At 37.3% G+C, this 72089-nt stretch overlaps 1 protein-coding gene across 1 annotated transcript; it reads right to left on the bottom strand.

Moving 5' to 3' along the window:
* Positions 1–12518: 12518 nt before the first annotated feature.
* LOC139717236 (scavenger receptor cysteine-rich domain-containing protein DMBT1-like) lies at positions 12519–69353 on the bottom strand. Its single transcript, XM_071628735.1, has 16 exons — positions 69191–69353; positions 65574–65882; positions 44988–45293; positions 44912–44914; positions 43480–43799; positions 35818–35827; positions 34747–35058; positions 33262–33579; positions 31929–32237; positions 29974–30282; positions 28034–28342; positions 19389–19442; positions 17656–17715; positions 15377–15442; positions 14139–14186; positions 12519–12685 (listed from the first exon to the last, which is right to left on the bottom strand). The coding sequence occupies exons 1-16, from the start codon at positions 69351–69353 to the stop codon at positions 12519–12521; spliced, it is 3063 nt and encodes a 1020-aa protein (XP_071484836.1).
* Positions 69354–72089: the final 2736 nt, after the last annotated feature.

Genomic DNA, 72089 nt, shown 5'->3' with positions numbered 1-72089 from the left:
TGTGTTTTACGTTGTGTTTCAAACTGCGTTCTTTCCAACAAGGGAAAATATTGTTTTCCAGAAATGTTTTGAAGAGTAAAACGTAGAACATAGTACAATAACAGCGCTCTAGATTGTTCTTCACGTAAAGACAAAATACCGAAAAAAGTGAAATTTCGGATAGTTCTAGAATGGATAGAAGAAAAAAAGAATCTCTTAAAAATGATTTGGAAAAGAAATTGTGACGTGGATTATGGTCATGTAAATAGTTAAGTACAAAGAAATGATATAAAGAAAATGTTTATATTAAAGAAAAACCTTAGCGTTTAGAGAATTTTCATATTTTTTTTTAAAGAAACAAGGGTTTCTGTATTCGTCAAATAAGTTAAAACGGACCAAATATAAAGTGATTTCTCCCGCAAGAAAAAAAAACTAGTTTAAATATAGCTTCTGCTGGCTAAAGTTGAACTTACGATATGGCAATAAATCATGGAATGATCATGCTGCACAGGAAAAAAGTGTCCGGTACGGTTTGTCTGTATGTGTGTTGTATTCCTTTTTTCTTCTTCCATCTGAGAGATGGTTGGATAGCCCATATTCAGCTGCACTAGCTGGTCTCCCATGGGGTCCAGTTTGATGTGTGGCGGGACCACTTCACCGGGTTATGCACCCCTCTCTTCGCGATGAAAGAATGACGCGAGATATTTAATAGGCATGGGCTGTGACTTTCTCAAAGACTGGACCTCCCTTTAACCCGTTGAGGACGAGTCCCGAGTATACTCGGGCAGGTGTCTATGGGAAATGCGTGTTGTAGCAAAATGAAACCGTCCTCAACGGGTTAATGAATATCTAAGTAATTGATTGTTGGGCATGTCTATCCTTGAGGGGACGGTATGTTGCATATAAGATTACTCAGCTAAAATCGAACCAGGAACCAATGGATCTGGAGGCAGACGCACTATTGACCGAGCCAAATCTCCGTCTGATGAAAATCAGGGCATTTTGACATGTGAACTTTTAGAAAACGATGCCATCATTGTGTCTTGTTCGTCATATCAGTTTCCAGTTCTACATCTAATATGCCTACACACTATATAGATAATATTGAAGTAGTCTTTTATTGAGAGGGTGAACCAGATTTTTGCACGATGGCTTGCACTACAGGAGGTTGAGGGATAAACGGCAGTCAGAGAACACTACAAAAAATAACGGTATGTGTGAAACAAATGAAGAGTTTGCAACTAATTGACAAACTGCCTTACATCGACGTAAATAAGCACTGAATTGATCAGTGTTTTAGTAGTAGCCATGATAAAAAAATCAGGGGCGTACATACTCTGGCAGGATTCGAACCTACGACCTCCTGATCACCGGACAGGTGTCATCTCCACTAGACCACCGAGCTTTCGCCCGACAGCAAGTGTTGGTTCTAATCCTTATAGCATGCAGCGGGTACTGCTTTGTTATTCAAATTCATGAAATTCTTCCGTCGAGATGTTTTCATTACAACTGATTGACAAATTGCCCTACATTGACGTAAATAAACACTGAATTGATCAGTGTTTTAGTAGTAGCCATGATAACAAATCATGGGGGTACATACTCTAGCAGGATTCGAACCTACGACCTCCTGATCACCGGACAATGAAGAGTTTGTTAGCAAAAACTGTTAAGTCCATTTTTGAAGATTTCGAAGTACGGTCTCTATCATAAAGTACAAAATAATGTCTGTTAAATGATATATTGGTCACTACATATAAAGGTACTTTTTTTTGAAGTTATGGTCAAAAGAAGCAAACATTTTCTTATTATGATCTTTATTTGTCTTGACCTTTAATCGCAAATACCTCCATTTGGCAAATATGGACTTATCGGTTTTTGCGAACAAACTCTTCAATTTGTTTGCACCATAGAAAACGTTGGCTTATCTCAAACTTTAATAGCACGTAGGAGATCATAATTGGTATCCATCATTGATAAGCTGCACAGGGGCGGATTTGTCTTTTTTAAAGTGTAAATAGCTATACTGAGGTTATTACACAACATCATCATAAAATTTTAAACACACGACCAGTTTACCCACATGAAAGCTGTGATATTCCATTATTCAAAAGAAAGTAATTGTGCCTAAACACTTTCAACCGGATTAAAACTTAAATGCACGTGCATCATAACTGTTCATTGCTAAGTATTCATGTATAGAATATCATTGAACAAAGCGTTAATGTCCTTTATGTTAAACGTACATTTTACTTTTGAGAGCAGTGGTTTTATAAATGTTGGAGTTGTCACATTTGATGCATATGTGTAGGTCAATTGTATCACATAACATCCTATCATAATTATAAAGATTTTTCAACAAAACCTAAAATATAGGGACATATCACTGTTTTTCTCAATAATATTGTAGATGGTTTACTTTAGAAACAATTTATTTTTCTCATAACCATTGTTCTCATTTTACATATTTAACAATACTTTACATTGATTTTCCTGCGCCTAATTAAAATTTCTACAACGGTTGTTTCTATCCCTAACCAACATTTTAGAACTATTTTGAACCACTAAAGCTGGGTATTTGTTTCATATGCAAATGGTAAATAATGCCTTTTGAATGTCGTGTTACTCGTCTCCACAAACGTCCAAGAGGCCGGCAAGTCATCAGTTTTTTGTTCGTTGCTGAAATCTATTTAGTGCGTATTGGAAAGGAATTTTTCCAATATACGGTAACACACACACACTCACACACACACACACACACACACACAATTATATTTGACTGTGGATTGGGTAGAAAGAGACTATGAACCATGAACACATAAATACACAGATACAATCAAAATTCCATTAAAAAGGCGTTTACCAATCTAACATTTAGACGTTTTCTGAACGTTCTTGAAACGTTCCACGTTCATTCTTTGGACGTTCTGTCTAAACTCTTTGAGAACGTCTTTTTGTTGAAGGTTTTCAACGTATTTTAAACGTTTGAAATGGACGTTATAAACACGTTTTTTTTAAACGTATACAAAACATAAAAAACCTTTCGTAATTTTAAGGACCTGCAGAAAACCTTTTGGACGTTATAGACGTCAGTAAAACCTTTTAAGAAAAGTTCAAAACGTTCTGCGGACGTCCAGAAAACCTTTGAAAACGGTCTAGAACGTTCAAAAAAAAAGTTTTAAGAACGTCTAAAAAGACTTATGACCCGTTGCAGAACGTTTAGTGAACCTTTCATATCCGTCTAGAACGACCAGAAAACCTTTTAAGAATGTCTTTTTATCTTTTATTAGGTATTTAAAAAATAAAGTTATGAGCTTATACAGGTACAATAATCCTAATCCTATATAATCCTATCCTAATCTGTACCTTATGTCCTACCACCTTACACCTACGCTGGACATGCGATACGCTTGCAACACCTCCCTGGTTTATTAAGAGATTGTGCCAAAACTAGAGAAAAAAGAAAATAACATTAAGTGAAAACCAATGTAAGAGAATAATGATGTCTATATAGAACCAATGTGTTAAAAAAACAAAACAAGCTAAACTGGATCCATGGATCTGTCATGTCACACATAGGTATAGCGCTTGGGCCATTATACTCGTGCTGCAAGAAAGAAAGATGTACTGTTTGCTTCAGAATTTACTCCAACATAATGATAATGACTCAAGGTAGCTCCCATTAAGTCTATAAATGGAAATTCTAATGGATCTAAGGGCTGCCTCCTAGTTGAAAATCCCGACCACACAGACACCCAACATGAAAAAATGAATAAAAATACGTATAGTGCTAATACAACCTGTTTTTGTTTTTGTTTTTGTTTTTGTTTTTGTTTTTGTTTTTTTGTTATATGGCCAAAGAGTAGTAATATACAAGAGCACGCAGTGCGCTTGTATACTCTTTGCATATGACGGACGTGTGCGCCCGCACAGTCACACACACTGGACGTTCAAGATAACCCTTTTTTGTGTCTCCGCCACGAAGTGTCGCCGGAGGCATAATGTTTTCGGGTTGTCCATCCGTCCGTAATCAATTTTGTGGACAGCGTATCTAAAAAAAAAAAAAAAAAAAAAAAAAAACAACGTATATAATGCATGAATGGGCGAAGTTGTTCCTATAAACTTTTGGGCTCAAAATTTCATTATTTTCTCCATACCTATGCAATGCATGAAGGTTTTTTTTTTCTTGAAACTTAGTGTATACATGAACTACCAAATACTCCAGAGAGAGAGAGTTTCGGATCGTGAGGTCAAAAGTCAAAGGTCAAGTGAAAATGTCAGAATTACCGCCCGATTTCAAATTTACCCTATCTCAGTAAATTGAGAAGGTTTTCTCACAATTGACAACATATCTGCAAGATAATGAATTGTTTGATTCATTTCAATCTACTTACAAGCCTGGTCATAGTGGAGAAACACTGTTAGTCAACTTAAAGCCATACAATCGTGGCTAGTGGTTTGTGCGGCACGGAGACGAATGCAACACGCTGCCTCCCCCATTCTGTATCAAATGTAGTGGCCCCGAATGAGAATAGCGGTGGCTCAATGGGTCAGCGAACAACACTCTAGACTACAATAGAGGTCTGTGTTGTAGGACCGCTGCTTTCTTGTCTGTATATGCAACCAATCAGCAAAGTACATGTATTTCGAAAAAAATTGTATTGGTTATCATTGCTATGCGAATGATATGCAACTTCATTAGTCTTTTAAACCCTCTGTGTCTTCGTTGTCATCCGTCATTGCAAAACTTGAAGCATGTTTGCAAGACCTGAACATCTGGCTTTTATCCAATGGAATTAAACTGAATGACGATACATCTGAATTGTTGTTATTTGGTTCGAAGCATAATATGTTAAGTAAAGTTGATTACCAATCATGTTATGTCAACATCGGTAGCACTTGTATTACTCCGTCAAAAACAGCCCGTAATTTAGGTGTTATATTTTATCAGGAAATGTCATTTCGAAGTCATGTAACTCAAATTCAGCGGAATGTAAGATAATGTAAATAATCGATTATTGGTTCCCATTTTAATGGGACACCAAATGAATTTCTTGTCATTTTTTGTCGGTGATAAATACCGAAATGCATTCGTATTAAGTAAGAAAGGTTAATGCTTGCTGTGAATAGAACTTTCTTATAAAACAAACTTTCAGCAAAAACTTTCACTTGATGCAGTAGTTGCATTCTTCTGTAGTTTACTTGTATACTGTTATTAGGTGTTCAACAAAGTTGTATTGAAGAAGTGTTGTACAAAGTTGTACTGAAAAAAACGTTGTGGAAAATTGTATTGAAAAGAATACAATATCTGATATCCACTTTTTGTGATTTTTTTTTACAAATTTTCATGTGCAGCATCATGTCAGATAGCTTGATGTATTGGCATTTATGGACCAAACTATGTAACTGAAATGAAATGAATTAATAAAATGAATTAATGTAGAAATCTATTGCAGTGTTCTCAATTACACACTCCATTGTAAGTGGGAATGTATTATCTGATGCAATTTTCATTTGATCTATTTTGTTGGTATGGAAGCTACATAGTGTACAGTATTTTAATGAACGTTAGATTTGTGTTTGAAGTGAAATTCTTGATTGAGTTTAGTGCATGAGTGAATGCATTTTTGAGTGAAAGAGTGAACTGTAAATATGCACTGGGGGAGAAAAGAGAACATTTCTTTTTCACCCGAATAATTTAAATGGCAAACTATTTTGTTGCAAAAAGCACAACCGAATAGTTTGCCATTTCAATTATTTGCGTGAAAAAATGTCTCGAGCCTATTTTTTTTTTCATGTTTATCATATTACACATTTTTTTTTCACACAACCCGTTGTGTAATGATAGGGTGTTTGTACACAACAGAGGGTGGCAGCCAAGCTTAGTTTACTGCATTGTTAGTTCCCATCTGAAACACGAATCTATACAAAGACCTTGTACGTACCAACTTTTCCAGGTCATGTACGGTACATGGCATATGATACCATTTGCTGAACTATTTTACACTGTACATACATAATAATTATGCTAATTATCTCATCATGCTGATTATGATATTTAAGAACTTCCGTCGTTTGAAAGTACAAACCGTTGTTTTAAATGGATTCCTGCTCATAGAAAAAACCTTGAACAGTCGTAGTATACCTTTGTTTTCGGGCTTTCTGCAGTGAAATTAACAGCATATTACATATCGCGCTAATTAGCTGAACATGCTAATGAGATTAATAAAAATGATTGCTTAAGTTTGCCAAGGTATATTAACCAAGCTCAATTTACTTCAATACCGCTCTAAAACATGGATCAACCACAGTAACAACACCTTGTGCTTAAGAACATTTTCAGGTCATATACATGGTACATATTGCCATCTACTTCAATATTTTACATATGCAAATTAGCTCATTATGCTAATTATGATATTTGAGACACTTGCATCATTTTAAATTGGAAATTGATGTTTTGAATGGATTCCTCGTTACAGAAGAAATGACGATTGCGCTGTACTGTGGGGGGGGGGGGGGGGGGTCTCTGTATTCCCAGACAAAATGGCAGCCCGCTAAAGACCGAATATACGTGTTTTAACAGACAATGATTGCAATCTAAAAGTGGAATAACTTTGTTATCTGGGACTCAACAGACTTGCCAGATGAATTAAATTGTTGGTGATAATGTTCTTTATTCAGATAAAATGGTATGCAGCCACAAGTCACTAGCACCACATCCGAGAAAAATAAAATTTTATCTGAGGTACCGATAAAAAACAAAACAAAACAAAATGGAAATTTTGTTTTTTTTGGCTGATTTTAAACTACAGGGTTTTGCCTACCATTAGTTCGCATTTTAAGATGTTACGTTTACCAGAAAGTGTGAAATATTCGATTATTTCTAGGCACTTTTTTGGCTTGTTTATTTTTGTCGCACAGCTTGACTGTTCGAAGCTGATTGGCCGATGACGTATTTCACTGAACTCCATTGCCCATTGATCCATTGCCCAAGTACAAGGTACAAAGCATGATCGATCGTAAACTCGGAGTCATAAATACTGCGTCAAGTTTCAAGTTTCAAGTTTATTTTCCAGATGTCATAAAAAAGAATGTGATTTCATGTAAGCATAACAAAATGAAGAGTTTGTTTGCAAAAACCGATAAGTCCATTTTTGAAGATTCTAAAGTACGGTCTCTGTCATAAAGTACAAAATAATACCTTATGAATGTTTAAAGACGTAGCAGCAGAGGACAATTAGGCCTATGTAGGGTCGATAGTATGCGATTAAGTTTTCACGAGCGCCAAAGGGGCCCTGTACGACAGTCACCTGCAGTGGCGGAGACTTCGTGTGATGAGAATGGGGGGGGGGGGGGGGGGTTTAGGGAAACGTAAACACCGAAGACGAATTGCACCTTCGCGCGGGAAAAAAGCTCCCGAAGATCTACATATAGGTACAGCCATGGCATTAAGATATATATATATATATATATATATATATATATATATATATATATATATGAGTATCTGAATATAAGAACGACCCAAGTCCATGGAAGACCATTTCGAGTAAACTTAAGAAAACGTCATATCTTTTTTGTTTGTCCAATAATATTATATTTAACTGTGATGGGAAGGCAACATTGTATGTACAAATTAGAACATAATGTGGATTATGTTATTATGACAATTTGTGGGGAGGCCATTTTGTGTGATGGACTTGGGTCGTTCTTTGATTTATATACATGATATTCTGCTATAGAGATGAGAGAAGGACGAGAGAGGGCGCTATAATATGAATGTAAGAATGACCCACGTCCTTCATTCTTACATTCATATAAGATTTAACTCATTTATTTCAGGCACTTCCGGGGGTAATTAGGATTTATCATTTATACACAAGATGGGTCCATGCATAAGCTACAATTTCCCATGTCAAACTGAATTCGGGCAAAAATTGGACTTGGGTCGTTCTTATATTCAGGTCTTCATATATATCATTATTATTATTATTATATATATATATATATATATATATATATATATATTTTTTTTTTTTTTTAATTTTTAATTTTTAATTTTTTTTTTTTTTTTGGGGGGGGGGGAGGTACACAAGCGAGGGAGCGCAGCGATCGAGCGAAGAGAGAGGGTATACCCTCTCCTCGCTCGGGATATTTCCCTCCCACTCGAGGGAGTTGTGAAATTCTACATATTCAATCAACGATTTTGTGCACACTATTTCTAAAGGATTCAATCAAAAAGTAAAACAGATTAGTATTCAGGGACAATGTGAATAGCTAACTCGTGGTATTTGTCACCTCTTGATTCGGGTGTGTGTCTTCATTATGTACTACAAACATTTTAGTCTAACAGAAGAGGTGCACTGAGAAATTAAAATCAGCAAGTTTCCTAAAGGTCCTCTGACATCCATTACATGTAGACATCAGCCTAACTTCGTCACGAAATGGTGTGGATGTGTGTGTGTGTGTGTGTGTGTGTGTGTGTGTGTGTGTGTGTGTGTGTTCGTGTGCGCGTGTGAAACTTGTCTTGCTGTCAAGAGGTACCTAGTGCACCTGGTCATGGGAAAGTTTATACCATTGGATTTTCTTACGTTTCTATCAGCTGACTTTATTGTTTAAAACATTTTGCAAGGTCAGAAAAGAATATTGATGTTTGAGCTTATGCACAGTCATTCTCCGGTTACGTCTGTATTGTAGAAGCATACACTGGTTTTATATGACTTTAGGGTATCATTATGGTCGAACGCCTCTGGTAGACATGTTATGATCGGTGAATGTTATGCCGAAATCATTCCTGACCAATGGTGTCTGTTTATTTGTTTGATTGTTTCAAACCATTTTGCTCGAAAGATTGCGCTTTATCTGTATCCATTGCTCAACTATCGACAATTTTACTTCTTCCGTTTTTGTTTTTTTTTTACATGATCTCTGAAAAAAAAAACTAGAGCGTACTATTGAATTATGCTCTACGTTTTACACTTTCAAAGCAACTATGGAACGCAATGTATTAGGCCTATCATCTCACAAATTATAGCTTAATTTGAGCAAAATATTCACATTTCTGTATTACAAGGTTCTTGCGTTGACACGAACACCGAGACGGACGCACCTATGTCAGTAGGTTTCAGTACTTTTCGAATTAGGTAGGGAATTGGAATGAGTATCTTCGGAACCTGGTGAACATCGGGACGGGTAGTAGGGGTCTGACTGTGAGTCTGAGCGCAAAATGCCAACCCCCAGTGATGGATGACAATATTTCGTATAATTTTTTTTCAATGAGAAACAAAAACAAAAAACAAAAACAAAACAAAAACAAAAACAAAAACGTGAAACGGATTAACCTACTCAATCTTTATTGTTCCTTTAACATATTCGGAAAGAGGATTTTTTCTTCAACATGTTTCTGAATTTTGGGATCATAGAAAAATCGGAAGTTTATTTTTTATTTTTGATGCAGTTTTCCTGGATCATGGTTTTTTGTTTTGTTTTGTTTTTGTTTTTGTTTTTGTTTTTGTTTTGTTTTTTGTTTTTTGTTTTTTTTTTTGGGGGGGGGGGTAAAGTAGTGTGATTACATATGTCTTAGAAGCCCCCTTTCATTTCATAAAAAAAAAACTCTGCGCGCTCTTCCCTTTCAACCCATATATTTAAAAGCCTTTGATATAAACATTCTCTCTGTAACATTTTTCCACTAAGTAAATGCTGTCATCCAAGACCAATTTTTTTTTTTGAAACCGCTTTGAAAGAGTATCTTTTTAATCTATTGTTGGACTACCGACAATTTACTGCGTGTTATTTTCTTTCTCCTGACCTCTGAAACAATATAGAGCTTACTGCTGCAGTATGTTGTATGTTTTCACTGTCAAAGCTGCTATGAAAAGCAATGTGTAAGTCCTATCAGCTCACATATCATAGCCAATTTAAGGAAACTATTTACATTTGTAACACCAGCTTCTTGTGTTTTAATAGAGTAATAATGACACTGCAAGCGGATACATGTTTATGTGAGGATACTTTTTATTTCAGATCAAAACATGCACCGCACTCATGCAATCTCGTATACATTGATATTTTAAAGGGCATGCACCATTACCTGGCTGAAGACGCCTGGGCATACTTTATAACATACATCAGCAGATTTTAAGATAGTCAGTTGTGACAGTCTCTACATAATAACATTAAAACCTACAGAGGTCTGACAGCAGTTCCTACATCCCCAGAAAAGAAAAAATCAATCTCTTTATAAACAAACATTGCTAATTGTTCGTTGACGTTGACGATTATAATGTACATGTCATAATTGATCACTGAGTATAGGTACCTATAGTAACGAAGTCAGCGTTATTCATATCTGGATTATTAATACAGTAGTATAATACATTCTACTGACGAGAACAGCAATCTGATCAATGTTTGAGACGGACGCACCTATGTCAGTAGGAAGGTTTTGATGGTCCGAATCGGTTTCAGTACTTTTCGAATTAGGAAGAGTATTGGAATGAGTATCTTCGGAACCTGGTGAACATCGGGACGGGTATTAGGGGTCTTACTCCGAGTTTGAGCTCGAAAGGTTAAATCCAGTGATGGATGGAATATTTATAATAATAATAATAATTATAATTATAAATTATGATTTTACATAACCGTACATCACAAATCCAACAAAAAGTCGCAAGTCCTACTTTTCCACGAGAACTCAAAATAAGTGAAACGGGCTAACCTATTCAACCTTTATATTTTCTATAATATTTTCTGAAAGAGCAATTCTTCCTCTACATGTTTCTAAATTTTGGGATAGTAGAAAAATCGGAAATTGTGTTTTTATTTTTGGTGCAGTCTTCCTGGAACACTTTTTTTTGTGTGTGAAATAGTGTGATTAGGTGTGTCTCAGAGGCCCCTTTTCACCTCATAAAAACAATTTGCACACTCTTCACGTTCAACCCTTATGCTTATGATTAAAAGAGTTCGCTATCAACGTTCTCTCTGTAACATCTTTTCTACTAAGTAACTGATATAATTCAAGACTATTGTTTTTCAAAACCGCTTAGTTTGAAAGACTACATTTTATTATTATCCATTGTTGGTCTATCGACAATTTACAACTTGATATTTTCTAGTACCTTACCTCTGGAAAAAATAGAGAGCTTACTACAGAATTATGTTGTACTTTTTACACTGTCAAAGTTGCTAATGAAAAGCAATTTACAAGTCCCGTCAGCTCACATATCATAGCCAATTTACGCAAACTATTTTCATTTGTAACACCAGCTCCTTGTGTCTAGAGTAATAATGACACTGCAAGCGGATACACGTTCGTGTAAGGGTACTTTTTATTTCAGATCAAAACATGCACTGCACTCCTGCAATCTCGTATACATTCATATTTAAAGGGCATACATCCTTCACCTGACTGAGGACGCTAGGACACTACTTATTACAAACATAAGCAGATTTCAAGTTGTTGACAGTCTCCGCATAACGGCATCGAAACTCTACATGGTTTTGGACATCAGAAGTTCCTACATCCCCAGCAAAAAATCAGTATCCTTATAACCAAGTACTGCTAATTGTTCGTTGACGTTGATCGATTATAGTGTACATATCATAATTGATTCTCTGAGTATAGGTAGTTATAGTTATAAAATGAGCGTTATTCATGTCTGTGTATGGACAATAGTATAATACATTCTACTGACGAGAACAGCGACCTGATCAATGTTAGAAAAGGACGCACCTATTAACAATGTCAGTAGGAAAGTTCTGATGGTCCGATTTTGTTTCATTCCTTTCGAATTAGGTAGGACATTGGAACGAGTATCGTCGGAACCAGGTAAACATCGGGACGGGTAGTAAGGGTGTGACTCCGAGTTTGAGCGTAACTGGTCAACCCCAGTGATTGATGGCAATATCATTCGTATAAGTGACCGTGCATCACAAAACCAACAAAAAGTGTTGGTTGGATAGTGTGATTTCCATTTCATAAAAAGCACTCTGCACATTTTTCACTTTCATCCCTAATAATTAAAAGCTGTTGATACAAACATTTTCTCTGTAACATTTTTTCTACAAAGTGAGTGATATCATCCAAGACCAGTTATTGTTTTCTCAAAGCCGTTTTGTTTGAAAGAGTGCATTTTATCCTTATCCATTGTTGAACTATCGATGATTTACTTCTTTCTAATTTTCTTTGCTTGACCATTTTTTTTTGGCAAGAATGATGCCTCTGTTCTGAAAGTTAGAATTTGTAATGAATTGAAAGTTCTTATTGAGTAGCAAAATATAAGTTTAATTTGATAACCCCTTCTTTGTGGTCGGTATGGAGCTTTACATTATGGTTCTTTCCCCATCCATTGCACAAAGCAGCGCAGGTCGGTGAGATTAGGCTCTTTTCTCAGTAAACACTTTTGTAGAGTGTGTACTTTCTCTTTTTTCATCTAAAGGCAGGCCAGGAGCATCAATTTAAATTTCTGTCCTTTCAAAATCTACCCTTAAATAAAAATCCATGTCTGGCGACCTTTTGGTGGTTTTGTGATGCAGAGTCACACACGTTTGTAAAGATCGGTGAGGCGACAGTGACGACTGCCGTTGAGTGTCGCAGGCCCGGAGGCTTGTCTGAATGGCGCAGCGCCCTCTGTACTTGGTGTGGTGCTTCCCTTGTTGGCCAGGTAGGGTGTTGCGCGGATGACCTGATATATGTATGGGTTTTCTATTGGACGTCAAATAGTATTGTGATCCACTGTTGAGTATCGATTCTGTTTAGCCCGGTTTCTCCTCTCTTTCAGCCATTCATACCTTATTACCACAGCAGGAGTACGACGATTGAGATTACCACAGCAAAACTCATTGTGGTGACTAGTGGATTGTTAGCATTTGCAGCGATGCCATTGTCGGGGTTCTCTGTTTTCGCATAAGATGCTTGCACGTCTATGCTGTCGCTGATATTCTCGGTATGACTAAATATGATTTCATTCGATGGATCTGTTAAAGGAAAGATCATGATCTTTGGATAAAGATAGAGTTGGTTGGTCGGTTGATTCTTTATCACTTCCATAAAATGAGATAACAAAAAGCAGATAGAATTACCCCCCCCCCCCCCAAAAAAAAGACACATTTATCAAAGCATATGAATTTCCATACATGAGAAAGGAAATGGAAAGTATATGATCGCATGATATTAGACACGAAGTATTTCATGTCATTCTCTTCCGTAATGTGACATTAATGGCTGTATTGCTACAAACTGTCTGTTACATGAAATTTGCACGGAGTAGGATGATTTACCTATTTTGCTGTTAACTGAAAGGTTTATACTAACAAAATGAACTGAAAATGGTGACTGAAAACCGCTGACTTAAAGAAATGTGACCAATAAAACTACATGCATCAGGCCAAGAGTAAATAAACAAGACTTTATCGTCATTCGTAAATGATATACAGAGCGTATAAAAAAAGTTACACTTTTGAAATGTTTTTCATGATTACATCTCGAAATGTTTCGAAGACTTTTTTCTTCATATTTATAGATGCCCAATAGTCTCATCTATCAAGTGAAATCAAGAAAACAATTTTTTGTTCACGCTTGGCTGAACACTGACGCTCTTTGTCCAGAGTGTGAAAAATGACTTGCGCCAAATTGAAAGAAGATGGAAAAGTCAGCTAGCAGTCCTAGTATGTGTTCTCATTCAAACATATTGCTCTTTTGCTCACAGTTTTGATTATGGTATGATAGTTTAGGAATTTTCTGGCGATTTTTTCTCAGGTTTTAAATGATTCCATTGTGTTATGGAAGGCTGATTAACAACATCAAGATCTTTTAAGCACAATTATCACAAATCATGCACAGACATATCGAACCCACATGCCAATCACTCACGTCAAGAAGAAAAGTACAAAATTGATGCATCCTCAGATCATTCAATCAATACAATGAAAACAATCAATAAGATTAATCAAGCTGACAAGAAAAAAATCTCAGACTATCATTACACTTGATAGATGAGACTATTTGGCATCCATAAATATGAAAAAAAATCTTCCAAATATTTTGAAATGTAATTTAGACAATCTGTTTCAAAAGTGTAACTTTTTTTTGATACACCCTGTATTGATAATTGTACGAAAGTCTTTTCTTAAAAGACTGTAAGTCAGTGCAGTCGTACCTGTTCCGTCGTCCCCAGTAATCTCTATTGTGACGTCATTATCGGTTTCTGCAGAAAGAAGACAGGAGGAAATTCGAATCTAGTGTGAGAGTGTAGGCAAAGGATTCTACTAAGAGTGACAACAATGAAACAAGCGCAGACGGAAGAGATACTAATATACAGCCAACATCTAAAACAAAACAATTCAAAAAGAATATTTTGTCTGTATGAAATAACTTCCTATTTATAATAAGTGTTCTGATTTGGCGTAGGATTTACTTTTCATTACCTGACAACCTGAACGTGACTTGACCACAAAACTTTAATGACATCGGCAATGTCAATGTATTGAATATAATGACTTTATCTTCTATATGTGACCCTGCACCACAAAACAAACAAAAAGTCGCCAGACATTAATTTTTAGTTAAGACCATATTCTGAAAGACCAGACTTGAAGCTTTAAAATGATGTATAACTCAAATGAAATGGACTCTCCTAACCTATCTAATTTTTGGAAAGAAAACACAAACCAAGGACAAGTGAGAACTGAGAAGAGAGGCTCTGAAGTACAGTGTCTATTCGAGAGCTTAATCTTTACCAAACCGTGCTGGCTGTGTGATGAATGGGACAAAGAACAGGAAGTAAACCAAGTAACCCATGTAAAAGAAGATCCGCTCTTTCAAAAAATATGAAAAAGTCAAGTTTGGCTAGGTTGACCCATTTCACTAATTTTCAGTCCTCACGCAAAATCAGTGTGTACGACTTTATGTTCGTTTTGAGGTGCACCGTCACATATAATGATAATAATAATAATGAAATATTAAGGAATTATTTCTCTACAACAATAAAGAAGCCAGAGTTATATCCTGCACCGTCGTAAGGTTATGTGTAACTCTCAACCCCTCCGCGTTATAAGTTCCCAAGGGTGAAGAACGTATATTGATACCACTATACTAAGAAGTTTTCCTTGCATAGAAGAGTATCTTCCTTACAACTATTGAGCATCAGTAATATACTGAAATCATGAATCGGGTTCTCGCTTGTTCATATTTCATTTTCATGTGTGCACATTATTCACGGCACCATGCGCTTTTCAGACCCGAAGCAACGAAAAAAAAAATCATTTCGTGAAAAATTCTGATGGTGTCATTTCCTCTTCCACGTTTGAAGGTAACAGTCAGTGTTCTATCGGCAATGATGATACGATGATTTCACGAGGTTTTTATTCAGAGACTGAGAGTCAGGGCCATGCTTACCTGGTACGAAGTGGGTAGAGTTACTGCCCTGGGTCTCTTCTGTCGTGACATAGTCGCTTACTGCAGCTTAAACACGGGATAAAGTACAACATGGTGTTAGGAGTGTAGAGCCTAGACTTCTACTGAGACTTACGTCATCGGAAGAATAGGGACAATCATGAAAACGTGTCATGACTATCAAGGTTCAGTCAGTTCTCTGCCTGATAGTTTTCTTGTTACAGCAATGATCCGCTGTGAGCGATCTTTTATTTCCTGATATTACAAACAAAGTTTACAGTAGGTGCCACGAATTCGGCACTTATTTCATTGTAACGAAATCTCGCTTCGGGGAATTCACGGAATATCGCTATCAATATGGTAACTTATAGTGTAATCATAGAAGCTAGAGTGAGAGTGAAGGCAAAGGGTTTTAGTTCGAATGAAACAAGAGTAGACGGAAAAATATACTAATATACAGCCAACTACTAAACAAAACAATTCAAAGGAAATGTCTATATGGAATGATTTATTATGTATGATAAGTGTTCTGATTTGGCGCAGGATGTACATTCCATTACCTGATCGGAAAACTTGACTTGACTTCTAAATATTAATGACATCGGGAATATCACTGTATTTGATGTAATGATATAATCATTTTCTACATCTTATTGCGTTATACGTAATGATGTGGACTATGGTGTGGCACAGCTTGTAGCAGCCATATTCCCTGTGACGCTTTGAAAATGAAGATTTCTCACCTCAAGTTAAGTTTATGTTTGTTTGTGAGTTTAATTTGAAATTTCATGAATAAACTTGATGTCATTCTTGGCGACTTCTACGAGTTTTTTAAATTCATTTATTGTTTTGTTGATTTTGTTAAAATGTGAAGAGTTTGTTCGCAAAAACCGATGAGTCCATATTTGCCAAATGGAGATATTTGCGATTAACGGTCAAGAAAAATAAAGAGAATAATATGAAAAATGTTGCTTCTTTTGACCATAATTTCAAAAATGTACCTTTATATGTAGTGACCAATATATCATTTAAAAGGTATTATTTTGTACTTTTTGACAGAGACCGTACTTCAAAATCTTCAAAAATAGACTTATCGGTTTTTGCAAGCAAACACTTCATGTATTACGTCATTATCAATTAGCATTTTATGAGGGTCTTAACGTATACTATAAGAATGTAGATAAGCTGTAATTAATAATAACTGTGTGTGTTTGTGTGTGTGTGTGTGTGTCTGTCTGTGTGTGTATCTGTGTGTGTGTGTGTGTGTGTTTGTGCATGAGTCTGTGTCTACGTCATGACAATGCTCCTTTCGGTTTCCCTTTTCAACTCACGTAATGTGACTGACCGAGACAGGGACAAGGTATTTGGTGTTACATCCTTTTTCACTATTATGTCCCTACATAAATATATAAACCTACAAACACTAACGGACAAACAAGCGAGAAAAAAAAGAACAACAACAATAGAGTTTATTTAAAAATCAAGTTTTACAAATTCAAGGTAACTACTACAAACAGCCAGAATTAACTACTATGATGATACGTTTATGTGTTAGTTGTTCGGTCATGACACTTTGAATCGAGTAAGCAAAGATGGGGAAAAAATGACACATTTAAGTCATGCATTATAATAACAATGAAATAATAGTTATTATAATATAATGATATTATTATTGTCATATAATTATCACTATTAATATCTTAATTATAATTTCATTATTATGATAATTACAACCACTCCGCGATATAAATTTCCAAGGGAAAAGAAGGTATATTGATACCACTTTATAAGTTCACAATGCATAGATTAGTTACATCTTCCTTACAAGACTATTGAGTCCCCCTCGATAATATTTGAAGAGTTTGTTCGCAAAAAACGATAAGTCCACATTTGCCAAATTGAGATATTTGCGATTAAATAACAAGAAAAATAAAGAGAATAATAAAAACATTTACATATAGTGACCAATATATTATCTAAAAGGTTTTTTTTTGTACTTTATGACAGAAACCCTACACCAAAATCTTCAAAAACGAACTTATCGGTTTTTGCGAACAAACTCTTCATTTCATTTTCATGTATGTACATTATTTATGGCACCATGTGCTTTTCAGACCCGAAGCAAGTAAAAAAAAAAAAGATCATTTCTTTAAAAAATCCCGATGGTGTAATTTCTTCCGCCACGTTTGAAGCTAATAGTCATTGTTCTATTGTCAATGATAATACGATGATTTCACGAGGCTTTTCTTTAATAAGAGACTGATTGTCAGGGCAATTCTTACCTGTTGCGAAGTGGGTATAGTTACTGCTCTGGGTCTCTCCTGTCGTGCCATAGCTGATTACTGCAAACACAGGAGAAAAATACAAATATTTAGTGTTAGGAGTGTAGAGCAAAGAATGCTAATGAGACTTGCGTCATCGGAAGAAGAGTCAAGAGACAATTTTGAAAACGTGTTACGAATATCAAGCTTCAAAATATACATTTTGTGGGAAATGTTGTCATTTCTGTGTCTGATAGTTTTCTTGGTTTAACAATGATCAACTGTGAGTGGCATCTTTTATTTCCTGATATTACAAAGAAAGTTTCCTGCAGCCGCCTACGAATTCGGCACTTGATACATTGTAACGAAAAATCAGTTACCTTCTAGTGTAAACATAGAAGATAGTGTGAGAGTGTAGGCATAGGATTCTACTAACACTGACAGCAATGAAACAAGAGCAGATGAAAAAGATACCAATATACAAACAACTTCTAAACAAAACAAATAAAACAAAATATTTTGTCTTCACGGAATAATTTCCTAATTGTAATAAATGTTCTGATTTGGCGTAGTATGTGCGTTTTATTACCCGAACAGAATACGTTACTAGACTTGACAAAACATTAATGACATCGGGAATGTCAGGGTATCTGAAGTAAGGATATAATCATTTTCTATAGTTCAGTGCATGATGCCATGATGTTTACCATGGTGTGGAACGGCTTGGAGCAGCCATATATCGTGTAGCGCTTTAAAGATCAAGATGTCTTACCGTAAACTTAATTTATTTTTCCTTCTGAGTTCAATTTCATGAAATGTCATTCTTGGCTACTTCTCCAATCTATTTATCTATTTTTCTTCTTGTTACAAGCGTCTGAACGTATACTATAAGAATGGAGATGAGCTGCAAAATTACTAGTGTGTGTGTGTGTGTGTGTGTGTGTGTCTGTGTGTCTGTGTGCTTGAGTCTGTGTCTACGTCATGACAAAATGCTCCTCTTGGGTTCTTTTTTTTTTAACTCACGTAATGTGACTGACCGAGACAGGGACAATGTATTTGATGTTACATCCATTATCACTATTATGTCTATACATGAATATATAATATACATATATACTAACGGACATACATATGAAAAAGAAAATCCCATAATTTTCTTAAATATCAAATCTTACAAATTTAAATTGATTACTACAGACAATAACAGAATTAGCAACTATGATGATTTTATGCTTTAATCGTTCGGCCATGACTTTAAATCGAATAAGCAAAGGTGAGAAACAAAAAATGACACATTTACAGTTATGGATTATTCCTCTACAACAATAAAGAAGCCGGGAAGTTATATCCTACACTGTCGTAAGATTATGTAAAGGCCCAACCCAAAGTTGTCAATATATAGAACAGTATCTTCTTTAAAGTTATTGAGCATTACACTAATATGATGAAATCATGAATTTTGTCCCCCTTGTTGATATTTTATTTCTGTGTAAAGGGTACATTATTCCTCCATGTGCTTTTTAGACTCGAAGCAACTACAAAAAACAAACAAACTTGTCATCTCTTGAAAAATGCAGATGTTGTAAATTTTCTCCGACACTGAACAGTCAGTGTTCTATCGTCTATGATTGTGAATTATTACACGAATCATTTTCACGGGTTTGTACGTTTGAGCAAAATATGCGAATTTGGCACGCCGTCGACTGCGAACATGGCACATGAGTTAAGAGCCTGATAGTCAGGGCCATTCTTACCTGGTGCGAACTGGGTAAAGCTCCGGGTCTCTTCTGTCGTGCCATAGCCGGTCACTGCAGATTAAACACGGGATAAAATAGAATAGTGTCAGGAGTGAAGAGAAAAGAATTCTACTGAGACTGACGTCATCGGAAGCAGAGTAAAGGGACAATCATGGAAACGTGTCATAGATATTAAACTTCAACCTATACATTTTGTTGGAAACGCTGTCATAAAATTTATTTGACCAGTGATTACTGAGTGTCCTTGGTACTACAATGATCCACTGTGTGTGGTATCTATTATTTCCTAATATTACAAAGAGAGTTAACCACAGCCGCCTTTGATTTCGGTACTTAATACACATTGTAACGGAATTTCGTTGTGGGGAATTCACGAAATTCCGCTGTCAGTTACTTAAAGTGTAATCGTAGAAGTTATTGTGAGAGTATTATTAGGCAAAGGATTCTACCAAGACTGACAGCAATGAAACAAGCGTAGACGGAAAAGGATACTAATATGCAGTCAACATCCAAACAAAACAGTACAAAGACATTTCTTGTCTTTATGGAATAATTTCTTAGATATAATAAGTCACTGTCTGATTTTCCTGTAGGATGTACTTTTCATAACCTGAAACGGAAAAAAGAAGAAGAAAGAAGTGACTTGACTACTTAACGTCGATGACATCGGGAGTGTTAACCCTATAAAGCCCAAGGGGGGGGGGGGGGGAGAGGGCACATTGTGCCCCCTACCAGATTTTCCTTTACCACTCCTTCGCCCTTAATCCGATTTCAACCACATTTGCAAACATTTTGATATATAATTTAGTTATATTTGATGTTGCTGGTTGCCATGGCAACCACAAACTGACAACCATGTCAGTCAGATTTTGCATATTTGTTCTGTTCCCATTTCATTTAACAGTATTACAGTGTATGAAATGGGTGTTTCTTAGCTGAGATTTGGTGAAGGAGCAAAATTTTAAGTAATTATGCTCCTGGAAAGTTTTTCTTATTATTTCCTTTGTTTTTATATGACAAAGGCATAAAACAATAGATATAATAGAGATAATTGAAAACAATAATATTTTCTAAAGATTGCCCTTCTATTGTGTCTTATTTTGATTCCTTCACCCAAGTTATGCCTCTAATATCATTAGTTTATCATAAATTTGCAATCTCAAAGTTCCACTATTATGCAAATATGAAATGTCATAACTATACATGTACCAATCCCAAACATTTCATCTCGGTTCTCATTATGTATTTATTTATGTTGATATGAATAGTGCCCCCACATGGTGACCTTGAGAAATTTCAATCATAACAAATAATAAGATTCCACTTGCTTATCATTTGTGGCAAATATGAGAATGATTGATCTATAATAAGACATATATAATGGGGATAAAGAAATTATACAGAAAAATCATGTTTTAAACATATTACCTAATTATTTCTTCATATTTTGGTAAATAGCGCCCTCCATGGGTGACCTTGAGAAAATTCAAATGTCTGGTCATGTAGAGTATAAGTTAATCTACCCATGTGCCAAATATGACGATGATACATGAAATAATAATAAAAAAAAAAGTTATATGGGGGCATGCCAGCGGTCAAAATAGCTTGGGCTTAATATAGGGTTAATGTATCGAATATAAGGACATATTCATCTTCCATGTTTTGCATGAATCGTAATGCTCTGCACATGGTGTGGCACATCCCTTAAGCAGCTATATTCTGTGTAACGCCTTGAATTGAGGAAGATTTTCAAATCTTAATTTAGCTTATTTTTGTTTGTGAGTTCAATTTGAAATCTCAAAAAATGTCATTCTTGGAAACATGTATGGTCATTCTTTTTTTTTCTGGGGGGGGGGGGGGAGTAAAATCGCATTCTCTGTCGTCATCAATGAAATTTCATTTGCGTTTTATCTTGCGCTTTAACACCGTAAATAATTTTTAAAAGGTGTGTATGTATATATGCCTGTCTATGCCTTGGTTCATCTCCATCGAAGACAGTGAAGACTCATGCGCGGAAAAGATGTTACAAATAACACAATTTAGTCTTCCACGTTGTCCTTGCGTATTTAATATTCTTACTGTTTGGTTGGAAATTGCTCAAATATACCCCAATTAATAAAGAGTAAAGGCATCGCATCGTGTGGATCAGTTCTTAACATGCGACATCTCCCTCGTGTGGGAGGAAGTAGCTTCAGTCCTCCCACTCCATCCCCGCTCGGTCGCTGCGCTCCCTCGTTTGAGTGGCAACCCCCCCCCCCCCCAAATGTTGAACATATCCTCCCCCTTACCAAAATAGAATAGTCCTGTGTATGGCCATGAACGCTATAATATTGATGAATTACTGCCATCAATCTTGTCTCCGTTGCTTCTTTTTTAATTCGTGTGTGTACGCTTTCGAAATCCCCATTCGTTGTTGTTTGTTTGATGGTTTATTTTTTGAAACGGAGCAACAACAGAAAAGAATACTCATTTCTGGAACAAGGCAAGTGCCTAATTGTATCTCGCCCATTCAAGTAAACGAAATTCATGTTTTTTTAACTCCCAAAAGTTCATTGACCCGCCTTTGACCTTTGACATCTTGTTGACCTTCAACTCCCCAAGGAACATTTACCATCCAAGTTTGGTCGCAAACGGAGAAAGGGATAAAAAGTTTTGAGTAATAATCAAAACGCGCCGTAAAAAAAAAAAAAAAAAAACAAAAAAAACAAAAAAAAAAACTTAACATTGGGCCCTAAAAGTTTGCTTACCCCTGTCTGTGACCTTTGACTTTGATGTGACCCTAAACTCCCCAAGGAACATCTTCCATCCAAGTTTGGTCACAAATGGACATACATCAAAAGTTATGAGCCATAATCGAAACGCGCTGTGCAAACTTAACATTGGGTCCTATAAAGCTCATTGACCTCTGCGTGTGACTTTTGACCTTTAGGTGACCTTCATGATATGTGAAATGTGTGTTAAACTTTGTTTAACCACTCTTCCCTCCAAGTTTGATTGAGATTGGAGTCCTCAGTAGAGAGTTATTCAAGTTTTTGTAGCGTTACGGACAGACGACGGACGGACGGACGACGGACGGACAGACGCCGCAGGCGATTCCTTAGTCTCCCCACAGCTCCATTGTGCTCGACAAAAGACCGGATAGCGTCCTTCTTCTGATAATTATGAAGGCTGACAGTCTGTGTTTATTCCTCAGCCTTACCCGTATACACACTTTTTCTTACATTCAACTCTCAGTAAATTAAAACATGGTCATGCTACTGTATTTAAACATGGTATTATTCATACATACAATGGGGTCATCCCACGAGACCGACACCCACGAGTCATACAGCCCACGAGTTCGACATTGAAAAAAGGTCCATGTGTCATACAGCTCACGAGACATACAGCCCATGAGTTCGACACTACACTGCAAAAAGTCCGGTGTTAAATAGTGAACACCGAGCTGGTGTTAAATTTTCGGTGCTTATTTATGGTGTTGAATTAACACCTCCGGGTGTCATTTCCAAATTTTAAACTGTTTTTTGAAGAGTTTCTTAGTAACTGCACTTCTTGTTGATTTTTAATTTAAACAAGACGGTCAAGAATTTTACATTAAAATACTAGATTTTTGAAAAAATGTGAAAATAAATTTACACCAAAGTAACACCAGCTGGTGTGGTCTCTTATTGAAGGTGGACGGGTGTTAAACCATTGATATTAACACCAACAAATATCCAATCAACACCATGTGGTGTTATTTTTGAATTAACACCAGTACAGCGTCAAAATAACACCAGGTACAGTGTCAAATTAACACAACGAAGTGTCAGGTGAACACTTTTCAACACCATCACAGTGCAGTTTTGACACCTGTGGGTGTGGTCCTTTATTGAAGTTTGATCGTCGTTAGATTTAACACCCGTGGTGTTAAATCTAACACCGATGTTTTTACAGTGTAGGCAAATAAGGCCCATGAGTTCGACAGTATGTAAAAAAAGCCAACGAGTTCGACATTACAACGCGGGGATTAAATAGTTCAATTTGCATCAGATTGCTTGTTCCAAAGAATTGAGAAATCATGCGGGATCGGTCGTTGCACAGGTTGAACCTTTGCACCAGCGGAGTCAGTTGCCGCAAGTTATTCGATATTCGAAATATTTCGATTGTTGACTGTTTTAGATTTGCCCTGAAGACTCCTTTGTTTGCACCTGATTTTCCAGTTTCATATCTTATTTCTGATTATTATTGTTCCATTCTTTTCAACTACACTTACTTCCGTGTACATGTGCTAATATTTTTTTTTCTTCATAATTCATTATATCCCCTTGCACCTTGAGCACATTACTCATGTGGATTTCATGGCGCATTATAAATAGGCCTAACTGTATTACAGGAGCCGAGGAAAGGGGGGGGGGCGCTCCCACCCACCCCACCCCCCTCCCCACACACACACAACTTTCAGCTTGTTAAAAAAAAAAGTGGGAGGGATCTTGGCATTGATCCCCTCGGCCTACAGCCGCCCCCCCCCCCCCCTCCCCCACATTGACAAACGTAGATACATAATGCATTCAATAATGTTGCCATGAATGTACACAATAGTTGAAGTTCTGTCGTGCGTTTTCTTTTGGTATCGCTGTCTAAATAAATGGCCGAGATTCAGTTTGTACAATCATTTTTTTTTTAATCCACTCATACGCTGCTTCCAGGGAGGTGAAAAGAATCTCTTTCCACGTTTGTCGCCCCGTCACAAATTGTCGTGTGGCGACAATTTGTCCTGGCAAAATGAAACGTAGTTGCACAAATTGTCGAAGGCCATGCAATGTGAATTGTGTGGTTGGGGTGGTTGCTCCGGTGTTGTGCTTTGGTGGGGTTGGTAAGACTGGTCGGTTTTTCGTAATATTGTGTGTGTGTGTGGGGGGGGGGGGGGGGCTGCATGGTATAATACATTATGTGCTGTGTATGATTTGTAGGTGACTTGTGTATACGTTTGCGCATAGCTGTGCGCGCGCGCGCGTGTGTGTGTGTGTGTGTGTGTGTGTTTGGAGTTTAATAATACAATTATTATGTGGAAACTGTGCGTGTGTGGTGGTTGTATAGTAGTAGTGGTTTGTTTATGTGTATACTTGTGCCTGCGTGCGTGTGTGTGTCTGTTTGTGTTTGTGTTTTGATGTTTGTGCGAACTAACTTTTTGGGCAGCAGCAGGCTCTACTGTGGCAATGCAGGTAATGCCTTCTACGTGTATGAGCACATGTTTATAGAGTTCACTGCGGCGTTGATTTCAAAATAGCATAGGTGTGTCAATTTCAGCGGTGAGGCGGACTAGGAGAGAGAGACCGAGAGAAAAGGCATACGAGGGAGGTATACCCTCCCTAAATATCATCTGTCTTTGTTCAATTTTTCACTGCAGTCATATTCTTCCATCAGTCTTAACTTCAACTTCCATATCACTTTTCCTTGTACCAGAATAAGTTTGGCATGCTTTATGTATGAGCGAATAACTTCGACCCGCCATAAATAATTTCTCAATCCTTAGTTGATTTTAGCACAAACGAACTGCCATATGCACACCACAAATACATACGTATTTATAAACAAACACCAACAAACACTCAAGCAAATCCTCATAATGCATATAAACCACCTCAACACACATTCTTCCATAATATATTAAAAACACACACACGCACACAAACACACGCGCGCGCGCACGAACGGACACTCAATTATCATGTGCGCGCGCACATACACACTTCCTTGAAACCTCACCGTGACTTTTTTACATGGCTTGTTTGCATGGATATAGCCATGACGGTAAGTTATATGTTGGTATTTCAACGACTGTGTCAAGAGTGATATTGCCCCCCAAAGTATGCTTCGAGGGCGGGCGACAATTTGTGCCGTCAGCCCTCTTTACAAATTGTCGCCAATTGGCGACAATTTGTGCAGCCAAATCCGTCACAAATTGTCGCCTGTTTCAGGGGCGACAATTTGTGACGGGGTGACAATTTGTGTCGCAACACGCGTTCTTGCTGCTACACATTTATCAACCTCAAACATCGCAACTTGCAATCTGTGATATGCACCTGTATTTTGCTTGAACATTTAAATGCCCAGATAACCTCATGAACACAAATGCAAATATTTCAGTCTTTGAATTTACGCCTACGATGTTTCATGGCTAAAAATCTTAAGAAAATATCAGTTAGCCAATGTATTGCTGTGTATATATTCTAGTCAATTGGCTTAACTGATAACTTAAATTGGCACAGCACTGATTCCTTGTGTGTGCATTAAAAAAAAAACACTCTTAATCTTTAATTTCTCTCTTTCTCTCTCTCTCTCTCTCTCTCTCTCTGTCATGGTTATTTTCCTCTATTTCTTTATTTTCTTTCGTTCAGTGTGCATAGACACATTAACCCGTTCCTTCCGAAATTCTCTGAGAGCCTTCGATGCCCCAACCTCCCCTCCCCCCCCCCCCACACTCGACGGAGAACGGACAGGTTGGTAATCCACCTATGTGCAAGCAGTGAAGTGGTGCATGTATCCACTTTCCACGGTCAACTACATCTCCGTCTTCATGCGAGTTTTATGGCAAAGCAATTATACAGTATGTCCGCGTAATTGGGTATCGCGGGTACTCCGTTTAATTGGGAAGTAATGTCAAAATCAGTTCCAATGCACATTAAAATTACCTGATAATCGGGTAGCCCCTCCGCATAAATGAATAAATAATTTGCTCCTAATCTAATTGAGTATATGAATATAAGAACGACCCAAGTCCATGGAAGACCATTTCGAGTAAACTAAAACAAAAACTTCATATCTTTTTTGTTTGTCCAATAATATTCTATTTAACTGTGATGGGAAGGCAACATTGTATATACAAATTAGAACATATATTATTATGACAATTAACATTAACATTAATTGTGGATAGGCCTTTTTGTGTGATGGACTTGGGTCGTTCTTTGATTCATATGGACTTGGGTCGTTCTTTGATTCATATACATGATATTCTGCTATAGAGATGAGAGAAGGACAAGAGAGGGCGCTATAATATGAATGTAAGAATGACCCAAGTCCTTCATTCTTACATTCATATAAGATTTAACTCGTTCTTATATCCATATACTCAATTTCTAGCCACATTTCATCGCACTTTAAGAAATCATGAATGTCAAATTTTCCACTGCTAATCGCATTCTCTGTTAAATTTGCACAGAAGACTAATCATTTGGGGAGTGATTAAAAATGAAAACACATGTGTTACTACTGACTTGCCGCAAGTAAACGAACATGTCACATGTAGCTGGCACTCACAATTGCATAGACAGACAGCAGTTGGACACACTTGCGCTCCTCCCTTGCTCCGCAAAAACATTCACAATACGAGAAGTTTGCAAATCGGGCAATTAACCAGCTCCATGATTTTGCTTTTCCCCAGTCACATCTCGAAAAGTAACCCGAGGTTCTAGCGCATGCAAAGAGACGTGTTCATTTCGGAAAAAGGCCTGCGTGTTAGCGAGGAGTCTATAGTCAAACGACAAAGTTTTCTGAAGATATATTTGTCCATAAAATGAGTGTAATTATTGCTCGTGACTGAGCAAGTGTAAGGTACAAATGTATGTATAATGTGCCGTGCAAGCACGCGTGTTCAATTCAATTCAATTCATTTATTTTCATTCTTCTTTTAAGTATTACAGTATACAGTGTAGGTGTTTGGTGCAGTGTACAATGCATGTATATACACATTGTGTGTGTCAATTTCGAATGAGACGTGTTTTTCTGTCAATCGGGTACTCCGCTTAATCGGGTAAGAAACGCTCTGCTCGAGCCTACCCGATTATGCGGAAAGTACTGTACTACTACGTTGGGAAAAAAAAGGTAGGTTAGAAGAAAAATCCAAGTATTTTTCTTTCTTTTTGGAAACAGAAAGAGAACAGATATTGATAAAGGAAACTGTAATCTTTCCATTAAAGTCATTTTTTCTTGTCCGCATAACACGAATAAACATTAATCAAAAAAAGGTCATCGCGCACGGTTCTACTCGACCTTCCCTTGATGTTTCGCCATCGACGAGACATATTATTTCTTTTTCAAGGACAAAGACAAGACATAAACGTCACGAATGAGGTCATATGATTATTTCGCAGAACAAAAAATAAAAAGAGATTCTGTTTCCTTTGTCAATTCTTCAATTTGTTTTGAATTTGTTTATCAAATGTAATTGAAAAAATCTGTCACCTGATGAGTAACTCTGGCGGCGGCCGCACTGTAGGGAAAATTTGGTGTAACTTTAAAGCTGCGCTAGAAATCAAGGTACTTCTCTTACACAAATGTGTTGTTATTAACTCAAATGTAATCACACCCTCATATAGGCGAATATATCTCAATTTCTCCAAGGAAATGATATACGCTATGGAAGTTATATTGAGATACGTTCTCGTAGTCAAGTTCTATGTGCTGGCATATGTTTGTGTGGTACATTGTATGGTACCGACAAGTACCACAGATAGTTTTTGTTAGGGTTCAATCACACTTGTTTCCCCAATTTGAAAGAAGATTTCGGCGAACACATTGCACATGGCTTTTATAAAGCTGGGAACGACATCAACAACAACAACAGGACAATGTGTGAAATTAGACTGTCTGGCCTTTACCCTCAACGATGCATCTGACTCCAGCATCTTCTGAATGTCCGCAATTGTGGACTCCGATTCCACTGATGCCACAATCAACGATGCTCGTTTCTGTTCCAGTGCATGACACGTCGTCAAGCCAAATATCACCGGTGCCTTGTCCAAAGGCGGCTTCACTCAATGCCTCTTCAGCGCCTCTATAACCAAGACTTGTGCAGACAACTTCAGCATCATCGAGATCCCAAGAGTCATCGCACACCGTTCCCCAAGCACCGTTCGCGTAAACTTCTACTCGGCCTTCCCTCGGTGTTTCGCCATCGACGAGACGAACTGATTTTTGAAGGACAAAGATGAAACATAAAAGTAACGATTGAGCACGTATGCTCACACCACACACAAAAAAGACACAACAATTTATGTTTCCTTTGTCAATTCCTAGATTTGTTTTAAACTTCCTAAAAAAATGTAACTTGGAAGGATCTGTCACCCTGACGGGCGAATCTCAAGACACAGGAAGGAAAATTTGGTGTACGTTTAAAGCTACGCTAGATATTACAACAGTTGGCTTTTAAAAACTATGGTGTTATAAAAAAAAAAAAAAAATCACACCTTACATATGTGACCCTGCACCACAAAACCAACAAAAAGTCGCCAGACATGGATTTTCAGTTTGGGATAGATTCTGAAAGAATAGACTATAAGCTTCAAAATAATGTATAACTCAATCCATATGGACTACCCTAACTTGCCTAAATACTGTCAAGAACGCACACACTCTGGAAAAGTGTGAACTGAGAAAAGAGGCTCTGAGGTACACTGTCTATTCAAGCGCTTAATTTTTACCAAGCTGCGCTAGCTGTGAAATGAAAGGGACAAAACACAGGATGCAAACCACCAGAGCAAGAACAATGAAGGGATTATCAGATTTAGCTGAAATTGAACATGTTCTATTAACACATTTTGGCCATGATTTATGCTAACTTTCAAAGCAGTAGCGTCATCCTTTCAAAAGTTACAAGACATAAAAGTGAAGAGCGTGCAAAGGATTTCAAGACATTTCTAAGACAAACCTGATCATTCTATTCTTCTCCCAAAAAGGGTTTTAGAAAAAAACTGCTAAAAACACACTTTCCCATTCATGTTACGATACCAAACTAAAGGATAATGTAGAAGAAGGATAGTTCTTTCAGAAATATGAAAAACTCAAAATTGACTTGTTCGAACCATTTCACCTTTTTTTAGTCCTCACTTAAAATCAAGGGATGCGACTTTTTGGGTTTGTGGTGCACGGTCACATATAGGCATACCTCAATTTCGGTTCTCATTTCCACGAACAAGGAAGTGATATACGGATTGGAAGTTATGTTGAGATACGTTCGTGTGGTCAAGTACTATCAATGTACCTAAACAATTTATATATATTTCGACAAATTGTTAAAAGAAAGGGAATCATGTTAATTGTTCGTGCGTGTGTGGGAGTAAGTCGAATCAAGATTATTTGTCAAGTGATTTAAGTTTATCGGTTCTATTTATTCAAAATGCTTTAAAGACCACTTGACGGTAAAATTTGACTTTTCAAATATGAACTTGGACCCTTATTTGAATAATCTTGAGCGTGTGGGTGCGTGTTGTTGTGTTTACTTGATAAAATGTTTTCAGCATGAACGAAACCAGAGTTTAGCTCAACTGTAAAACAAAATAAAAGGGAAAAATGAGAAAAGGCATCTTCCATGGACTTATCTATATGAAGCAGTGGAAAATGTAGTAACCAGTTACTACGAAAATTTCATTTTTATTGCAATTTTAATTTCATTCATACTTTATTTTCATCGAATTTGAAAGAAGAGATGGGCGATCACCGTGCGCTTGCCTTTTATAAAGCTGTGAACGAGAGCAACCCCTTCAAAAACTACAATAACAACAACAGAGCAATGTGTTAGATTAGAGTGTCCTGCCATTACCCTCAACGCTGCATTTGACTCCAGCATCTTCTGAATGTCCACAGTTGTGGACTCCGATTCCATTGTTGCTACAATCAACGATGCTCGTTTCTGTTCCAGTACATGACACGTCGTCAAGCCAAATATCACCGGTGCCTTGTCCAAAGGCGGCACGGCTCAATGCGTCTTCAGCGCCTCTATATCCAAGACTTGTGCAGACAACTTCAGCATCATCGTGTTCCCAAGAGTCATCGCACACCGTTCCCCAAGCACCGTTCACGTAAACTTCTACTCGACCTTCCCTTGGTGTTTCGCCATCGACGAGACGAACTATTTATTCAAGAACAAATACGAAACATAAAAGTAACGATTGAGCACATGATTTATGTGACCGTGCACCTCAAAACGAACATAAAGTCGCACACTCTGATTCTGCGGAGGACTGAAAATAAGTGAAATGGGTCAACCTAGCCGAACTTGAATTTTTCATATTTTCTGAAAGAGCGAGTCTTCTTTTACATTATGCTAAAATTTGGTATCACAAAACGGGCAGGAAAGTGTGTTTTTTTAGCAGTTTATCTCGAACATTTTTGGTAGAATAGTGTGATTAGGTGTGTCTTTAGAATCCCTTTTTCATTTCTGAAAAACTTTGTCCATACTCTTCACTTTCAACTCTAATAACTTTTGAAAGGATAAAGCTACTGCTTTGAAAGTTGGCATTAATCATGGACAGAATGTGTTAATGAGGCATGCTTAATTTCAGTTTAATCTAATAATCCCTTCATTGTTGTTACTCTTGGTGGTTTACTTCCTGTTTTTTTTTGTCCCATTCATCGCACAGCCAGCACAGTTTGGTAAAGATTAAGCGCTTGAATAGACACTGTACTTCAGAGCCTCTTTTCTCAGTTCACACTTTTCCTGAGTTTGTGCTTTCTTTCCAATATTAAGATTCCATTTGAGAAGAGTCCATAAGAGTCCATTTGATTTGAGTTATACATCATTTTAAAGCTTAAAGTCTGCTCTTTTAGAATATGGTCTTAACTAAAAATTCATGTCTGGCGACTTTTTGTTTGTTTTGAGGTGCAGGGTCACATATGATTATTTCACACCACAAAAAAAAAAAAAACAATTTCTGTTTCCTTTGTCAATCCCTAGATTTGTTTTAAATTTTCTTGACAAATGTAATTTTGAACGATCTGTCAACCTGACGGGAAAATCACAAGACACTGTAAGGAAAATTTGGTGTATTTTTAAAGCTACAAAAATATGGTGTTATAAACTAAAAAAAAATCACAATTTCAACCGGCAGAGAGGCATACCTCAATCTTGATTCTCATTTCCATGAAGAAGGAAGTAATATACGTAATGGAAATATTATTGAAATACGTTCGTGCGGTCAAGTACTTTGTACCTACACAATGTAGATGTAGGCCTATTTAGACAAATTGTTAAGGAAAAGGGAATCACGTACTTTTGTGTGCGTTTGTGGGAGTAAGTCGAATCAAGGTTGTTTTTCGAGTGATTTAAATTTATTGGTTCTATTTATTCAAGATGTTTTAAAGAGCACTTGGCGGTAAAATTGACTTTTTTTTCAAATGTGAACTGGGACCCTTATTTGAATAATCCTGAGGGTGTGTGTGCGTGTTGGTGTGTTTACTTCACAAAATGTTTTCAACATGAATGAAACCAGAGTTTAGCTCAACAGTAAAAAAAAAAATAAAAGAAAAAATGAGAAAAGGCATCTTGCATGGACTTATTTCCATGAAGCAGTTGAAATTTAATAACCAGTTACTACGGAAATTTCAGTTTTATAGCAATTCTAATTTTATTCATATTTTATTTTCATCCAATTTGAAAGAAGAGATATGGACGATCACCGTGCGTTTGGCTTCTATAATGCTGTGAACGACAGCAACCCCTTCAGAAACCACAATAACAACAAAGCAATGTGTTAGATTAGAGTGTCTGGCCATTACCATCGATGCTGCATCTGACTCCAGCATCTTCTGAATGTCCGCAGTTGTGGACTCCGATTCCATTGCTACCACAATCAAATATGTTCCTTTCTGTTCCAGTGCATAACACGTCGTCAAGCAAAATATCACCGGTGCCTTGTCCAAACGCGGCTTCGCTCAATGCGTCTTCAGCGCCTCTATAACCAAGACTTGTGCAGACAACTTCAGCATCTTCGAGATCCCAAGAGTTATCGCACACCGTTCCCCAGGCACCGTTCGCGTAAACTTCTACTCGACCTTCCCTTGGTGTTTCGCCATCGACGATACGAACTATTTGTTCAAAGACTAAGACAAAACATAAAATTCACGAATGATCACAAACGATTTTTTCACTGCAAAAAAGAAATGACACCAAAAACAAAAATTCTTGTTTCCTTTTTTAATTCATATATTTGTTTTGAATTTCTTAATGTATTTTGGAAGAATCTGTAACCTGATAAGTAACTCTGACCGACAAATTTCAAGACACTATAAGGAAAATTTGGTTTAAACTTTAAAGCTGCGCTAGAAATCAAGGCAGTTCTTTAGGAAAAGATGTGGTGCTATCAATTCAAAGTAATCACACCCTTACATTGGCATAACTCAATTTCGATTTTCATATCCACGAACAAGGAAATAATATACAGACTGGAAGTTATATTGAGATACGCTCGTGTAGTCAAAAATTTTGTACCCACACAATTTAGACAAATTTTGATAAATTGTTTATGTAGTGCAAAACAAAGGGAATTGCGTAAGTGCGTGTGCGTGTGTGAGTGTAAGTCGATTTCACAAGTTACTGAACAAGGTTATTTTACAAGGTATTAACATTTATTTATCTTATTCATTTATAGTGTGTCAAGGATCATTTGACTTTAAAGTTGTCCTGTCCAAATAATTATGAACTTTGACCCTTATTTCAATGACCAAGAAGGCTATGAAAAATATTTTGCATGTGTGTGCGTGTGTGTGCGTGTGTGTGTACTTGACAAAATGTTTTCAACATGAGGAAAAACCGGAGTCTAGCTCAACTATCAAAAAAAAAAAAGAAAAAAAAAATACAAAAATCATCTTGCATAGGCTTACATATATGAAGCGTTCGAAAAATGTAGTTACCAATTTCTACGGAAATTCCAATTCTTGTGGCAATTTTATTTTCAATCGATCTTTATTTTCATCCAATTTGCAAAAACAGTAACAGGCGATCACATTGCACTTGGATTTTATAAAGCTGGGAACGACAGCAACCGCCTCATAAGAAAAACAAAACAACAACACCAACATCGGGATAATGAGTGAGATTAGAGTGTCTGGCCATTTATACCCTCGACGCTGCATCTGACTCCAGCATCTTCTGAATGTATGCAGTTGTGGTTTCCGATTCCCATGTTGCCACAATCAAAGATGCTCGTTTCTGTTCCAGTACATGACACGTCGTCAAGCCAAATATTACCGGTGCCTTGTCCAAAGACGGCTTCGCTCAATGCGTCTTCAGCGCCTCTATATCCCAGACTTGTGCAGACAACTTCAGCATCATCGTGTTCCCAATAGTCATCGCACACCGTTCCCCAGGCACCGTTCACGTAAACTTCTACTCGGCCTTCCCTTGGTGATTCGCCATTGACGAGACGAACTATTGTTCAAGAACAAAGACGAAACATAAATTCAGGAATGATTACTTATCATTATTTCACAGCACAAAACGGACGCAAAGGATTTTGTTTCCTTTGCCAATTTCTAGATTTGTTTTGAATTTCTTCACAAAGGTTTTGTGGAAGGATCTGTCACCTGATCGTAACTCTGACGGACATATCTCAGGACACTGTAAGGAAAATTTGGTGTAACTTTAAAGCTGCGCTAGAAATCAAGGCAGTAATTGTTTGAAAAATATGGTGTTATTAACTCAAAAGCAATCACACTTTTATAATAACAGGGATACCTCAATTTCGATTCTCATATCCACGAACAAGAAAGTGATATACGGACTGGAAGTTATATTGAGATACGTTCGTGTAGTCAGAGCCCTGTTTCATAAAGCTGTTCGTAAAGTTCCGAACAACTTACGAGCGACTGGCGATCAGTTCTGATGTGCTATACTTATCAGAATTTCCATAATTCAGCGCAAGAACTGATCACCAGTCGCTGGTAAGTCGTTCGTAATGTTACGAAAGAGCTTTATGAAACACCCCAGGTCTTATGTACCCACACAATTTAGACACATTTTGACAAATTGTTTGTGTAATGCAAAAGAAAGGGAATCGCTGTGCATGTGTATGCGTGTGTGGGTGTAAGTCAAATTTACAGGGTAGTTATACAAGGTATTGAAATTTATTTATCTTATTCATTTGAAGTGTTTAAAGGGTAATTTGACTTTAAAATTGGCCTGTTCAAATAATGTATGATCTTTGACTCTTATTTCAATCCAAGGTGGCTTTGAAAAATCTTGTGTGTGTGTGTGTGTGCGTGTACATGACGAAGTGCTTTCAACATGAACAAAACCGGATTTTAGCTCAGCTGTCAAAAAAGAGAAGAAAATACAAATGGCATATTGCATGGGCTTACATTTTATGTGAAGCGGTGGAAAATTTAATTACCAATTTCTACGGAAATTTCAATTCCCTTTGCAATTTCATTCTCAATCATACTTTATTTTCATCTAGTTTGAAAGAAGTGATATGCGATCACATTGCACTTGGCTTTTAAGGCTGGGAACGACAGCAACCGCGTCAAAAACAACAACAACAACAACAACAACAACAACAACAACATCAGGACAATGTCTGAGATTAGACTGTTTGGCCATTACCATCGATGCATCTGACTCCAGCATCTTGATAATGTGAGCAGTCGTTGACTCCGATTCCATTGTTGCCACAATCAAAGATGCTCGTTTCTGTTCCAGTGCATGACACGTCGTCAAGCCAAATATCACCGGTGCCTTGTCCAAAGGCGGCATTGCTCAATGCGTCTTCAGCGACTCCATATCCAAGACTTGTGCAGACAACTTCAGCATCGTTGAGATCCCAAGAGTCATCGCACACCGTTCCCCAGGCACCGTTCGCGAAAATTTCTACTCGACCTTCTCTTAGTGTTTCGCCATCGACGAGACGAACTATTTGTTCAAGGACAAAGATGAAACACAAAATTCACGAATGATTACATTTATTATTTTCATATTATATTCCACATACTTAGAATGTTGCAATAGGATTGGTCTAGAGCTGATCACGTGATGAAGCGTAGTTTTGCCCATCACATCACCTGAGAAGAAAAGTTCGTTACACTCTATGTTGATAGTCCCTTTTGTTTCGCTGATCTCCACAGAGTCCAAACAGTCCTAACGCAAGATGAGTACGCGCGAAATAAAAGTGCGTTGCACTGTGGACTATCATGTGACCTAGGTCACTTGATAGTACACAGTGCAACGCACTTTCACTTCGGTGCCGCGCGGTGCGCGCAGCGAATTCATTGTTTTGTCATCTACGCGCACACGTAGCCTAAGCCCTAAGGATACCTAAAGACAGCTAAAACGGTTTCAGATGTGGAATAAAATGGGAATTTCTAGGACCCTAGATGTGGAATATAAAGCAAATAATCAACTTTTAGTTTCAAGCAATGAGACAAACTATCACTTCCTCGGCGATCTGAATGTGTACGCTATCTCTCCTCAGCTGCGCTTCGGAAAGATAGTTACATCCAGATCGCCTCGGAAGTGATAGTTCGTCCCATCACCTTCACCAATGTTGATTATTTGCTTATTATTTCACAGCACAAAAAGGACGCAAAGGTTTCTTTTTCGTTTTTCAAATCCTAGATTTGTTTTGAATTTCTTCACAAAGGAAGGATCTGTCACCTGAGTGGTAACTCTGACGGACATATATCTCAAGACACTGTAAGAAAAATTTGGTGTAACTTTAAAGCTGCGCTAGAAATCAAGGCAGTACATTTTGAAAAATATGGTGTTATTAACTCAAAAGTAATCACATCTTCAAATAGGGATACCTCAATTTCGATTCTCATATTTACGAACACGGAAGTGATATACGGACTGGAAGTGATATTGAGATACGTTCGAGTAGTCAAGTTTTATGTACCCACACAATTTAGACATATTTCGACAAATTGTGTGATGCAAAACAAAGGGAATCGCGTAAGTTTCTTATCAAGGTTATCTTACAAGGTATTGAAATCTATTTATCTTATTCATTTGAAATGTTTTAAGGGTTATTTGACTTTAAAATTGGCCTGTTCAAATAATTATAAACTTTGACCCTTATTTTAATAACCAAGAAGGCTATGAATAATCTTTTGCGTGTGTGTGAGCATGGTGAGTGTTGGTGTGTTAACTTGACAAAATGTTTTCAACATGAACGAAACCGGAGTTTAGCTCAACTTCAGAATAAAAGAAAAAAAGGGGGAATCATGAATGGTATGCTGCATAGTCTTACTTAATACGAAGCGGTTGAAAATCTAGCTGCCAAGTAATACTGAAATTTCAATTCTATCATTTTGCAAGTTTATTTTCAATCATACTTGATTTTAGTCCAATTTGAAAGAAGAAATAGGCGATCACATTGCACCTGGCTTTCATAAAGCTGGGAACGACAGCAACCACCTCAATAACAATAACGACAACAAGTGATCTTTTTTTATACTCTACTAATATTGATCATATTTCTGTCAGGGGCTGTGGTGTAAACAAGCGAGTGCAAGGAATAGATTATGCACAGGGTCCAAAATGGGCGTGTAAACGCATAATATCACGCGTTGGTGATAACTTTGTACATGTATGTATAAACGCAACGCCCTCTCTGACTCAATGTATGATTCATAATATTATGTAGGATGCAACACTGAGTCAGTGTTGAGCTGTCTGTATTGACCGAAGCAGGGAGGTTTAAGACGAACGAGCCACAACCGTCTTATTTCCTTCGCTATAGATATTCGAGGCCGCCACTCGAAAATATCTGAAGCATGTGCCAAACTAGATCTGCCGCACAAATAGGAGGACAATTGACTCGTTTCTCATTGCATAATCACCAGCCAATTTCTAGGGAAGATAATTATGTCTTTGTGATGGTAATTACTTTTCGCCATCCCTCCTTATAAAAGATAGGTAGTATAATAATGGTAAAGACACGGGGATGCGCGAATAGAAATTGCCCAAAAATGATGAAATAAAATGAAAATTAATCGACTGGGCATGCCTTGGCACTAATCTGATATATCTATCAATAAAGAATTATCCTTGAATGTTTTTCCACATCAGATTCATATGTAGGAACTAAAGTGTAAAAGGGATAAAACCAGCTTTCCAGGATGGTACAGTTATACACATTTTCACATGATACATCTCTTGCACCAATTTCTGCATGGACGGGATTGACTTTTGTTTCATATGCTTTATCAATGGTTATGTTTCATTTCATTTAAAAGATATAACCAACATTATCTTAACGTTCAAAATATATCTTCAGGTTGCTCAGCAAGACGGCGACATGGAACATTTATCATCACAGGCACAAATGCAAGTGTGGAATTCTTTTGTACGTCAATACAAAACTGACAACTGTTTGAATAATTACAACCAGTTGGAACTCCAACTCTTATACTCCTTAAAATAGATTGAAGCAAGTGAATACTCACTTTCTTCCGGTTGCTAGCATTGTATACTAGCAACACTGCGTTTTGAATGTGGAAACCTACATGACATGTGCTCCTTGACATCATGCATGGGGGGGGGGGATAAAGAAAACAATATCTGATTACCTATCTGACCTATCTGTTATGAAGTGATAGGTAAATAATGAAAATTTATGAGTGTCGAGGATGTATTTATCTTTTTTTTTTTGCTGCTGCATCAAACGCTTTTGCTTTGGAAGAATAACTGAAAAATCAATTGTGTTATTTTCTTTTTAGTAATTTAACGTTTATGATACACCAATTAAGGTTATGTTTAGTAATACCTTGTATTTGAAATTATCCAGCTGAGTCAGCGGAGGATAAGAAAACTTCGTGCGTATATATAATGTATGTATTATATATATATATATATACATTGTATATATATATATATATATATATATATAAAGAAGACGCTAATAGAGGATTTTTATTGAAAGGTTTGTGAGGAAATGTCGGGGAGAGTTTCGATTGAAATTAATGATTTCGGGGAATCATTTTCAAGCAGTCTGTCTCAGGAGAAGGGATTATAGTAGCATTTGGATTATCAGATGAAATTGAAATTGATCATACCTTATTAACACATTCTGTCCTTAATTAATGCCAACTTTCAAAGCAGTAGCGCCAACCTTTCAAAAGGTATAGGACTTGAAAGTGAAGAGTGTGTACAAGGTTTTTAAGGAATAAAAACGGGACTGTAAAGACACAATTGATGACACTATTCTGGCAAATAATGTTCCTGAAAAACGGCTAAAAAGCACACTTTCCTGTCCGTTTTATGATCTAAAATTTTAGCGTAATGTAGAAAAAGAATTGCTCTTTCAGAAAATATGAAAAATTCAACATCGGCTCGGTTGACCCATTTCACCCATTTTCAGTCCTCACACAAAATCAGTGTGTGCGACTTTTTGTTCGTTTTGTGGTGCACGGTCACATGTACATATATATATATATATATATATATATATATATATATATATATATGTGTGTGTGTGTGTGTGTGTGTGTGTGTGTGTGTGACCGTGCACCTCAAAACGAACATAAAGTCGCACACACTGATTTTGCGTGAGGACTGAAAATAAGTGAAATGGGTCAACCTAGCTGAACTTGACTTTTTCATATTTTCTGAAAGAGCGGGTCTTCTTTTACATTATGCTACAATTTGGTATCATAAAACGGGCAGGAAAGTGTGTTTTTTTTAGCAGTTTATCTCGAACATTTTTGGTAGAATAGTGTGATTAGGTGTGTCTTTGGGATCCCGTTTTCATTTCTGAAAAACCTTGTCCACACTCTTCACTTTCAACAATGAGGCATGCTTATAATTTCAGTTTAATCTGATAATCCCTTCATTGTTGTTACTCTGGTGGTTTACTTCCTGTTTTTTGTCCCATTCATTACACAGCCAGCACGGTTTGGTAAAGATTAAGCGCTTGAATAGACACTGTACTTCAGAGCCTCTTTTCTCAGTTCACACTTTTCCGGAGTGTGTGCCTTCTTTCCAATATTTAGATAGGTTAGGAGAGTCCATTTGATTTGAGTTATGCATCATTTTAAAGCTAAAAGTCTGCTCTTTCAGAATATGCTCTTAACTAAAATTTCATGTCTGGCGACTTTTTTTGTTTGTTTTGTGGTGCAGAGTCACACACACACATATATATGTACAGTATATCTTCTTCTTTTTTTCATGTGATTGATGTTTATTTGAAATGTAATGAGCTGGGTAACCTTTATGAGAAGTTGGCATGGCACGAAGTGTTATGAATGTTAAAACCTACCTGACGGGTAACAGGTGCCACATTACAGATTGAGAGGCAAATACAAAGCAATTTGTTTTTTGAAGTGTTTTTTCGCAGTGAGTTCACATTGGCAAAAGGGTACAGGATTGTGTTTTTGTCGGGTAGTACGTGAAGAAAGGTGTTTACATTTGGAGTTTGAATCTGAGGTAGTGTTAAGAATGCCGTGTATCCGAAAACATCCTGTTAACACAGAAAAGGACAAAGTTCCTTTTCCTTTGATATTAGGGAGTTTTCGCTACACGACGGGAAGACAAAGAGTACGCGAAAGCAATCAGCTGTGACAGTCCCCGCACTCGGACTTCCGTCCCCATATCTAAACAGTTTCGCTTTCCTGTAGGACGGAGGCGAGGGGACAAGATCGCTGATTGGCTGGCTGGCTGGCAGGCTCATCCCTACCAAGCATCGGGACCGAACGCTATTTTGGCCGAGTACCGTACTCGTTTTCCCCAGGACGGGACTTTCCTCGGATTGATCATGCGCAAAAGCAAATTTTGCACACGGCACTCTCAACTATCGGCTACGTCGTGCTTGCGAAAACTCCCTAATTGCATAGGAGGGCGAAGCCCTTTAGGCAGCATTATTGAATGGCTCTCGAGAAAAGTCGGGGATAGCTTGATCGATGTAATGATTCGAGGGATCCGCTTTCCAAGCAGCTTAGAAGAAGGAAATGTGTTTGCACTGAAAGTGAGCATGAAATTGATAGAAGAGCAAGGAGATGTGTTCCTTCAAGAATGTGAAAAGTTTAAATGTGATTATGAATTTGAATTTGAATTTGAATCATGGACAAAATGTAGACTGTTCCTTTTAAAAATCCGATAATAGTCTAACATTGTCATCAGCAGAACATGAGCATTCAACGACCAAACCGTCATTTCTTGGGGTTTTGCAAATGGAAGCAATTCATGAAGATTTGACCAAGGGGAGCATACTTGTCCTCCACACTCATAAATCAAGTGTTTGTATCACTTCAAAACACTTGAAACACAGAGAGTGCTTTCTGTGTACGCCTAACCTGAAATTACGCATGCCAGTGGTGTTTGCAGTGATAATAAAACTTCGCACCATGCCATCCTGTTACAAAAATTACCATAATTGTCACGTTTCGATTAACAACAGCCATTTGGAAAAAAAAAAAAAAACTTTTGATAATCTCAATCGCCAATATTTATTTGAAGTGTTGATTTTTTTGTGTGTATTATTTTGAAGAACATTTTTGGAGCTTTGTGGCTGTGTTTTATAATGACATAGAAAGTTGTGTTATGAACAATGATAGGTCAACCGGATATTTTAGGATTGGCAGGGGCGATCCATTGTCACCTTATATGTTCATTTCAGCAAAAGAGACACTTGCACTCCATATCAGATCTAACCCTGAAATAGGGGAAACCAAATTGAGTGCACACGAGGAAATAGAACTTAACATGTATGCTGATGATATAACAGTCTTTTTATCACATGATCAATGTTTTTTTTTTTCTCTCATCTTGCAAAGTTTTTAGGTGATTGATATGCGAATTGGCCCAAATGTGTTCACTACTTCACAAAAAACAAAAAACGGACGTGCAACAATAGAAATGTGGAATTTGTAACTATTCTCACTTTTTTAGGAATTTATATTTCGTACTCTTTTTTACGACAGGAAGGCGCAACTACAGAGAATTTTGATGAATATCAAATCCCAACTGCATAATTATGTGGAGGTCTAGAGACCTATCCCTTTATGGGAAAATTCAGATTGTTAAAACTTACGCATCATCTCAGTCTGTTGTTAAATATCGCGAGCATAGTCTCAGTGCCAGATTTATTTATTCACGAAGTGAATGAAATTATTTATGAATTTATTTGGACAGATCCAGCTAGAATAAGGCGCAACTTTTTAGAAAAAGATTATGAGGAGGGAGGTTTAAAAATGTGCTGTGTAGTCAATGATACAAGCTCAAAAAGTAAAATTGGTGCAGAGGTTATTTGGTCATGTTCAAAAGGGTGGAAATCTATTTGTCCGAATTTCTTATCATCTGTAGGAAAAAAAAATATCTTATTCTTCTGCAATTTTGTTGTTTTAAGGTTGAATGTTACTGCTTCAACTTGTTTATTAGAGATATTAGACACATGGTCTTTCCTCCAGAACAGAGAATTGAGTGTACCGAATCAAATAATTGTGAATGATAAATCTATCTCATTAGAAGTTCATATACACATACTATTCTTTTTTTAAGTGTAGGACATGTTAGATGAACATCACCGACCTTTGCGTTGGAAAGATTGTAAGGGTAAAGGTTTCCAGTTTACTGAGTATTTCACTCTTCTTGATTGTTTCTAGAAGATTGCAAGTGAGTGAAAGCTCTTTTTCTTCGTCAAGATTATCACCGTTCTACTAAACCCCTTGGTACGTCCGCTTAATTTTGGTTAAGGCTCGATGGATAGTTAGGTGGATAGAATTACATAACGATAAAGCAGTCATATGATAATTATGTGCATTCCAAGTAATCCTGGAAAATTTAGTGTTTTTGATCGTTTTAATGGTATGTATGATATTGGATTTGAAGATGCACTTTTTTTTCCAAATTACCTGCTAGTTTGGCAATTGATACATAATAAAGAATAACGCGATACACGATATTGAATGATTTGATTCCCGTTAACTTCTGGCTTGTTTGAATAGGGAAAAAATATGGCTCAAGGTGTCCTTTTTTATAAAAGTGAACCGGAAAAATAGGGCATTTTTTTTGCCTGAGACTGTCAGTGTTCTGGGAATGATTTTTTAATAAGGAAAAAAAATCGCTTTATTTTTTGCAACTGTTTTCATGACAAAAGTGTTATATGATGTTATATATCCAAGAAATGATTTTTTTTAAATAAAATTTAGTAATATTTTTAGGTACAGAGGTCATTTTAAGCTGTAAGTACAAAAAGTTATTTCCCCAAAAGCGACACTTTGTGCAATATGTGAGAAAATACAGATTGATTGAAGAGGAAATAGCCATACATATTTGATATGCATGAGGCAGAGTGGGAATAAAATTCCCCAAAGCATTATTTTCATAGAAAATTAATTGAAGTCGTTTGCTGATAGAGTATTGTAATGGAAGGGGGTGTGGGATAGGGAAGGGTCTGCTCCCCTTTTCCCCGCCTCCTTCCCTCACATTCCTCTTTCCGTTTCCCTACTCCATTGGAGTTTTCTTCCTCACCGCTGTCTTATACCTCTTTTTAATTCTCTCTCTTTCTCTTGACATGGCGCTTATCATCCTCCTCTAAACTAATGGACCGACCTTTCTGCTTTATTATCCTGGAGATTGTAGTCTGGTTTCCAGACCCTTTGCCAACTGGACTCCGAGGCGACGAAGTCGCCGCACTGCGAAGAAGTCACTGCCTTTACCGAAGGCAAACCATCTAAAACTAATCCAGTTTTCGACGTTGAGGGCGTCAGTATCCTGTATAGCAAACTTTAATTACGACCAGAGGGTCTGGAAGCCGGACTACAAAGATTGTAGCGCCGAGCACGCCACCCCTCCCCCCCCCCCCCCCCCCTCAATAGAGAGGCAGGGGAATTGGCACCTTCAGCCCAGAGCTTGGTGCATACTATTGTACAGGGAAAGCAACGGAGAGTGCATCAACCAGGTACTTTGTAGTTACATAGTGCCTTTCCTCATTTTGTTTTCTTATCAAATTGTAGCGTGTGTTTGGTTTGCTTTTGTTTTGTTTTGTTTTGTTTTGTGGTGATTTTTTGTTTTTTCCACTAAAGGTTTTTTTTCCCCCTTTTTTAAAATCTGTCCATCTTTTTTTCTGCTTTCTTTTTGTTTTATAATTATGGTTCTAAATTGTATCAATGTTAATGTATTATTGTATAGTCGAAAAAATGATTCTGACGTCTTGTATTTCTACAGCAATTGACTATTGCCAAGGATGTTTGGTTGTTTGTGTGTTTGTTTGTTTGATGTCGAAATATGCCATGCAACTTGTGAAAAAGATAATATTTTGTTCCTATCAATAGAATCCATAAATCCAAAGAAAATTCCCATCAGCAAGACAAGAACAGGACAATGTTTGAGATAGACTGTCTGGCCATTACCACTGATGCATCTGACTCCAGCATCTTGATCATGTGAGCAGTCGTTGACTCCGATGCCACTGTTGTCACAATCAAAGATGCGCGTTTCTGTTCCAATGCATGACACGTCGTCAAGCCAAATATTACCGGTGCCTTGACCAAAGGCGGCATTGCTCACTGCGTCTTTAGCGCCTCCATAACCAAGACTTTTGCAGACAACTTCAGCATCATCGAGATCCCAAGAGTCATCGCACACCGTTCCCCAAGCACCGTTCGCGTAAACTTCTACTCGACCTTCCCTTGGTGTTTCGCCATCGACGAGACGAACTATTTGTTCAAGGACAAAGACGAAACATAAAAGTCGCAAATGATCACATACGACTTTTTCACATAAAAAATACACAAATATTTCTGTTTCCTTTGTCAATTCCTACATTTGCTTGGAATTTCCTTTCAAATGTAATTTAGAAGATCTGTGACCTGGGGCCCGTTTCATAAAACTTGTCATCAGTGACAAATTGTCATAGATGTGACAAGTTACTGAGACCCTCGCATCTGATTGGCTGAGAGCAAATTTGTCATAGAAATGTAGCAGTTGACGACAAGTTTTATGAAACGGGCCCCTGATTAGTAACTCTGACGGACAAATTTTAAGACACTCTACGGAAAATTTGGTGTAACTTCAAAGTAGCTTTAGAAATCAAGGCAGTCCTTTTTGAAAAAGAAAATGGTGTTATTATACACGAACGTAATTGCACAGGCCCTTCAACTGGGCCCTTACATCGGCATACCTCAATTTCGGAAGTAATATACGGACTAAAAGTTGCATTGAAATACGTTCGTGTAGCCAAGTTCTATGATCCTACACAATTTAGATATTATCGACAAATATTGTTTCTGTAATGCAAAACAAACGAAATCGCGTACGTGTCTGTGCGTGTGTGAGAGTAAGTCGATTTTACAAGTTACGTAACAATATTATTTTACAAGGTATTTAGATTTATTAATTTTAGTCATTTGAAGTGTTTTAAGGGTAATGATGTTAAAATTGGCCTGTTCAAATATGAATTTGACCCTTACTTGCTAATCAAGATAGCTTTGAATAATCGTGCGCATGTGTGTGAGTGTGGTTGTGTTTACTTGACAAACTGTTTTTGAAATGAACGAAGCAGATTGAGTCAGGCTCAATTCATATATATATATATATATATATATATATATATATATATATATCATATATATTAGAGAGAGAGAGAGATACAGAAGGCATCTTGCTGTTCTTTCTTATATTAAGCGATGGAAAATTTAGCTACCAATTACTACGGAAATTTCAATTGTATTCTATTTCCATCCAATTTGTAAGAAGAGGTAGGCGATCGCATAGCGCTTGGCTAAAAAAAAAATAATAACAATAGAAAATAAATCGGAACGACAGCCACCGCCTTCAAAAAAAAATAATAAATAAACAACAACAACAACAGGCCAATGCATGAGAATAAAGTGTCTGCCCATTACCATCGATGCATCTGACTCCAGCATCTTGTGAATGTGAACAGTCGTTGACTCCGATTCCATTGTTGCCACAATCAAAGATGCTCGTTTCTGTTCCAGTGCATGACACGTCGTCAAGCCAAATATTACCGGTGCCTTGTCCAAAAGCGGCATTGGTCAATGCGTCTTCAGCGCCTCTATAACCAAGACTTGTGCAGACAATTTCAGCATCATCCATATCCCACGAGTCATCGCACACCGTTCCCCAAGCACCGTTCGCGTAAACTTCTACTCGACCTTCCCTTGGTGTTTCGCCATTGACGAGACGAACTATTCGTTCAAGGACAAAGATGAAACATTAAAGTCCAAATGAAGAGTTTGTTTGCAAAAACCGATAAGTCCATTTTTGAAGATTTTGAAGTACGGTCTCTGTCATAAAGTACAAAATAATTATATAATATTGACTGGCCTCGAGGGAGATACCAGAAAATATTGCCCAAACTGAAAGAATATTGCCCGAGTCGAAGACGAGGGCAATATTCTTTCAGTGCGGGCAATATTTATCTGGTATCTCCCTCAAGGCCAGTCAATATCATATTTATTACCTATCCCCTGGGTAAATTAAGACAATATGTGAATACGGCTATACACTATGATATAGATCAAGCCACATTTGACTACCTCTAGATCATCAACATGTCGAATAATTGAAAAATTGTTCATCAATGTATATCTTTCAACTCCAACTTCAAAGATACATATTAGTTGTAACAGGTGAACTTCAAACATCTGAACGCTTTTACACTGTATTTCTACTTCTGTTTAAATTTGGAGAGTTGTAAAACTGATGGTCAATGTGCAATTATTGAACACAAATGGACTACTAGTAGTCGTTTGACGCGTAGTGCTGCTGTAAGTGGTCGGCCTTGTATGAGTTGATTTATCAGCGTTCTTCTGCGGTGCGTGTAACCGACACCCAGCGACGTCCAGGAATGTTTTCTTTTCGTGGTCGATCGGAATGTTTACATTTAAAGGGATCGTACAGTTTTGGTTGAGACCTAATTTCATGCTTCTAACATTTTTTTTTTTTTGGTGAAATGATGAGAAAGCTCTTGTGAAATATGAATGAGCATGTAATTCTATGAGGAATTCAACGTTTATTTGATGAAAATTGGTTTTGAAATGGCTGAGATATAAAAAAAGAGCGATTCTAATAAAGTGTGGGACCCACACTTTATTACGATCGCTTGAATTTGTTTTACTTTATTTTTGGATGTTTCAGTCATTCCAAACCTGATTTTCATCAAATAAACTTTGAAGTCCTCTTAAAATGGTATGCTCTGTATTTTCTCATAAGTGTTTTTTTGGTATCTCGCAAAAAGTTAAAAGCCCAATTCTCATCTCCACCAATACAGTACCATCCCTTTAAAGCAGGGAGGTGCGGCCGTGATAAGGCAAAGGAACGTAACTCAAAATTTGGGCATTTTGAGTTATGAGCATATGGCTCCTAAATAAAATGTGCTCTTTTTAATGGTGAATGTCTCAATTCTCAAATGTTTACCATTTCAGAGGTAAAAAGCGTAACTCACACACCTTTTTCACAACGTTGCCGTTTCCAGCTAGGCAAAACAACGTAAGCTGAGATACGTATAGAAATGACAAAGAAAGCATTTTCGCTGTTACGGCAAATGAACGTATCTTTACATACACTGTTTTTTCATGGTGGTTTCTCAAGAAAAAAGAAGGAAATTGCGACGCCAAAAGAACGTATGTCATCATACAGCGCTTTGCTGTATAAAATCAGGGCCATGCGCGCTGCAGTCAGCACGGCAAAAGAACGTATGTCATCATACAGCGCTTTGCTGTATAAAATCAGGGCCATGCGCGCTACAGTCAGCACGGCAAAACAACGTATCAACATCGTGGCCATCACAACACACGCTACACTGCATAACTCTATGTGCAAGACCTACGGCTACGCACGTGCTGCAGATCCATTTCAGCCGCGGCAGTGAGTGTAGTGCCGCCGCTGATGCCGGGCCGCTTGCGACAACAGCTGCAGCAGTGCTGCAGCAGAGTACTGGTTGACTGGCAGGCAAGCTTTGCTGCAGTGTGAACCATGAAGTCATGCCAGTTGTTCTGTTTTGCAGTCATGGAATGGATATTCTCCTGACCAGTTAATGCTACAACAAAGAAAATCAGCGGTAACACCGGTAAGTTTTAGTTTGTTTTTGTCAGGTCTAAGTTTGATCCAGCCCGACCAGACGCCGTGCGAAGTACGGCGATTGGGCTGTACAGAGTGGACGACAGTACACTATGCTAGTAGGGTCCAGTACTTTCAATTATAGTTTTCACTAAGATTTAAGAAAACGATGAGTAAAAAAAAAAATAAACAAAAAACACAGCAAGCTACGAAAATAAAGAGCAAAAACAGATCTATGAGTATGACAGCCTTTCCTGTCGGTGGGCTTGGCAAAACGTGGCTCATTGGTGTGGTTGTGGTTCTACTAAAGGACTATGTAAATGTAGGATACTTGTACATGGTGTACTACTACTAGTGGTCTAGTAGATCAAGTAGTGACTCTCAAAAGAAATTTACCTATGCGCAAAGGAAGTGGACCCCAATATACTGTTATGATCATCGACATCATTCGACTTGAGGTCTTCTACCTCAAATTCAGTTTTGTAAAGTAACAGCTTTATAGTAAACAGTAGACTCGACTTCAAGCAAATGACAATAAAGCTTGATACTGATGAATTCCATTTAGTCTTTAGTGGCTACATGAACTGATGGCAGACGATATGTTCTAATAATGACATTACACGTAACATCATTGGTATACTTTGGCAAGAAAAGTAGGGATAAAATGTAATGTTTGGTCTACATCTTTGGTTAAACATAAGTAGTCTTAGATCTTGTTTGTTATTTCTTGAAAGGATGAAGAATGTGATTGTGGTGTTTTCATACATACAGGAATATACTCACTTAAAATTAGCCTAAAAAATAAGGTAATATTTAATGGTACTCTTTACCTGCTAACTATGGAGGCCTGATTTATTTTCTTTTTAATTCTTTGTGCAATTTTAGTCAGCTGTACATATTCTTTAAAACATTATTTTTTTTTTCATTTCGATACGATATAATGCATTGTTGCCATGGTAGATCCTATACATGCTAATACGTTCCACCCCTCCCCCATAAAAATGTTGAGGGCAAAAGCTTATGGAATTCAAATATTTATTCTTAAGTTAGGTGGTTTTAAATACTATGTATAGTTCAAATATTCAGACCCAATCGTCTACTTTAGGTGATATTAACATTCGTGTTGATATACATATTTGCTTGTCTCTCTTTTCAGTGTCCACACCAACCGCCAGCCTAGACCAGCACAGAAAAGGAATGCAGTGTATCAAGTACAATGAAAGGTACACGTTGAATAATCACCTATTAATTCATACAAAAAAAAAAGTATTAGGAGAAGGGGGCAGAAATGAATCCCACCTTTGTCATTATCACTAGCAACACAAGCCGGCATATGGAAAAATAAAAAAATAAAAATAAAAGAAGGCAGAATCCATGATGATGACTCTCTGATAATTTGAGAATACCACATTTCACAGTTCATTCCTTAGCGATAAAAAAATAATAATATTAAATGAAAACTGATGAAATGGTAACCATATTCTGTCTCAAAACAAACACAAAGCCTTGTGCATCCTCAAGGGGTATTTGTATGATGTTGAATAATAGATATTGTGAGTGTATTTCATTATTTGAAGAGTTTGTTTGCAAAATACGATAAGTCCATATTTCCCAAATGGAGATATTTGCGATTAAGGGTCAAGAAAAATAAAGAGAATAATAAGAAATTGTTTGCTTCTTTTGACCACAACTTCAAAAATGTTCCATTTCATGGACTGACCAGTATATAATTTAAAAGATATCATATTGTACTTTATGAGAGAGACTGTACTTCAAAATCTTCAAAAACGGACTTATCGGTTTTGCGAACAAACTCTTCATAAATACTCATTCTCATATTCTTTGCTTTTTTTTAGGAGGGGGGGGGGGTCTGTGAGAGAGGATTTGTTACAAACAACCATGTCTAATGAAGAATTTAATCACATAACTAAAGCAGAATTGAAATTCACTAGCTTTCTTTTGTGGAAAATACAGAGTGCCTCATTTTATTTTGTGTTAATTATTCTTTTGCGTTTCTTTTTCATTTTCCTGCAGTGGTCTACGGAGCAGTTCGAAAGCAGAGAAAGGAGCAACTATACAAATTTCAGAACAGCTCTGCACGCCCGTCAGAATCTCATGAAGGATGGAGTGGATTGTGCACTAGATCAGTCAACTCTAAAAGAAAAATAATAACACTCGGATTGTTTATATAGGATCAAGTAAATCTTTCACAGTTAAATTAAGAATTAGCAAAACTCTACTGTGAAATGTTAATGACTATTCTTACGTTATTAAGGCACAAGAAATATTTTTTTTTATTGATATGAAACTAAAGATTATATTTCAAACAAAAAAATATGATGAGGGCTTATTGCCCTTTGAAATGATGATTATCAACTTTAGGTAAGACTATCACTTGTTCATATCAAATATTGTTGTAAATGCTTGCCCTCAAAATCAATATTATGTTGATTGAAACTTGTCAACATATTTCAGAAAACCAGGGAAATAGTAACCTTTATTTCCTGCATAATTTTGATTTATTTTGAGCCTAATCTCTCCGGGAGCTCTCAGACAACGCAGATGTATTGCAGCACAGCAAATCGCTGTTGTGATAAGACGTTTATTGAAATGTGTTTAAAGTGAATACTGTTGCAATTCTCCCTTCGTTTCAGCTGCCTGATAATTGTTCTTTACCCAAGTATTTACTTCTTACTACACTTGATCTTCAACAACAGTAAGGATTAAAAATACATTGTGTGCTATTTATAATTTGTAATTTGTAGATGTTCTGATCTTCCAAGGTAAAAATTGTTGCGAAGGTCTGATATGGTAATAGTATAACTAAGTATAACTAATCTCCAGAAAAAAAAATGTTCTGTTCTATTGAAATTGAAAATTTTGGTCCCATGGTTCTGTTCAACTGTGGTACGTAATAATAAAGGCTACTTTACTCGGGAAGTAAATTACATTGTTTTTCTATTTCTTTTACCATCATGATAATGTTTATAGTTACTGCTGATTTGCTTTCAATGTGATAAAAGCATAATGGCATATCAAACTCTATCTTAGATTGTAAGAAGAAAGCGTAGATACCTATTTCATATTTTTAAGACTTGCAAATAATCGAATGATTTCTGTAATGCTGTTGTCTTTGAGAAACAGATGTACACACATTTTTTCCCTATAAACCTTTAAGAAAATGTAAATCAGTCTCTGCATCTACGTTTCTGTCATGTCTACCTCAAAGTTATTCAACTGAGAGAATGTTTGCACCCCTGACAAGTCTGCGATGTGTATGTGTGTGTGTGTGTGTGTGTGTGTGTTTTGTACTTCCTTGGTTGTGTGTGTGCGTGTGTGTGTGTGTGTGTGTGGTCAAGTTACACCTAAAAACATTAAAACCTGGATTCATACTTACCTGATAAATCATTGTTATTATTGTTGTTCAAAAAATTGAGGCATTTTAACCTTACGGATACAATTCATGCAATCAACCAAACATCAACAACTTATAACGATAAACAAAGTACTTAATATTATTATGTCTGTTCAAATCCTTTCATCTCAATGGAAATAGTTAAATAAATCAAAGAAAAGATAGAAATTAAAACAGGAGTCTCAATATTAACACATGCGTGTGTGTGTCTTTGAAACGAAGTGTATGTGCAGATGTCTATACAATTCTTTTTTATACAAATTTTATTTTAGTTTTTTTTTTTTGCCAGTTCCCATACAGTCATAATAGTTGCCACTCATGCATTTTCATACTAAAAATTATACATATTTCAAGTTCATCTTAATTGTAGCACATGGCATAAGAAGTGTTATGAAATCCATTTTCAGACTTTACCCAAACTCGTACTTTAGTTGTCAATATTAATCCAAATCCATGCTTTTGTTAAAACAACATGAATGATAAACCACATATAATTATGCTCCCAATGAAAAAAATCTTACATCAAGAGATAAAAAACATACACTTAAAGATAATAAAAAAGAATGGACATCTCAAACTATAAACTGTGTATGCAAATGAAGTAAAACAAAAATATACGGTAATTGGTAGATAACAACTAATTACATTTTAGTACATACTCGGTAAGTTTTCAGAAAAAAAAATGAAAATGTTCAATTGTATCGATAATTTTGCAAGCTAACGTGTTTTACTATTCCTTATGTACTGTATATTTAAAAACACATAACGGGACTTTTATCATCCAGTTAACAAAATTGTCAAAGTAAATAAATCATAGAGATTGTTGCCATAGAGTTGGGATACGTCATTCTGCCTAATTACATTGATGAAAGGGTTGAGGCGCAGATATTTGTAAGTCAAGATACGTTCTTTTGGCATACTGAAGTGGCTTCGCGGGAGAATGCTTACGCGCCGTAAGTCAGGATACGTTCTTTTGCCTAATTGATATGTTGCCGCGTGAGGATTCTCGCACAACGTAAGTGAGGATACGCTCTTTTGGCAAACTAGAATTACTCATCAGCACAGTGCTGTGATTCGGTAAAATGCTGTATCTGTTCTAAACATGGCAATTACTCTAAAACGGGAAGTCCTATTTTACTGAAATTTTCCCGAGATATTCTTTATTAATGCCTAAGAAACTTCGCTTCTTCAAAAGTGTTTTGCTCCTATGACGGAAAAATGGGAACCAATTGAATTTTCAAAGTCGTTTTTCTCAGAACATGATATTCTGAGTTACGTTGTTTTGCCTTATTACGGCCGGGTGGGGAGAGAGATTCCACTCTTTCTCTTCCAACCTCCCTGTGTAAAGTGAATGGCGAAAACCGGAAGATTGCACTGTTTGCACACATTGTTTTGTGTACGGTACGGTGTGTGTAACCGACACGCAGCGACGTGGCGGAACGAATATTGACCGCTGACCTATGACCCTGCAAAATAACAACTGCTGACCTTTAACCCTGCAAAATAACAACTGCAATTGCCTCGCAAAACTACCTCGTATAGGTAATAATACCTTTTAAATGATATATTGGTCACTACATATAAAGGTATATTTTTGAAGTTATGGTCAAAAGAAGCAAAAAATTTTTTATTATTCTCTTTATTTTTGTTGACCTTTAATCGCAATTATGTCCATTTGACAAATATGGACTTATCGGTTTTTGCAAACAAACTCTTCAAATGATCACATACGATTTTTTTTTTCACATAATAAAATACACACACGTTTCTGTTTCCTTTGTCAATTCCTAGGTTTGTTCTGAATTTCTTAACAAATGTAATTTGGATGGATCTGTCATCTGATTGGTAACTCTGATGGAGAAATCTCAAGACACTTTAAGGAAAATGTGCTGTTACTTGAAAGCTGCACTAGAAATCAACCCAGTACTTTTGAAAAATATGGTGTTATTAACTTAACAGTAATTACAAACTCACATCGGCATGCCTCAATTTCGACTCATTTCTACGAACAAGGAAGTAATATATGGACTAGAAGTTTTATTGAGATACGTCCGTGCTGTCAAGTTCTATATTCCTACATAATTTAGATATATTTCGAAAAAAAAAGATGCTTCTGAAATTCAAAACAAGTGAAATCGCATATCATGTGAGGTTAAAATTTTCCTGTTCAAATATGAACTGTGACCCTTATTAGCATAATCAAGATTGCATTGATTAATCGTGCGCGTGTGTGTCCGTGTGGTTGTGTTTACTTGACAAGCTATATGTACATGACCGTGCATCACAAAACGAACAAAAAGTCGCACACAGTGACTTTGTGTGAGGACTGAGAATAGATGGCACGGGTCAATCTTGATGTTTAGTTTTTTTATATATCCTGAAAGAGCAATTCTTCTTCGACATTTAAGCTACATTTTGGGATCATAAAACAAACAGGAAACTTTTCATATTATCACTTTTTTCAAAGCATTTTTTTGTATAATAGTGTGATAAGATGTTTCTAATAGAGTCGCCTTTTCATTTCTTAAAAACCATGTACACACTCTTCGCTCACTATCACCTCTAATAACTTTAGAAACGATGATGATACTGCTTTGAAAGTATCGATCATTGACAGAGTGTGGTAATATAGCATGCTTAATATGTTCACTTTAATCCGACATTGGCTGCATTGTTAATTGCTCCGGTGGTAAGTATCCTGTTTTTCTCCCATTTATCACACAGCCAGCGCGGCTTTGTAAAGACTAAACGGTAGAATAGACCCTTTACTTCAGGGCCTCTTTTCTAAGTTCACACTTTTCTAGAGTGGGTGATTTCTTTCCAATATTAAGGTAGGTTAGGGGAGTCCATTTGAATTGAGTTACACATCATTGTAAAGTATGTAGTTTGCTCTGTTAGAGTGAGCCATTGACTAAAATTCCATGTTTGGCGACTTTTTGTTGGTTTTGTGATGCAAGGTCACATATAGAAAGCATCTTGCGTGGGCTTCCTTATATGAAGCGATGGAAAATTTAACTACCAATTACTATGACGATTTTAATTCTATTTTCAATTTTTTTTATTTGCAAATTACTTTCAAAACTTTGCATCCACGAATCTAATTTGTGGATGGCGTACTTGAGGTGGTGGCGAATTAAGTGAATGTGTGTTTGCGAGAGAAGAGGTGAAGAAAATTGCTTTTGGTGATCTAAGTTTCTGCAAGGACATCCTATAACATTTTTGGACTGCTTTGGGCATGTATATATAAGGTTTGGCTGCCAGTTCTTCAAGTCTGTTGGTCCTCTGGTAAAGACTTGCCGGTACGTGTAGTCATATGCTCACAAATTTAGGTTGGAGTTTGCATAAATACAGCTCCTATATACGTCATGTAATAAACTGATCACTTCTTATCGTCACTGGACGCCACTTTTTATCACCTGCCTTTGGATATGTTTCATAATATTTCGACACACTCACAGGCATTTGAATTTGCGTCATTTTTCTGCTCTCTGCGTATATTTTCAGGCCATCCTCGCCATATGCCTACTGTAAACGTTTATATGGTGTACTGACCTCCATTTTTCTGACTCGTCATATACTGCTCTGCGGTGCTCAGGTACAGCCTTTGTTTATTACGTAACGCTCTTAAGGGCGGACGTCCATTTGGGCGCGGACAAGCCCCGGAAGGGTTGCGGAAGCAAATTTTGTTATTTCGGCATCCTGTCCGCGACAAACGCGGAATAACTTTGTGAATCAAGTTGTCCTGGGACATTCCTAGGACTGTCCGCGGACTGTCCGCGGACTGTCCGCGGACTGACTGCGGACATTCCTAGGAATCACTCCGGAAGAGCGCGAAATACTTTGGAATATGCTAATCGTTGCCGGGCAGCGCGGAAACATCTAGGATTACACCAGGAATGAACGCGGACAATCAGGATGCCTTCCGGACAACAAAAGTTAGGCATGCGGACAAACTGCGGACAATACCAGGAAAATGGAAAGGTATAAATTTGGCGCTGACTTTAACTTTTCCTCATTTGACTGCTAGCCGTCATTGATGCTCCTTGTTTTGCTTCCGCAGTAGCGGCTGATATTATATTAATATGATTGGTCAATATCATTTGATAAATGTAACCACCAAAAGTCGAAGAATAGGATTGTCTGCATGTCGGCTGATGACTCATTTTTTTTTTTTTATTTGTCTCATCTGGGAGAACAACTTTTTCTCTGCCTACAGTCACATGGATGATATTCGCAAACTTTTTGAACCATATATATATATATATATATATATATATATATATATAATATACATAAAAATGTAAATGTATATACATATATATATATGTATATATAATCATGTTGATAAGGTAGTCCACGTGTGGGCAAGATAAAAAGATAAGTAACAAAACTGCAACAAAGTTCATGCTGTATTCACCAACGATTTATTTCTTCACAAGAAATAAACCCATGGTGAATACAGCATGAACTTTGTTGCAGTTTTGTTACTTATATTACTAACTGTTACTTATGTTACTATATATATATATATATATATATATAAATGCATATGTATATATATACATTCTTTATTCCCTTTCTTAGACATGTGCTTTATCCATCGTGAAGTATATACATGTTTTGTCTGATACTTCTGTAGAGCATGCCAAAATGATCCTAATCATTAAATTTGTTTTTCGTTCTCTGATTTTTACCCTTGTACATCTCTAACCCTCTCTTATTTTGATCACTTTTGAACAGTTTCAAGTCCGAATATTTTTTTTTTTCATGCTTAGAGCTTACTAGCCTATTGCCAATGAAGTGTAAAAATGGGGAAATAATTGTAACCTACTTTAATCTACTTTTTTTTTGGGGGGGGTTCAGCTGGGCTGTCAAATTGGACCATCGAGTTTGTTTGCAACTAAAACAAAAAGAAGAAAAAATATTAGGTAATAACAACTACGAAAATCATTCAGGTAAAGAATATTTCTGAAATGATTTGTGATGCTTAATGTGTACTTAAATATATACACTCAGCAACAAACAAAGTAAAAGAAAGACAGAAATTTAACACTTTTTCGAGTTCATGATTTACTGCTTTTTCTCTCATTTCACTTGAGTTTTGAAATGACAGAAAATTTTTCATTTTCCTCTATCATCTTTACCATTGTTTACCTTTCATTGTTATTTTGGGCTTCAAAGATATTACATTGTAAAGAGACCACAGGTATATCTTTGCAATTGAATTCATGCTTTGTAGTGTGATGAATTTGTCTTTTGTTCTAATATGTTGTATCATTAGAAAGCATTTACGTATGAATAACAACTTGTTCAAGTTTATATAATACATTAACATTTAGCCAAAAGATTCTATGCTTTTTTTCTGAGTGTATTTCCACCTACTTTTGTGATTTTTCAGCTGGGCTGTCACATGGGACAATCTAGTTTGTTTGCAAATAAAATACGAAAACAACATAACGGAAAATGTACTATAGTAAGTAATAGGAACCAGGAAAGTCACTCAGATGAAAAATAATTTCTGAAAAGATCAAATCAAAACAAACTTACTAGGAAGTTACTGGGCTGATTTCACTTCTTTCTGGTTGCTTTTGGCACAGTCTCTACTACCTTCTTCTTTGCCTTCTGGGACCGGAAATTCCTTAGATTTACCTGTTCTTCATCACTAGACGAAAGGTGTGCCTGTGATGGGGATATTTGCATGGGGGCCTCGCCTCCCTTCTTGCTTATTTTGCGTTTCATTGGCATGACGCTCGCGGAAAGTGTCGACATTTTCGTGTCTGGATCACAAAATTTCCGCATCGGTTCCGGACACTTGCATATATAGATCCGCATCGGCTCCGCGCTGTCCTAAACCATTCCTGGTGTCTTCCGCTTTCATTCGGGAAGCTTCCCCACACCGCGGGATTCTTTCCGGAGCGTGTGCGGAAGGAGCGGAAGGGTTCCGGACAAGCGGGACATCCTCAGGACATCGTCAGGACAAGTCGCCGAAGGTGTCAGGAAGTTCATTTCCGCGTCCAAATTTTGGTCTCGATCAAAATTTGGAAGCGGAAATTTTTCTCTCTCCCGAAGGTGCGGAAACGCCCGGACATGTTTAGGACACTGAGCGGACACGTTCAGGAACGTGCGGACAGGTTCCCGAAGGAGTGCGGAATACCAAATTTGCATTCCGGGGCTTGTCCGCGTCTTGTCCGCGCCCTAGTGGACGCCTGGTCTAACGGTTCAGAATGCCCAACCTTAGATCGAGGCCACCACCATCCACACCATCTGGCATTCCCCTTTCAGCAGATTCTGCAAGCAACATTTGCATGGAAACACCAAACAATACGCCTACCCCTGTGCCGCCCCCCCCCCAAAAAAAAAAAAAAAAAAAATCTCCTAAAATGGCTCAAATCGATCACCTGCTAAAAAAAAAAACAAAAAAAAAAATGCCGATCTTCTGAAGCACATTGACCGCATCATTAAGTCTGCTGTATAGAGAGCGATTGGAAAAATCATGCAAAAGCATGAAATCAATCTTTCACATGTATCCAGCTTGATCGAAGAGCAGCTAGCTCGCATGTACGACTTGGAAATCTCAATGGAACCCAAGCTTCATGAGGTTCACATGGTAGCCGATTCGGTCGAGCGGACCAAAGAGGATCTCAAAGCGTGTATGCCGCGATGTCCACAATATGGAACAACACTCACGCAGGAATAACATTCGTTTGCTAGGCATCAAAGAGTCTCCGAACGAGAATACGGTTGCCATTGCCTGTGAAGTCGCGAAAAGCATTGGCAGCGATATCACACCAGCCGACATCAACAGGTCTCATAAAAATACGTCTCTCGCAAAGGTGATCAGGAGGCGTACGCACATAGTGGTCAATCGTACGCGGACGCAATGCGCTCAACTACCGCCCGCCCCCGTGAAATCGTCGTGAAGTTCTCTTCGAATAAATGCAAGCAAGCAATGTTGAAAAACAAACGTAAGCTGAAGGGAATAGGGATTGTGAAAGCTGAGGACCTCACCAAGCAGAACGCAAAACTTTTGACGGTAACCTCCAAAAGGAAAGACACAGTTAGTGCAGTGTGGTTGAATGATAGGCGTTTCATAGCCCTCATGAACTCCAAAGGGGAAGAAGAAATTCATAATCATCATCTCTGTCTGATTTAAACATGTAACATAATTCCAATGGTAACTTTTTTTTTGCTTGTACGTGTAATTGATGGCATCCAGGTGATAAAATTTGTCAAGTGTTTTTGTTAACTTAGGCATAAAGTGTGAGTTTATGTGTTGGGCATCTCTGTGGGTATGTGCCAAATATAGTTTATTTTTCGTTTCTTTTTTGTTGTTTCATCTCTCTCTTTCTCCCTTCTTTGCCATGTCTTTACGCAATGTACATGAAAGTGTAATAGATAAAATCTCAGTACAATATCAAAAGTTCTGTAGCCCAATAATGGTAATGAAGAATTTATGGAGATTGATCAGTTTTTTTAATTACCTGATGAATTCAATGACAAGGGTTCTAAACGCTCCACGAAATGTAATATTTTTTCTGTTTTGCATATTAATTGCCCAAGTATAACGAGAAATCTTGAGGATTTGAGTGCTTTATTGCAGAGTTTGAATTTGTCTTTTTCTCTTTTAGGAGTCACTGAAACTTGGTTGAAAAATGACGCTCATGTGTATAATGTTTAAGGTTATGATATTGTGTACAATAATAGAGTTGGTACAAGAGGTGGTGGCGTGGGTGTTTTTATAGGGGATGGATTAATATATAAACACAGAGAAGATTCGATTGTGTGTAATGAACACTGCGAAAGTTTATTTATTGAGATAGAAAATACTGCTAATAAGAATGTAGTGTTAGGTGTTGTTTACAGGCCACCTAATCAATCTGTGCGTTTTTTTTTTTATAGATGCAGTTTCTTCTGTTTTGAACATTGTAAATAGGGAAGATAAATCATGTATTTAGTTGGCGATTTTAATATCAATTTAAGGAATTGTTCTTCTTGTCCATACGCTAATGATTTTGCGAATTTATGTGCAACATATTCTTTGTATTCACTTATTCTCTACTCAACCCGTGTGACTGCCAAATTTGTAACTTTATTAGATAATATATTTACCTTTCTATTAGATAATATATTTTGTGCACTTATTTTGGTTGATATCGTTGATCATTTTCCTGTATTTCGTGTTTCTTTAGATGAAATTAAAGAAAAAAAAAGGTGTGCTTCCTGGAAAAGACAAATAAATGAAATGAACATTGTACAGTTCTTCGTAATTTGGAAAGTGTTGATTGGACTTTTAAGTCATTTGATCCTAATTTTGTTATGATGAGTTTATAATGACATTTTAACCCGTTCAATACTTAATTCTGTAATCCCTATAGACTTAGTACACAGGTAACCAGGTTCCCGTATGGAACGGGTTAATGTTTGTATCACAGATGTTTTCCTTTGTGCGAAATTAAAGTAAAACATAGAAAAATAAACCATGGATTAATAAGCGTTTGATGAAATTGATAAGGAAAATGCGCAATATCCAAATCATGATTATATTTCATAATTGACATATGATACAACGGCAATTTTTCTTCAATAACATGTAAAGAAATTGTTGGTATTGTGAATGATTCAAAGAGTGGAACCAGTGTAGGATATGATGATATAGCTGTTGATGTTGTGAAAAGAGTGATTCCTGTAATCTGTTCACCTTTATGTTATATATTAAATTTCTGCATTTTAAATGGCGTATTTCGGGATCAACTGAAGATTGCAAAAGGGATTCCTGTTTTTAAAAGTGGTGATATTGCTTATTTGATGAATTGTCGTCCAATATCTGTTCTGCTGTATTTTTTTTTCCAAAGTATTTGAAAAATGTCTTTATAAACGACTTTACTTTTTATTTCGTATAATCTTTTATCAAACAGTCAGTATGGATTCCATTTGGGACAATCCACTTCCACAGCTTATCTTGATTTAATACATAAAGTTACAACAGCAATTGATTTAAAACACTTTACTATTGGTTTGTTTCTTGATTTAAGCAAAGCTTTTGACATTCTAGATCATTCCATTTTGCTGAATAAATTAGAAAATTATGACATTCTCGGACTTTTCTTGAAGTTATTTACCGATTATTTGTCTACGCGTTTTCAGTTTGAAACGATTGACGATTATATGTCTTCGTATAAACCTATTCGATGTGAAGTGCCACAAGGTAAATCCATTCTTGGTCCATTGTTATTTTTTATATAAAAGTGAGGCAGTCCTCACGAATTTGAAAAAAAATGTTCTTGTTGATACTTTCAGTGAACTACTTTCACCAAAAACAAACTTCCAAATCATCAAATAAGCTCGTTAATTTTGGTTGAAAAAGTGTGAATCTGCATGGTGAATACGCTAATGAGCAAGTCTTGGCGGAGAGTCAGACGTCACCGAGGCACAACTCTTCCCAGCCGTGTTCTGCTCGTTATGCGTACGCTCTCTTGTTACCCGGATGCATGAAGAAGGCGATAGCTACTAGCATTTGACATTAGCCGGGTTCACACGTACAAAATAGCGGGATGACGATCGCGATGCACATCCCGAGTTTTTTTTGCGAGCGTCCACACGTACCAAATTAGCGGGATAGCGGTATCCCGCTAATTTGGCGAGCGTCCACACGTACCGAATTATCCTGCTAATTGCCGATGAGATAACAGCAAAGCCTGCAAACTGGGTCACACAGCGCCCTTCTCTATCACTGCCTGCGCGCACTTACCTTTGTCCATTGTCTTTTACGCGTCAGTGGTGTGGTTCGCGCGCTGTTGTTATTGTGCTCCAAAGAGGTGAAGGACCTCTTCGCAGAGGCCTCGCTGTTGTGATGTGCGCATTGCATGATGGGATGTAAAAACTCGAGATTCTAATCCCGACCGTTCACACGTGCCAGCGCGGCGCCAATTATCCCGCTAATTGGCGAACCAGCGCAAGATTTCTTGGGATTAGCATCGCGATGCTTATCCCGCTAATTTTCGGGTTTTTTTCTGTCCACACGTGCAAAAAACTCGGGATGACGATCGCGATGCAAATCTCGAGATTTGTATCCCGCTAATTGGTGTACGTGTGAACCCGGCTATTGTTTTGAAGTATTGTGTGCGCACGCGCGCGCGCGTGCGCGCGCGTGTGTATTGTATTGTGTATTGTGTATTGTATATTCGCACAGTAGACCTACACACTTGGACGGTACTACTAGATCTACAGTAGATCTAGGTTTGCCCTTCGCGCGTTTCCAGTCTATCACAGCCAGCTGCAACCCTGTCGCCACGAATCTAGTTAGCTGTTTATGTTTTACAGTATAACGTACAATTGTACGCACGTAGAAACGGTTCTACACATTTATTTACACTAACGTTAGAGGGGTGACCGCATTCAGCGTCGTCTGGTCGGGCTATCTTTCATCATGCCGATGTGTCAGACAGTATTTTGCTCGAATCGTTGAGAAATTTGCCCAGGAAAATCGCTTTTGTTTTTTTCATCCCAGACCAACAGCAGGAGCCTGAAAGGTGCGCTGTATGGCTGACAATCTCGGTACAATGAAGCCGAACATAAAAACTTAAAGCATTTTCGATATCGTGTTGTAGGCCTATGCGAGGACCATTTGGAGAAGCATGTTTTGGCGTGGTCAGGCAGGCTGTAACCCTCAGTTATAAACCAAGAAAACTCCAGAAGCCAGATGCAATCCCGACCATATTTGCTCACATGAGTTATAAAACAAACACCTCGAACATTGACTTCGAAGAGAACCGAGGAAATAGGGAGCGTAGAGAGGTAAGGAAAGTGGCTAGCTATGTTTCATTTACGGTGGGCTGCAGCCGGGGTTGGACTGCGGTACAGTGCCATCGCCAGTGCCGACTGAACCCGTGTCCTGAGGCACGGCAAAGTGGAGCGAAATCATATTCCTGCGGATCCTGTTTTTAGCCTGCCAGGTAGAAGTCATGATGTTCGTTTGATATCTGAGTACTTACAGAAATATCGAGATAGAAACAATATTTTCTGTGAAGAATTCGAATCTCTTATGTCCAGGTAATCTTCGGTTTGAACGTCAAACTCAGTTGCGACGAAGTATGGTAAGAATGCGCGCGAAAGTGGTTTGTACGCAAAGTAGTATGCAACACTGACGGAAGCTCGAAAAGGACAGCGCCTATTTGATGGCATATTTGATCTTTAAAATAATTTAAAATCCATGTTTACAATTTCATTTTATATCAATTATCTATGTAAATAAGCTTGGAATATTTTGTTTAAAATAATAAAACCACATATTGTCACAATTTATGACAAAATCAGATATGATCATTTTGAACACTTAAATTGGTTTTCTGAGGTACGGCTGTCAACTTGGTGAGTTGGGCATCACTGACCTTGCACCTTTTTGCAGGGTCTTAAATGATCGCATGCAAGAATTATTGCGCGCGGAGACAGTGTTTGATTTCCACGTGTATAAACTGGTGAAAGGTTATATTTTTTATTGTTCCTGTTATCAGTACAGTGAAAATTCTCAGGACTGCCTCCCTCTAATGATATTATTTGTTCAAGTAAAATTGTACAGTTTATTTTATTTGCAAACGACACAAGTGTGTTCATGTCACATAACAATTTTAGTTATTCAATGGATTTATTTCATCATGAATTTATTTGTTCGAGTAATTGGTTAATTAATGATAGATTAGTGATAAATGTAAGTAAAACTCAGTTTATTGTATTTAGTAAGAGGACATTTGATGAGAATGCTGTTCTGTATTTTATGGTCAGAATTTCTCGTCTGCCTTGTGTAAAATTTTTAGGAGTGTATATAAATGACAAGCTTTCATAACATAAACACATTGGTGTCGTATGCAATCGTATTTCCCAAGGTATTGGTATTTTTTTTTAATCTGAGGTATTTTCCTAGATTAATTCCGATTATGTTATACCATACTTTATTTATTTCCCATATCAATGAGTGAAATGTGGCCTGGTCGAATTGAAATATATTTTTTTAATGAACAAATTGTTTCTATTACAGAAAAAAAAACCTATTTGAATAAATTTTAATGTATTTTTCAATGCCTACCCTTCACATCTTCTTTCATTTGAAGCTTTTAAATGAATATGATATTAGTAGCTAAAATTTTGCAAATTGTGTGTATTATTATTATGTGTTTATTGCCCTCTAATATTTCTTCTACATGTATATTTGATAGTAATGTTTATGTCTATTTCATTTCGTTTCGTTGTTTCTGTAAAAGGTACAACAATCAACTATAATCACTTTCAGAAATATACACATGGTTCATAATAATTCATGGCTGATTTTGCGCATGAAAGGTAAGCAAATCATTGTGACAGAGAACGGAGACATAATACAAAGAAAATGTCAACGACCTGGTATTATACAGGACGATCTCCAGTAAGCCGAGCTTAACATTGAGGCCTCATGCACAAAGAAATATATGAACAGTTTTAACCAACTATCGACTTACTTTAATAACTACAACAACACACACACGGTCATGTACACAGGCGATGCTGAGAAAGAAAAAAAAAACAAAGAAGAAGGGGATAGCAATGAAGATGGTGAGAAAGAACAGGAGAGAAAGAAATATAAAGAATCCTCGTTCACTGTACAATAATACATTGTACAAATACAACACTGTTGCAGGTACTTTTACCCTGTTGCCAGGTAACGGCTGGGTGAATCAACGTACAGGCCAGTTACTCACATCTGTACATGAAAATAAAGAAAACATTCCTTGGCATGCCTTCAACAGAAGACAGACTAACCATAGATTGATGGTACTTCAAGTGCCAAAAGAATCCATGTTCTGGATATGTAAATTAGGTCACTGTTATTTGTCAACAAGCATGTTATACGATTTTTTTAAAGGAACCGATTGAGCGAATTGCACGGGACTGAGATGGTAAAGAATTCCGTACGTCTAGGCCTGTGTGCCGAATTTATTTTTGTAACTAAGCAAGTTCTGGGATTTATTAGATGAATATTGGGGGCATTTCTTGTAGGGTAGTGTGGATTTGTTTATTGAGTTTGAAAATATTCATAAAATAAGAAGGTAAACATTGGGTATTGTAGCGAAACATAAGACTACTGTTATCACCATGGGAAAAGAGTACATTCGTATCGTCGGCAAAAAAAAAAGACTATATTGCCCATGAATCTGACACACTAACCAAATCGTTTTCATATATTACGAATAAAAGCGGGCCTAAAATGGATCCCTGGGGGACACCACATATTAACCGAAGCAAAGTAGATAAATGAGAATTGTGAACAGTATATTGATATCTATTTGATAAGTAACTAACATACTAATCAAGGGCTACGGCCCTTACACAATAATATTGCAATTTGGAAAGTAAGATACCATGATCTAGAGTATCGAACGCCTTGCTGAAGTCCATGAACACGCAAATCACGTGCTTATGGTCGGACAAGGCGCTCGGTACTCTGTGGTATAGTTTCAAGAGTGCACCATCAGTGGAATGTGCTTCATGAAAACCATACTGATCAGGATTAAGCAAGTTATTGCGTGTGATAATAAATTAGGGTTAGGCTTAGGGTTAGGGTTATACACAATGTTTTTCAAGAATCTTTGAAGAGGCAGGCAAAATAGAAATTGGGCGGTAATTAAGATGTGTTTGAAGGATCATCTTTTTAATGGACAGGTACCATTTTAGCTACTTTAAATGACCGTGGATATTCACCTGTAGATAATATAAATGTATGCCAGCGCTATCAAATTATATCGTAACATTTTCGTCAATAAATATGAGTTATATAACACCCGTGATTTTCATTTATGTTATGTGAGAACAAATATTTCTAAGAATACAGTTTTATTAACTCTTTATGTTCCACGTTCGCACCTCCGACTCAGTCGACGGCGTGCCAAATTCGCATATTCCGCTCAAACGCACAACCCGCCCAAAACGATTGACAAATCGCCAAATGCCACAGTACAATGAAAGCGTTTCTCACGATTTGGTTCCTCTCGTCTATAGTTTGCATTTTACGTGGTGCTTAACTAACAAGCAGTGTTTCATACTAGATATGCGTGCAATTCTAAATTTTTGTCACTGCTTTGTGTGCAAAAGTCGTACATTTACGGTAATGTAGCTACTGGCCATTTAAAAGAAAAGTAGTTATATATTTGTCATAGAATTTACAACGATGCAAAGCTTTCCATTTTCTCTACAAGTTTGCTCATTAAGGTTACGTCTACAATTTCACAAAATGTCTATAAAAGTTATACAGATTTTGAAAAACAGAATGTTTTTTCAACGCATGATTACGTTTGTGTGCGAGAATAATGTGGCACACGGGGGGGGGGGGGGGGGGGGCTGGGGGGTGTTTCCTTCATTGAACATAAAGAGTTACAGGTCTATCATGAACCGAAATACCATTTGAGTTGAAAATGAAACCGTCATTGAATAATTTTAAAAAGAATGTTTTACTCCTGAATTCATATTCTCATTTAAAATGCCTACGTTAACTGTAGGTAAATATGTCTTTTGATTTGTTCTTTTATTCTGTCCTTTTCCTGTCATCTTTTAGTTCTTTTCTATACTCCCGATATATTGTACACATTTTTTTTTCTAGGGGTCGGCGATTAACAAGGCTTATTGCTCTTCTCTGCTGACCCCCTTTCTTATGAATTTACGCATCGGTTTTGTTTTTGTGTGTATTTATTTTGATATTCTTTTATTTGTATGTATTTGTTTTCATGGCATGAATTGTTTGATGATTTTATGTCGAACGGAAATACAGTTGAATTGAATTAAAAAAAAACTTGAATTGAATTTTAATCTTACTTTATTTTCATCCAATTTGTAACAAGAGATAGGCGGTCACACTGCGCTTGGGTTTAATAAAACTGGGAATGACAGCAACCGCAAAAAAAAAACCGAACAAACAAACAAACAAACAAAAATGAGAACAAAGTGTGAGAATAAAGTGTCTGGCCATTACCATCGATGCTGCATCTCACTCCAGCATCTTCTGAATGTGCGCAGTTGTGGACTCCGATTCCATTGTTTTCACAATCAAAGATGTTCGTTTCTGTTCCAGTGCATAACACGTTGTCAAGCCAAATATTACCAGTGCCTTGTCCGAAGGCGGCATTGGCCAATGCGTCTTTAGCGCCTCCATAACCAAGACTTGTGCAGACAATTTCAGCATCATCCATATCCCAAGAGTCATCGCACACCGTTCCCCAAGCACCGTTCACGTAAACTTCTACTCGACCTTCCCTTGGTGTATCGCCATCCACGAGACGAACTATTTGTTCAAGGACAAAGAAGAAACATAAAAGTCACGAATGATCACACACGATTTTTTCACAGCACAAAAAAGACACAAAAAAATTATTGCCTTTGTAAATTTCTAGATTTGTTTTGCATTTCTTAACAAAGGGAATTTGGAAGGATCTGTCACCCAGTGGCGTATCTAGGGGGGGGGGGGGGGGCAAGGGGGGTACGTGCCCCGGGCGCCACTCCATTGGGGCGCAAAAAAAACAAAAAAAAAACGAAGAAGAAGAAGAAGAAAAAAGAAAAAAAGGGGAAGAAAAGGAAGAAGGAGAAGAAGAAGAAGAGGAGGAGAAAACCCTCGCCCGAACCGGGGGGGGGGGGGGGGGGGGGGGGCAGAAAACCAAATCAAACAAGATAAAAACAAAACATGATGCGGACAAAATGACAATGTATATTGTGTTCACACATGTCAGTTTATATTTTTATTTTATATCTTATATTTAGCAGGCAAAATGTTACACGGAGCAGCGGCTGCAATTTCTTTCGTTCTGAAGCGATCGTCGATTGGATCAAAGGAGGGCGCCAACGGTTTCGAACATGGGAGAGGGGCGCGAAAAAATATCAAACAAGATAAGACCAAAACGTAATGATGACGCGCAAATGTTCAAATTTCGGCTCACTCGCTCGTAATAATTTAGAGTATTTTTTCAAGTCCTCTGTTTGTTGGTATAAATCGTTATCTATAAGGCCGTCACTATATCATGATTAAAATTGTAAGATTTAATAAGCAAAAAAAAAATGACAAGAATTCCATGTTTTGTAAGCTAAATACAAAATTTTTGGCTCGCTCGCTGCGCTCGCTCGCCAAAATTTGTCAAAAAAGAAAGATAAGAACAAAATTTGTCAAAAAAAGAAAGAAAGATAAGAACAAAATTTGTCAAAAAAAGAAGAAGATAAGAACAAAACGTGATGATGACGCGGAAATGTACAAATTTCGGCTCACTCGCGCGTAGTAATTTAGAGTATTTTTTCAAGTTCTCAGTTTGTTGGTATAAATCGTTAGGTTATCTATTAGGCCGTCACTATATCTTGATTAAAATTGTAAGATTTAATAAGCAAAAAATGACAAGAATTCCATGTTTTGTAAGCTGAAATACAAAAATTTTTCGGCTCGCTCGCTGCGCTCGCTCGCCATATTTGTCACAAAAAAAAAAGATAAGAAGAAAACGTGAAGATGACGCGGAAATATACAAATTTCGGCTAACTCGCGCGTACTAAGTTGGAGTATTTTAGTTTGTTGGTATAAATCGTTATCTATAAGGCCGTCACTATATCTTGACTAAAATTGTAAGATTTAATAAGCAAATAATGACAAGAATTCCATGTTTTGTAAGCTGAAATACAAAAATTTTTCGGCTCGCTCGCTGCGCTCGCTCGCCATATTTGTCACAAAAAAAAGATAAGAACAAAACGTGATGATGACGCAGAAATATACAAAATTCGTTTAACTCGCGCGTTCTAAGTTGGAGTAGTTTAGTTTGTTGGTATAAATCGTTATCTATAAGGCCGTCACTACATCTTGATTAGAATTGTAAGATTAAGTAAGCAAAAAATGACAAGAATGTCATGTTTTGTAAGCTGAAATACAAAAATTTTCGGCTCGCTCGCTACGCTCCCTCGCCAAAATTTATCACACTTTATTACATTTAAATCACTCTCAAAAGACCCCTTTTAAGTGCTTGAAAAAGCATATATTATGAAAAAGCATGAAGTCCCTACCGGGATGGGGTTGGGGTTGAACACTTTTTCAGAAATTAGGGGCGTAGATTTCCGCGCTTGCCGCGGGCGCCGTTTTCCCTAGATACGCCACTGCTGTCACCTGATTATTAACTCAAAACATTATAAGGAAAATTTGGCTCAACTTTAAAGCTGCCCTTGTAATCAAGGCAGTACTTTTTGAAAAATATGGTGTTATTAAATCAAAGGTAATCTCACCCTCATACAGGAGTACCTTAATTTCCACTATTATTTCCACAAACAAGGAAATAATATACGGACTGGAAGTTACATGGAGACATGTTCTTGTAGTCAAGTTATATGTACCTACACAATTTAGATACATTTCGACATTTTTTTTTTCTGTAATGCAAAACGAAGGAAATCACGTACGTGTCCGTGGGTGTGTGGGAGTTAATCGATTTTACAAGGTACCTAACAAAGGTACTTTACAAGGTATGTAAATGTATACTATTTCATTTATTTCAAATGTTTTAAGGGTCATTTTTACGTTAAAATTTGCCTTTTTAAAATAAACTTGGACCCTAATTTGCATAACTAAGATGGCGATGAATAATCTTGTGTGTGTGTGTGTGTGTGTGCGCGCGCGCTTGTGGGTGTGTGTACTTGACAAAATGTTTCCAACATGAACGAAACCAGAGATAAGCTCAGCTGAAAAAAAAAAAAATCATAATAGGCATCTTGCGTTAGCTCACATATAGTAAGCGGTGGTAAATCAATTTACCATTTGCTCCGGAAATTCCAATTCTATTTAAAATGTTAATTTCAATCATACTCTATTTTCATCCAGTTCGAAAGTAGAGATAGTCCAGCAGGCTGTGTTGTTCCTATGCTGATTTTGTTTTTGGTTTTTTTTTTTCAAAATTCCAACTGCGCCGAGGAACATGTGTGCCAGATAGGACATTTGTACTATAAAATGCATCGACCGCCCCTTTTTTCGCCCTTAGCAAGCCTACTACAGTTCGAAATCATCCCTTCCGTCGTCGCCTTCTTCATAGAGATGCATTTGAATTGATCATAATGGCGCAGAATAAACCAAAGAGAGTTCGAGCTTCAGACTACTGTTAAGAGACCTTAAATAAAAGGGTGCCTCCTCTGTTCAAGGAGGGCGGCAAGATGGCGAGTTGAGCCAAGATGGAAGCATGTTGTATCGTGTGATATTTGTGAGGTTCGATCCCGGTATCGTGATGGACAACGACGTCGCCACATGTGGTGGAAAACCCGGGCATCTTCATGATTTGAATTTGAGCTTGGAAATGAACTTTGAACGTGGTGAGGACTTGGTCGACTAAGAGTGGTGACGGGGTGCCGGTTGCCTTAGAATAATTCATGCATGTGGAAGTGCCAGTGGAACTTCTGCCATAATATGCATGCCATAACATAGCCAGGCCCCGGGGACCGCGTCGCGGCAGCTGTCGCAGTTAGCCATAACCATGATCGTATGTATGGGACCTTAATTTAAAGGGGCATGAAAATGATTATGAATGATTGACACTGGCTTGTCGCGTGTTGTGTATTGTATGAATCGATTAGGGAACTAACGGTGTGCCATGGCATCTGGAAACAGCAACAGTAACAATAATTCATTGATGCCCCCAGTATTCCAGGGATCAGGTGACCCGGATGCATGGATTTGTGCATTTGAAAGATACGCGGCCTTCACAGAGTGGGGTCCTGCAAAGAAGCTGGCAGCAGTAAAAGCCATGCTGCAAGGCAGGGCTGCTCAATGGCTCAAAGATTTAGGTTCACCAGAGGAGGATGAGGATGAGTGTGAATAGATTGAAGCACTACCAGAATGGACATCAAATGGGAGATGCCCCACCCCCACCCCCGCCCCCTTCTACACCGGCCCCAACCTCCACCCCCTCCCCTCTCCCCGCCCCCAGCCCCACCCCCTTCCTCAACTTTGTCACTACCCCAATCCCATCCATCTCTCACTACTCTGCCCTCTGCTCCTCCGGTGGATTGATCCAACCCTGCTGCTGCCAATAGTGCGACTGATGGGAGTCAGGAGCAAAATGTACAAGTTGATTCCTCTCCACCCTTGGCTGGACAGGATGTATCTGTTTTGCAGGAAGCTACCTCCTCGGTGTCAGAACAAAGTTTTATGAAGGTGAAAGGATTCTGTGCAGACGGTATAGGCAGGGACAATGGTATTATACAGTTAAATGGCTCTCCTACCCCTCGTCTGCAAATTCGTGGGTCCCTTTTTCTGACTTGAGTCCAGAGTGTCAAAAATTGACGACTCATACACATAAGAAAATACCTGTGTATAAGCGCAAACACTGACTAGTGATATTGTTTGTGTTAGTTTGTGTACATGTACCCTAGAAGTGAGTAGGGATGTTATTTTATATTATGTGTTTTCTGGGGTTCATATGATGTGAAGAGTACTAATTGTACTTGGAGTAGTTATTTGTTGGTTTGTACATGCCCATATTTATTTTTGGTTGTATCAATGTCTGTACCAGCATACCGACATGTATTTCGGTTTATGGATATTGACATGTCCAGGAGTTCAGGGATAGGGATATTTCACAATGCATTTTGCAAGGGGGGTAGGTGTAATTTATTGAAATTAGTTCATTTCTAGAGATTATATTCCATGTACGCTGTCGGTATTTAGGTTTCAATAATTTCCAGTTATCATTGGTATATAACCTCTATGGCCTACAGTGGTATTTGTTACAATGGTCATGTCGTGTGTGTTCTAAAATGTCAGTACACTTTTGTATACATGTACGTGTACACCTGATTATTTTGGTATATTTTGTATTGTTTGCAAACCCTTGCTTCTACTGATAAAGTCCTTCAGTGTTTTTGCAAATGATACAAGTGTATGGTTCACTTTTCCTCTGTGTACTGTAGGCAGTATGTAATTTCATGTTTCGATTGTTACTATGTAACATGTGTCATATGTGTAGGTATATATGGGTCTTGTTTTGTGGTCTCTACAAGACTAAGACTGGTACAAGTAACCATTGTTGCTTGCTCTTTCGTTAGTTCGGTACTAGCACATGGTTGTTGATGGAGTTTGTGTGTACATTACCAGTGAAGGGTGGATCACTGTTTTAGGATGAAGTGTACTACTCTGCATGATGGTATGAGGCAATATTATTATCCACCAAATTCATGTAACGCAGTGCTTTCTTGCTCCTAAGTAACAGTGTGTGTATAGGATCCAAGTGAAGCACTTGTCCACATTATGATGTGAAGTACAATTTGTACAGGATTTACACAGTTTGGGCATAGTGTAATTTTGGTACGTTTTGTGTGTTGGTGCCCTGTCTGATTGGTAGATAATGGTAGACTATTGAGATTAAGTAGGGTTTTCGATGTAAGGTGGTACAGAACCGTACAGATTGTAATTATTGCTGTTTATTTGTTTAGATTGTGTATGATTTGCTGGGCTTCATGTGGTATATTGGTACATGTACTGAGAAGAGTTTATTAGATTATACGTGTACATGTATAAAGGGTATTTTGTTATGTAGGGTTATAATTTATGGTGTACTTACTGTACATATTTGGTGTACTGTATAGGTTTTATGTACCATTTGCCCGTTATTCTCCAGTCAGGTGATATTTCATGTGTTACTCTATTCCGTTTTATGTACTTTCACATTTCAAACCTTTTGGAGTATGTTCCAAGCTCCATAGCAAATTACATGGGTTCAGATGTGGACAATTAATGATCACTTATTGTGGTAACGGGTGCCAGGGTCTATTTGTTTTATCTTGGGGGAAAGAGACTATTGTTTATTTTGAACCAGAGTTGTAACTTGTGGGCTCACATTTATCATACATAGTACATACATGTATAATTCCTGGACACTATGATTTCCTCTCTTATGTTACCAGTGTGTTAGTTTTCAGGATATTTCCTATGTTTGGGATATTGCACACACAAAGTGAAAACAAAATTGCATTGATGCATGTGTACAGTAATCACATGTAGGACATATGTGTACATATACTGTCATATTCTTAAAATGTGTACCTGGGTTTTTTACTCTTTTGAGTCAAGTTTAACTCTTTATGTGCCACGTTCGCACGTCCGACTCAGTCGACGGCATGCCAACTTCGCATATTCTGCTCAACGAACAAAGCCGCCAAGACCGATCGATAAACCGCTAATTACTGCTAATCCTGCGGCATAATGAAAGCGTTTCTTGTGTTTTTGTTCCTCTCGTATACGACTTGCATTCTATATGGTGGTCGACTATCAAGCGATGTTCCTAACTAGATTTGCTCCTACATTCTAAGTTTCTGTCACGGTTTTATGTGCAAAAGTCATGCCTTTACAGTAATGTAGCAACTGGTCATTTAAAAGAAAAATTGAAAATAGATTCGTCATACATTTTATCGTAACAAAGCTTGGCATTCCTCTTTGACTTTGCCTACTATTATGCCCATCGTAACAGAAATTTGTACAACTGTA

This window comes from Diadema antillarum, unplaced genomic scaffold (assembly GCF_040938485.1).
Source record: "Diadema antillarum isolate AM-2024a unplaced genomic scaffold, OU_Dant_1.0 scf00000073, whole genome shotgun sequence".
In the NCBI taxonomy this organism is placed as follows: domain Eukaryota; kingdom Metazoa; phylum Echinodermata; class Echinoidea; order Diadematoida; family Diadematidae; genus Diadema; species Diadema antillarum.
This window is presented reverse-complemented; position numbering and strand designations above follow the sequence as displayed.

Bases quoted from the DNA above. Each gene is read 5' to 3' on its own strand.
- LOC139717236 (XM_071628735.1), bottom strand. From the start codon at position 69,353: ATGGCTTTTACTGCTGCCAGCTTCTTTGCAGGACCCCACTCTGTGAAG. The intron at 15,443-17,655 runs GTAAGAATTGCC...CCCGTGTTTAAG, and splicing joins CTATACCCACTTCGCAACAG to CTGCAGTAAGCGACTATGTC. The intron at 12,686-14,138 runs GTACGACTGCAC...GACGTCCAATAG, and splicing joins TACTGGGGACGACGGAACAG to AAAACCCATACATATATCAG.